Here is a 72,089-nt window from a genome sequence, read left to right as displayed (position 1 = left end):
TAACCAATTTATCTTTTTTTTTTTTTTTTTTTTTTTTGTTTTCCTTTATGATTATCAAGACTCTGGTGTTGAAATGTTACAAAAAGTAGCTTTTCTCTTGATGCTCAATGTAATATAAATGTCGTGGAAAATCCGAAAAATCTTTTGTTGAAGAGATAGTTAAACTAAACATTACTCAACAGAGTTGAACTATAGAAAAAGAGTTAAATGGTTTAGAAAATATATTAGTAGACGATAAGAAAAGCTATTTAATCAAGAATTAAATTGCTTTTCTGAATTTAACAACACTCAAAATTCAGTAGAGCAACTTCCATGTAGAGGAATACACCCTCACAATGGAACACTTGATTAAAGGCGTGTTCTTTAAAGAACAGACAGGAATCTCAATCAGACAATACCTCCACCTTGGGGTTTTTTTAGGTTAAAAAGGTTAGGTCTTGACTGGTTTTGATTGGTTATTAGGTTCCAATTGGAGTTGTTATATATCAACAATAATGGCTATATTGTTGCTGTCAAGATGCATACCCCTGCACCTGACTAAAAGAAAGCAGCCGCTGACGTTGTGTATTACAGCGGAGTGGTCAGAGTCGGAGCTTTGGCCATATCTTACAGCTTGGAAAAAACCAAACTTGTGTAGAGGACCTTGCTAAGATTTGACATGCGAGCGCCATCGCGAGTGCAGCTGCTTTCACTGGAAGTCAAGTCGCAGCACAGAAAATCTCTGGGGGAGACCAAGGATGAGTTAGAGCGGCATAACAAAGCCATGGAGGCTCTCACAAAGGCACCGCTAGTTTACGCAAAGAAACGCGCAGAGAACCTGGATAAAATCAACACTTGTCTCGCTTTCGAGAGTGCTTCCAAGTCTCGACTTGATGACTATGTGATGGTCTATGACTACACATACTATTGATTCGGTCATGAGAGAGGAGGGACAGCTTGCCCTTTATAGTCTTATAGATGGACCTGCCAGACGCTTCGTCTGTGAAGAGCTATATATAGTTCCTGATGGGACCGAGTTACCACCGGATAGGATCATTCAATACACTCACAGTTGCCGTAGGCATGGGTTACAATCCCATTCAACTATACTCATCATTTGGAGTCAATAGGGTTGATAGTAGTCTTTACTTCACTCTTAGACACTGATACAGTGTCCTACATTCCGGATCGTGACTTGTGTGTACATCATCTCTTTTTGGCCTTCAATTCTACCTCAAGGACCTCAATTAGCTCTGTTAGTGTTCACTTAAAGCTACCAACGGGTAGTGTTTGCATCATAGTCCAGACATAGAGGTTATTGGCGTCCAGATACGATATGTAACTGTTGGGCTTTGAGGCATCATATTCTGGCCATCCAGGATTGTTGGCCTTAGCAAACCTTTTCAAGACCACTGAGATATCCCCACAAAGAGCCTTCTCAAATAACAGGTGCATATTGATGTCAGTTAGGAGCTAATGCTCGACCCTAGTCTTTTTGAGCAAGGCGTCCCACGTCATCTCTGCAGCGCTGAAGTAGTGGGCAAAATTATGACCGTAGTATTTCATTGTTGCCTTCCTGAATTTTTCAAATACATCTGCTAGCAGCATTAGGTCCGTCTTTAGGTAGATATCGTGAGAGTCACCAAAGTTTTTACACCCAACCTTTTGCCAGACATCTTGCGCATGGGCTTAGTCTTCATCCTTCATCCCGTTCTTTTCCAACTTAGAGTAGAATGCTTCTTTTGGAGGTAGACGAGCCTCATTAAATCGGTCATAGCTGTCAACATAATCTTTGAGATAGACATCCTTGCGTTTTACCTTGCGTTTTATCAATTTTAGCTCAGCTTTTACGAGATCTTCAATAGTGATCATAAGATCCTTCTTCATCAGATTCTTTGATAGATCATTCATGAACTGCATAGAGTCTATGAAGTTCAGCCGGCCGATAGAGAATATCATATATTTCTCCATAGTGTTGGGGATGCAGCTGATTTTCTTGTTTTCCGTATCTTGCATGGTGATGTGCCCAATGTATCCTCTTAGAATATGGAAGACAGCTGAGAACTTCGTGTTCTTGCGCTCGCTCTTATACTTTTTGGAGTTTTATTGGAAATGAGTAGCTCCTCTATATCCCACTCGTGTAGCGGTGATGGAAAACTTTGTTGTCACCAAGAGGTTTGTCACAGATGAAACATTTTTCCTCTTTCCTATAGAAATACTGATCTCGCGAGTTCATCGTTCTATTTCTAGTTTCAAAGAATTCGGACATCTCGGCCAGCTCGGACTTGAGGTTAGCTAAGAAACGCTCCACTACACCCTCTCCACGATACAAGAAGGGTCCCTTAGTTTGTGCATCGTCCTGTACCCTCTCATAGCAGCTGCTACGTGTGACCTGCTTCAATATGAGATGTGTCGAACTCTTTTCTGGGTTGGCTAGGGCACCTTCCACAGATATATTAAGACCTTCAAAGTCCGCATATATGATGAAAAGTAGGCATGTCTGCTTGTAGTAATTCACGAATTCAAGCATATTTTTGCCAGCCTCTGACATCACAGTCCTCTGAGGTTTTTCCCTATACCAAGACCACCCTTGCGGTGCGCTTCCAGAGGGTCCGCACTCATGAAGACATGCAGATATTGACGACAAAGATGTTTCCTGTGTCCATTTTTCCTCATTCGGCAAAGCATCCTTGCCAGGTATTTAACTTTGACACAGTGAGTCCTTTCTAGATTGGTCTTACCCGCTATAAGTAGTAGTTTGATAGTATAGCCTTCCTACCCGCTTAAATGGATTAAATACAACCCTCTGTCCCATGCGAAGACGTTCACCGAGAGCTCAAGGTTCTGACGCTCGAACTTTCTAACTCGAACTCATAGCATCTGTCATCCCTGTTCATCACATTGATGGTTAAACGCTTGGAGATATAGCTAGGTGTCTCAACATAGCTACTCCCATAAAACGGAGATTACACGGCAGTGCTGATGTCCAATAACACACAACCAGCGAGTAATTAGCCAGATCTTTATTCGTGAACTTTTCCAGCCGATCTATGATTCTCTCCCTAGATCTCTCCAGGCTATCTCCAATTTTCATGTTGTCGCTCCTCAGGTAAACGGTTATGCAATTCATACCTGATCATTATGATAGATTTTTTCAGTAGTATAGTTGGGCTTTTCCAGTTCAGCTTTGAGGGTAGGCAAAACTTTCCGCCCCCCCCCCCCCTACTCTCTCTCTATTTCCTTTTAGATCACTTCGCGGATGCGGAGAGCCATGTCAATCAGAAGCGAGAGCGCATCAGACTTGAGCTCATATACCCTAGTTGGATGATGGTTCTATAGTTCTTGAATATTTCCTTCTCCTTACTGATGGTAAAGGCTTGTGGATATTCAGGTGCCTCTCCTACTGGCTCATCCCTGGTCAAACTCAAGCCAAAATCTTCCATCGAGAGTTCTAATTCTTCATTGCTGAGCATCTGAGCTGAAGACTCAGGTCTCTGATCAGGGTTAGCCTCAGCATCAGACTGTAAGACTGGCCTGGGTTTAGGTGGTAGAGTTGGTTTTAGTGGTAGTGGTGGCTTAATCTTAGGCTTCAGCAGTAGTGGGATCTTGGATAAGGCTTTCGGTGCTGGTTGTTGTTTGGGTAGTGAAAGTGTGGTTTCACTTTCGTTTCACCTTTGGGTAGTCAAGGTGTGGTCTCAATCTTGTGGTCGGAAGGCCTTACAAGCCTCCACAAACTCTGTAATGGTTATTACTTTTTCTCGAAGCAAGCCAATGAGCTCCGACTTTGTGACAGTTTCCATGTCGGTCAATTGGTGAGCATCCTAATATAAATATAATCTCTAAATAGAGAAATATATAGTCCGTGGATCACCGTCTCAGGCGCCGACTCGCCATATACCCTGTCGCAAGCCGTGCTAGGCGCTGCACTATGCATTGTTTCGCGGAAATAGAATTTTTTGCATATTTATTAGTGATTTTTCATAATTAAGCATTTTAAGATTTTTTTTTTTTTTTGCATTCATTTTTTAATTCTCTTTAAAAAAAAATTTTTTTTAGTTTTTTTAAACTTTTGATATTTAAATTATTTTCTCACGGCTTTAAAAAACTCGCATTTTTGTTAAAATCCTTTCAAAGTATATGATAAGTGTTAAATTTCTCTATTATTTTTATGCGAAATTAAAATAATCATATATTTAATTGATTGTACAACTAGAAATAGAAAAAAAAAGGCGTTTGCATAGTACTTTTTTGCTGCTTTTTTGATTTCTTAAACATTGATTGATTTGAGCATGTGATAAAAGAGGTCGCCTCGTTTTTTTTAAATAAAATATAGCTACTGCAAATTGAATTTACTGCCATGCAAAAATATTCAAGCGACTTCTACGACCTCATGCTTTAAAATCATCTTTACTACTGTTAGTTTTATTCAAAAACCGGCTAAATTCTATGTAGAAAATGAAAATTCCGTAGTTCGATAACATGCGGTAAGTTTTTATTTGATTCAGTCATGGACGTATAAAAGATGGATGTGCAACTCATTGTTTTGCATCAAAGAGGCCGCAGAAATCAGCGAGCCTTGCGAGTTTCCGACAAACTAAATTTTCACCCGTCAACAAAAAAATCTATTAAAATGGCTGCCCACAATTTAAAAACAGAATCTCTTATCACGTGATATTATGTGTATTTTTTATAGGTGTATTTTCAAATGGGCTTTTTTATATAAGTCATTTGATATAGCAAAACCTTTTAAAAAGTTATTCAAATATATAGTTATCTTGCAAAATGCGGCCAGATATTTCATGCTTTTTTTTTTCATATTTCATATATTATTTCATTTGTTATAAAATGTACATAATAACCCATTTGTTTTTGTCAAATAAAAATTAGTTTATATATAGCTGTTAAATCATATTATATTAATATTAAATATTTAGTCATTCTTGCAGTTTGCCATAAGTTGGCTGTGACAAATAATTTTTATTGCATTTACAATCATTTTATGTATAAGTTATTTATCCTTAATTGTATATATTTCTGTTGTTAAACATAAAAATGGAAAATTCTATAATATTCATAAACTGGAAGTCTTCAGCAATATAATAGATGTAGTAGTTCCCTGGACATGAAACCAATATGCTCTAGGTAGCTACAAAACCAGTTGATATTTTGTATTATTATATCTCTAGTTATACATGTACTAAAGTAGTTAAGTAAACGATCTCAATTTCTATATCATTATCCGCGTTATTTCTTAAAATATTAAGAATGTATGTTGATCTCTGCTAATATTATTCGTCACAACCTCATGCGAAGCATCCGGTAAGTTATTATGCCTTGCATCAAATTTTACAATTGACAATTTGTGACACTTTGTTAGTGCTCTCCCAATGCTGCCACAGAATACAGTAGATCCAGAAGTGGTGCCATCTAAATACAAAACTAAATGCCTCAATGGTAGTTCATTAAAATGGAACATACAAGCTAATCATTAAGCTGTACGTCCCAAATGCAGTTCCATTAATCTTATTACACCTTTGTTCACGTCAGTATTTACGTTGATTCCATCAGTTCCAATAGCTAACACATGACCAAGTGCATTTTTGTTTTCGTCAAAAAAATCTAAAACAGCATTTTTGATATTTGCAGATGATGCAGTTGATGGAGAAACATGACCAAGAAAAATGGATTGAGGTTCTTCTATTAGAGTGATATGTTCCGCAGAGATTAAGTCTTTGCTGTTAGTCGTTAATGCACAAATAGTTTTATCTTTTCGGCCATCAAAGAAAATTGATTTTGGGTCTACTGAACACATAGCTGATTTTGCTTCTTGTGATAACTCCTCATCACCAGACGTAATATCTGCATCTATATCCGAATTGATACTAATTGATGTTTTCATAGTGTGTTTAGTATGCAAAAAGAAATCGTTTCTCTTTGTGGTTCTCTCAAATGCTTTAGTTAATTCAAAATTAGTTTCCTTATCAAAGGACCAATAACCATGTTTCTTTCATTTCCTTGATCCAATAAAAATTCATACTCAAGTACTGGCACCTTTGATTTTCTCGGGCAAGTGCAGTTTCTTAAATTAAGACACGATTACCTATATTTTAAATGCAAACACATTTTATATATGTTTTTGGAGGAATACTGTACAAAGCAGGTATATTTACTGTACCTTGTACACCAAAATCTAGAAAATATTTTTTAGAGCTTACGAGTAGGATGAAACGTAAAAGAACTGATAATCTTCAGGGAAAAGAACTGGAAGAACTTCAACATGCTGTAAAAAGGTTTGCATCTAATCCCTCTACTGCACCCAGTTATACTTTATATGGTCCAAATTTATAATTGGATACTTTTTGCAATTTGAGACTAACAGACAGAACATGGGCTGAGATTAAAAAAATTGTTACACAAAATTATCATCTTGTTCCTCCAGCTTTAACCAAGTTAAAAGAATACAAAAGTTGACATATCCTGAGTAGGTGGAATATTCAGCAACTCAAGTAAAATATAGTCTCTTCTGTATGATCAAACATTCAGTTTCTAGAGTGTTTGATTATTTTTTTTGAGGATGAAGACAATTCTATTAAAGTTTTAGCACAGGAGGAATGTGATAACATACGTGTTATTTGCAAAGTGGGAGTGACCAATCTGAGTATCAGAATGCAGCAACAATGAAGAGAGGTGTGGATACTTCCACTGTGTATAGTATAGTATTCGTATTGTTAGAGATTCGAAATGGAAAAAAGATAATATGGAAAAATTGTAATCCAAATAGTCCAGATGCAACCCGTCATCTTACATTTTGTTTTGCCAAAGAGAAAAAAAGTTTTATTCAAAAGAAGTTTAAACATTTACAAAATGAAATTTTGTCCTTAGAGAATATTAAGTTTACACTTTATGATAATACTTTTGTTATAAATTCACGTTTGTCAACTATTTATACCATAATGAATGATGGTAAAAAACTTAAGGCTGCGGTATCAAAAATGCTTATAAAAAAAATAAAGCATCTCAGTGCTGTCATGTATGTCAAGCAAGTCCAACGGAGTTTAATTTGGAAATCATTTGGAATAAAGATAAAAATGTAGACAATAATATATTGAAACTTGGAATTTGCAGACTTCATTTGTGGATATGCAGCATGGAGTGGGTTGTTAAATAATTTTCTGAAGTCAAAGAGAAATGGTTCGTATTAAAAAAAGAAATCAAGGAAGTAACGGGTGATGACAAAAAAATGAGACTGCGTTTAAAAGGCCATAACTCCTTTATTTTAAATGATTTTTTTAAAATAAAAAAGGCATTAAGTAGAGAATTTTTCGAGCTTTCAAAACATATATTTAATTATCTTCTATTACTCCATTTCTACGAATATTATAGATTCGACCTTTTACCGATCCCATAAGGCGTTGTATGGCAGTAAAGTCAATCTTATTCAAACAATACTTTATTCTATTGCAAAGTTGATCAATAGTTTCTGCTTGCCAGGTGTTCTTGTATACTTCTCCTTTCAATTGAGACCAAAAGTCCTCAATAGGCCTGCATTCAGGTACGTTGGGAGGGTTGTCTTCCTTTTCAACAAAATTGATGTTATTTTGTCTGAAATACTGCACTACAGTTTTTGCGTAATGTGATGTTGCTAGGTCAGGCCAGAATATGTAATTGTCGTCTAGATGATTTGCTTTGATGAAAGGAACAAGTTTTTTTTTGATGCACTCGGTCAGGTATAATTCTTGCTTGATTGATTGCTTAGAAGGTACAAAAAAAGGTATAGAAATACCTTTAGCCGAAACGCAAATCCAGACTAACACTTTTTGTTCATATTTTTTAACTGGATCATATTTTACGCTTGGCGGTGTCAAAGCAGTGTTACTTGAGTAGAAATTTTGGCTTCCGTTAATGGTGCTATGCTTCAAAGTGAAATAAGATTCATCATCAATTATCCAATCGTGATTTTTATATTTTTCGTATAATCGACTGCATCTGGTTCTTATTTTACGTTTTTGTGACTCTGTTCTTAATGGAATCTTTGTTTTTTTTTTGCATTTAATATCTGTGTGTTTCTTCAATGTTTTGCATATAAAAGACTGATCGCACACAAATTTTCTAGCTGCTTGTCTTTGTGAGACGCCATCCTTGTGGTCAAACATGGTCTTCAGCTTAGTAATGTTCTTTTTCGTCATTTTTTTTGCGACTCGACCACTTCCTTTAACTCTTTGAGTTCCGATTCCATTTTCTGCGCGTTCAATTATACGGTATATGGTTGCTTTTGGTATTTTTTCTGCTTTAAAATGACAATAAGTGTAATATTTACCATTTTGCTTATTGTCCATGTAAAATCCATACACACGTTCACGGTGAAGCTCTTGCTTAGATTTGTTTATTTTCATTTTAAATCGTTAAATTTTAATTACTTTTTTTTTTATTTAAAACTAGAATAAATTTGCACTAAAATACATGCAAAATATATATACAGCTAATGGTATTAGTACATGCAAATTTAAATTGAACGCAGTCTCATTTTTTTGTCATCACCCGTTATCATTAAACCATGCAGCTGTAATTGAAAAGCAACTTTTAAAAAAGGGTTATTTTCATAGCCACATATTGCTAAAAACCTATTTTAGCATCAGAACCTTCATTCTGCAATTGAAGGGAATGGAACTTCTGGGGTTTTTATTTTACTTTTATTTATAATAAAATACTTATATTTTCATATTAAATAGAAAAAGAAATAACATAAGTAGGAGACAAAAAATGCCAGTAACCCCTAAAAAAGATAAACTGATAAATCAGACTTGCATTTTTAAAAATCAAAAACTGTCGGTTTTACATCTTTTTAATCAAAAATCGAATTAGTCCGGATAAACAGACTAAAAAACCGGAACGAAACCGGTTCTAAAAAAGACCGGACTTCTTTTTACAAATATATATATATATATATATATATATATATATATATATATATATATATATATATATATATATATATATATATATATATATATATATATATATATATATATATATATATATAAGCGAACAATATCTCATAATTGATGCTTTGTTAAAAAAATTGCTTTAAAATGTTGAACAGTTCTCAAGTTATAAGGCTATTTCCTTTTTTTCTATCAGAGCATTGACCTAACGTAGAGTAAAATGTCAATGCTCTGATAGAAAAAATCTTTATTATCATTTCTCTTGCCGTCTTTAATTTCAATCTTCTACATATCAAACCCAGAGTGTTGACCAAACGTAGGGCGAAAAGTTCGCTTAGCCACAGGTCTCAGCCCCCTAACTAATGGGCCTACCTCAAATGGTCTAAAAAATCCTGATCGAGGGCTTTATGCTGAGCTAAGGCAAGCCCTATCTCAGCGGGGTGGTCTAAAATCGGCTATATACAACAACTCAACATCAAGCTTATTAACACTGGAATTATCTAATTGACCAAATATCTTTATTATCATAGCCTCTTGCCTTATCTTTAGTAACATACGGCCTCTGATTAGCGCTGTCAAATAATATTTTGAATATCCCACGCTCACTCTAAATTACTAAAAAAACTCAGCCTCTGCTGTATAAAATGCTATCAGATACAACTACAAGAGTTGCAGTAGTTTGGGTTTGCTTCTTATTGCATATAGAGGTGTGGTGCTTCATCGGGCACCATTTAAAACTTTGAGGACTGAAAAAATCTGTTTATTTTGATTAGAGTTCTATTTTACCGGTTCTACCAATAGCGTATGAAATAAAAAAGAGGTCGCTGAAAAGCAATGCGCCAATAAATTAAATTATTGAAAATAAATTACTAGAGTCTTAGTTTTAGCAATAATTATAAGTTACAAATCTCCAACTGCAAAGTTCATATTTTTAGGTAAAACCACAAAAGATATATTCCCTGCGCCTCTCCAAGTGGAGTCTTCAGAAAAACTAAAAAAAAGATAAACATATTCTTGATATCTTAAAAAGTTGTTATAAATTAAAATTATAAATTGTAGTTTTAAATTATAATTACAAATTATAATCATAAATTATAATTATAAATTATAATTTTAAATTATAATTACAAATTATAATCATAAATTATAATTGTAAATTACAAAATTTCCAACTGCAGAGCCCTACAAAAACAAAGAATAAAAAATAAAATTTAAATTTAAAAAAGTTGTTTATGTCACAAAAACATTTTAAAACCTTATACCTTCCATCAGGGTCGGACTGGCTTGAAAAAACGGCCCAGGAAATTTGGTCACGGCGGCCCACTTTATTGTATGTTGCATATGTTTGATATATATATAAATATATATATAAATATATATATATCTATATAAATATATATATATATATAAATATATAAAAATATATACATATATATATATATATATATATATATATATATATATATATATATATATATATATATATATATATATATATATATATATATATATATATATATATATATATATATATATATATAGGCGCCGAGAGCCTTCACGCCGCGCATGACAGCGACTATGACTAGTTACTACTATCAGTATGGCTATATTTTTCTAAATTTACCTATATTATATTAGTAAAAGACTTTTTATTTTTAGGCGCATTACTGTTTATTATTATTTAAAGTATGAAAAAAAAAATTTAAACTTCCCAGTCTAAATATTTATAAAAATAAATATAATAATAATATTGATAAAAATAAATATAATAATAATATTTATAAAAATAAATATTTCTAAAACACTGCTGTAAGTTAGAGTCTAGAAATAGTAGACACAATCGCTATTCAATATTGACTAGTATAGCAACTTTTTCATCGTTTGACTAGCCGATGCCAAGACATCAATTATTGCATCGTTATTCATTCTCGGAAGAAGGTCTTTTTCACAAGACATCAGCATGAATGACTGTAAACTTGACTGGCTCATCAAATTTCTTAATCTGTTCAAAATATATTTCAATTTCGAAAATGACCTTTCACAAGCAACTTGTGATAAGGATAATGTCAGCACAAATTTGTAAGCCAGAAACAAATTTGAGTACGCAAGACTATGCAAGTTAAACTTCTGGAGGACAAAGTAACAACAAACAATACATTTTTTGCAAGATTTGCATTTATTTCTGTGGCTGTCGCTGTTTTCCACTTCTGAGATTGTAAAGACAGTTTCAGATTCTTCGGATTATGTTGTTGCATGTTGTCCGAGACAGAGTCAGATACTTCCGTGTCAAATATCAAATTATATTCATCTTCAAGAGTTATTTCAAAACTTTCCCATTTCCTTGCAAAGTCCAATAATTCCGTTTGAAGCTGATCTTTTGTTACATTAGCATCAAACTTTCTGAGGAACCCAAATATCTACTTTTTGGAATCGAAACTCTGACCACGCTTCAGCATTATCTAGCTCATCTAATTCAAAATGTTTGTAATTTCAGTAAGGCCTTTAATTAGATGTAATTAGAGGCCAGAAAAAAAGTTATTACATTTTTAGTTAAATTTTAATTTACATTTTATTTGGAAAATAAAATGTAGCCTAACTCAAAATATAATATAATTTTTTATGCCAATCGACCCACCGGGAATCTCCCGGTGTCCCGGCGGCCCAGTCCAAGCCTGCCTTCCATGAGCACATTTGTAAAGTAATCTTTTGATTTCATTATTGCACGGTATCTACGTCACATGGCATCGAAAACTTGTTTTTTGTTTCAAAAGGAACAGCACTAAAATATGTAACCATAGGAAAAAAAAGATCAACAGCTGAAGATAACAACTTGAAAAATGCATTTTCTATTTTTAGAAACAAAATGTTCAATGAATGAATAGGTAGTCATTTTTGCTTTATTCTTATTTTATGATTTTCTTTGCATATGTAAGTTACATGCATGTGTGTCACATGTTATTCTTCAGTTGTGTACAACTGTAAAGGGATGGGGCAGAAAAGACTTTTTTGTATAATATTAAAAAAGCATAAACTTAGAAATTGAAGAAATCCAAAATAAAATTTAAAACATTTGAATCCTAGTTACAAATCACATAAAAAAATTTTCTTTGGACAAACAAGATGAACACTCAAAAAGTTGACTGATTACTCAAAAATTTCAAAAAAAAAGTTATCATTTTTTGAAAAACTTAAAATATTAACTTAATATTTGATAAGATCTCCTTTACTTTGGATTACTGATTTCATTCTTTGAGGCATCGACTTAACTAATGAGTCAACAATACTCATATCAATCTCTTGCCAGACCTCAAATAATTTAAATAATTCATCATTAGTTTTCACACTCGTATGCTCAATCCTATTGTAAATGATTTCACAGAAATTTTCGATATGATTCAATCAGAGCTTTGTGCAGCCCCCGACACCATTATGGTGATATTCATGTCCTTGAACTATTGTTTTACAATTTTTGAAAAGTGTTTGGGATCATTGTCCTGTTAAAAAATCAATTTTAGGGGCATCTCCCAGTCAGCATGTGGCATAATAACATCTCCCATGATGTCTTTGTACACAAGGCGGTCCATTATTTCATTAATTTTATGAATAGACCAGCTCCTAGTGCTGAGAGACATCCCAAACAATAGAAGATACTCCATGCTCAACACTCTTCTTGGTATATTCAGCGCTTTATCTGGTGTTCTTTTGTCATCAAACTTGCTTCTTGCCCTCAGTTCCTAAGAGGGTACATTTCGATTCATCACTAAAAAGTATGTTTTTCCACTGGTCTACAGTCCAAATTTGGTGTGCTTTGGCAAACGCAAGTTTTAGCTTTCTACTTTTTAAAGAAGTTAGAGGTTTCTTGACATGCGTTCAAGAAAACAATTTTGCTTCATTAGCTTCATAGCGTTGCACAGTGCAACTGGAGATTTGTAGTTCAAGTTTTTCTGTTATTTTTGTGGATAACAAAAACATATCTTTTTTAAGGGCTCTCTAAGAGTTCTTCGATCTAGTCTTTGTGATGTTTTTCTTGGACATCCGTCCCAATTGCTTGTTTCACAGCAGTCACAAGAACCAAATGATTCTACAGTTTTGGTTATAGTCGACTTTTTTAATAACAAAAGAATTTAAAAAAGAAATTAGGAAGAGCCTTCTTTACGCATTAAAAATCCTGAAGATTTTTTAATTTTACTTGCAGGTCATCAATCGAAGTCAATGTCATTTCGAAAAATATTCTGGCAAATATTTCTTCTTATAGCAAGATATCTTTATATTTTTGCGTATTTTTTAAAGCGATAATTCATTCTGCATTTGAGATAAAAGATTTCTCTTTAAAACGTTTAAGTCCAAAAATAAGTCAAATATTTTGGGAATATTTGAAACAAATTAACTTGCTTGTGTAGGGAATATCAGATTTTAAAATATCAGTAACGTTTTTTGTTTTTTTTTGCCTCCTTCAAAACATCTCTAACAAAAAAATCTTTAAAACTCAAAAGCTTCTTAAAATACAGTATATGTGCATTATTTTATGTTGCCAAAAATTATATTTTCTACAAATTTCAGCTTGACGTTTTCGACTTTTAAAATCTCTTACATTTTTACATAAAACGCTTCCTAAATTGTCGTAAACCATTTTATTGCAATTTTTTGCGCATCACAAGTTAAATATAATTTTAGTTTAGATAAAATGTTGTAAACCTATTTTATTATTTTAGAGCACCGCTATGATAAATGTGAAAACAATAGGCAATTAAAGCTCATAAAAAATGCATCGTTTTGATTTGTCCACCATGTTTTGTCGTAAAAAAAAGCTTTTTTTTTTGAAGAAAATGTGATATAAAAATTTTATGTAACTCTTTTTATGATTCAAACATTTCAAATTTCATTAAGAACATAATAAATGGTATCAAATAAAAATGGACAGAAGCTGATTATTGCGAAGGGCTGGGGTCCGGTTTGATAAATCAAGGTTGGGGCCTAGGCTGCTTTTATTCTTTTTCAAATGCTTCTTTTACATCAAAGCATACAAAAAAAATTCCAGCAGCAAAAAACTTGTAAATTAAAAATTTTTTTTCAGCCCCCGGCCTTTTTAACCCTTGCTAATATTATTTTTTTAAGTGGGGGTAGAACTATAATTGGTAAAAAGACCAGATTTAGCCAGGGCCAGGGCTCTCGCCAATCACTAGTACTAACATAACTGTATTATAGGATATAATTAACAAATATTGGGTATCAAATACACAAATACAGTCAAAATAAAAAAGAAGTAACAAATAAATAGGCATTGAATAATAAAGAACATTGTCTTCAGAACAGGTTAAAAAATCAAGAATGTATGCTCCTAATAATTTATATTATGTTGGAACTTTATTAGGAGCTCATTAAAAATAACAACTTCAATGTAATAAAAACCAACATTTCCAGTTTGCTTACAAAATTTATTATAAAGATTGAACAACAAATCTTTAAAAATTATTTTCTAACGCAATACTATTTCATCCTCTCTCTCTATATATATATTGACCTACATACAAATTTAAAAACATCCTCAATGTTTGGAATGATTTTTAATCTAATCAGTTTATGTATAGTTAACCACTAATTATTTCAAAAGTATCTATAATAATATTAATCAACATTATGTATTGTTTATGCATTGTTAATTACTAATTATTACAAAAGTATCTATAATAAAAATAATATCAATCAACATTATGTATTTTTTATGCATTGTTAATTACTAATTATTACAAAAGTATCTATAATAAAAATAATATCAATCAATATTATGTATTGTTTATGCATTGTTAATTACTAATTATTACAAAAGTATCTATAATAAAAATAATATCAATCAATATTATGTATTGTTTATGTATTGTGAATTACTAATTATTAGAAAAGTATCTATAATAATATTTATCAATATTATTAGTCTCTAGTGTCCATGAGCAATCGGTGGATCTTTGAACATCCACTGAAAAAAAAAAAACTTTGAATTTAAAAACCTGTAAAAAAAAATGCTAAAACTATTTTAGGAATTTTATTTTTGCATCACACCATCAATATGTAACTAATGAAAAGTCAAACAAAACATGTATACTTTTCTTTATACACTCTAAAATAATGCTCCACACAATCTGATCTTCCTAGTTCCTGCACAAATCTTTCGTCGTGGGTAATTACTAGCAGTTGAAAATTCTTTTGGGTTTGCCGCAGGTCGATGATGCTGCAAATATTTATTATAAAAAAAATATTTCCATGCATTACATAGCTAAAAGAACTTTATTTATAAAGTTTGAATGCGAAATAAGTGAGAGAAGTTTTTAGACCATTTCCATGATGACAAAATAATAACTTACTCTTTCAGAGAGTTTGCAAGACTTTCAATATTGGCTTCATCTAAGTTTGTTGTGGGTTCATCTAAAGCCAGAATTCCACAATTCAAACAGAAAGTTTCAGCCAATGCTAAGCGTATAATTAATGAAGCTAATACCTAAAAAATTATTTCAAAAAGTAACTTTTATGATATCTAAAATTTTAAAAAGTAATTTTTTTAAAAATAATTTTATTTACAACCACTAGTTTATACTTATAAAGTAAATTGCATTTCCCCTTTCTTCAAAAATATTTGAGATAATAGAATAGTAGTAATAGTTACAATATCTTTTGACCTTTTGTCCAGAGCTACATCTGCTTCTCATATCAAGGGAGACACCACCTTTCAACATGACTACCTTGTAAAGCACACAAAAATACAAAGTATTAGTAGAAAATTAAACAACTCAATTTTCTCTATAAGATCATGAGTAATATCATAGTAATTAACTATGGTATGGTTGATATGAGGTTTTAAAAACCCCAATACTTGATCATGTAATAAAGTATTATGAGCATAACAGCTCGTTTCTGTGTTTTGCATCTTTATGTAAGCTAACTGGTGGAGCATAAAAACTGAGCAAGACAAAGTAACTAGTCAATCCAGTTACTTTTTAAAAAATTTGTTTTTTTTTTAATTCTCAACCTATTTATTCTTATATTTTATATTTATTTACCCTGTAATTATATGAGTGTCTTGTTTTTGCAGCTCCAGTTCCTTTTTCCTCTTCTGCTTTGATTTCAATGGTGTCAATATCATTTCCTTTGTAAGTTTTTATCCAGTATTCTTTTATTATTTTGTTGATTTCTTCCAACTTTAAACCATGATAGCGCATTATAGCACTATCTAATCCTTTATAGTATTTTTCAAGGTCTTGATTAGCCAACTCAGTTGTTTCAATTTCAATAAGCTTTTCACAATATTTTGGTTCTGCATCTGCATACATGCTGCTGGCTAATTAAAAATACAAACCAAAATGATTTATTATTTTCATGTACACTGCAAAAATTGTTAAGACTTTTTTGCATTAAAGAATAGGATAAAGAAACAAAATTTATTTTAAAAAATTCAATAAAGAGGATTTATACCTAACTCCTTCTCACACCCAGCTATAGCTGCTTCAAACAGTTTTTTAAAACCTTCCTTTTCAGTTTTTTCAGACCTGCAGTTATTTAATTTTTCCTGCAGATTTTCTTTTTTGGAAACAAAACAACTGTAGTCACCATACTTTGATAAGTCAGCTTTCAGCTTCTTGATTTGATTCTCGATCAAATCAATTTTATCCTGTAATTGCAACAAGTTAAAAATATTTTCTCTTTTTAGTAAAAAAATTTACAAGTGAAGCTTTAGGTATTACTTGAAGTACCTAAAAATACCAAAAAGTGTTTCCAGTTCTTTACAGCGAAACAGGAATCAGGAAACTGAATTACTGTTTACAAAAGATCTTTTTTTGTGGTTACACAAAAGATTACGAGGAAGAAAGATTAGAGGACCAGATATAAAAACTGCATAAAACTCACTCTTCAAAAAACTCTGCAGAATTAAAGTATTTTTAGTAAACACCTTATTTAAAAAAGTAATTTAAAAAGCATTCATACAAATTTCATTTACAGCTCTTAAAATATTGGAATTTTTTATTACAGGTGATGACAAATATTTATATTTTTCTATTCATGTGACCTCTGAAAAATACTTATTTTGATTCCTACAAACAACAGTATATCTTTTGATTGAATTTTAAACTGTTAACTGGTAGAAATTTTCATAAGAAAAACTTACCTTAACTTGTATCAACTCCAGATTATCCTCAATTTCTCGTACTCTAATCTTTTGTCTGGTAAGCTCTTCAGATATTTTTGCTTTTTCCTCTGCCTTTTTTTTACGGTCTTCTCCAGCTTTTTTGACTTTATCCTCTATATCTTTTAGACTTGTTTGATTTTGTAACATTTCATTTTCTTTACCGTCTTCAGTGTAGCTAAAACATAAGCAATGTCATAATGAGGATTGATTGAAACAATGCTTTCACCAACACAGAAAACAACACACCTATTTAACAACATAGAAGAACAACCTATTTATTTTCTTTTTTTTCTCCTTTATTCTATTTTGATTATCTTTAATTTCATTAAGCTTTTTTTTGATTGATTCTTCATTTGCATCTTTTTCTTCAATTACCTTAGCTTTATTGGCATATTTGTTTGGTAGATCTGATTTTAAAAGATTGAGTTTATTTGAAGCATTGGATATTTCGTTTTCATAAGTTTGATTTGTTTCATTGAGCTCTTGAAGTTGTTTTTCAAGGGTTGATTGTTCTTGAAGCTTACTTTGCAAATTTAGCTATAGAAAAAAAGCTCAATAAAAATAAGAATGAAGCACCTTGTATAATTATCTGGTATTGCATTCTATAAAACTATTAATCATTGAAATTTATTTACAAACAAAAAATAAAATAAAAAACCTTATCTGCCTGATGACTGTTAACTTCTCTCTCCAGTTTACTAGTTTGTTCTTGATAATCATTAAGAATATCCCTTTTCGCATTGATATTATTTGCAAGACTGCTAGCTTCAGATTCAGCATCTTTAACTGCATCTCTTAAAGATTGTAATGTATGACCCGGCATTACCCCAAAAAGTTTGATACGCTCTGATTCAATCTTTTTATCCAATTCTGTGGAAAAAGACAAGTTTAAAAATAAATCTGCGGAAAAAGACAAAGTTAAAAATAATTTAAAATCAATTTTAAACCTGGTTTGAAATTGATTTTCATTAAAAAAATTTAAACCTTTTATATCTGTTAAATAGTCATCTATTTTGTTGATGTCGCTCATTATGAAATTGGCCATCCTCTCTTCATCTTCAAGCACTGTCTGTTTTTCTTTTACCTGTATTTATATATGATGTAAAACTTATCCTCTGAGAAAGTAAGGTATATTTAGTCATTATAAAAATATAAAATTGCTTGCTTTATCCAACTGAATCCTTTCATTCTCAATTTCTTTGTTCAAACTATCCAAACTTGATTTTAGTTGAGGTATTTCAATGCACAAATTGTCTAACTAAAAAAAAATTTAAACCAAAATATTTATCAATATCAATCAATATCAATATCAATATATTTCGTGTTAAAGATGTTACAAAAAACACAGTTCATTGCAAATAGTAATTCACTAACAAAACGCAATGACCTAAATAAGATAAAGAAAAGACAAGAGAAAAACATAAGAAATAAACTAAAAGTAAAAGTAGAACTTTACAAAAATTTGTAAGTAACACTTATAAAACAGACTTTTAAAAGAGTTAAAATATAGGTCAAATAGTTATTGCAATGTATTCACATGTACATACATATATACACATATACACAAATAAGAAATTATAAAATGTACATAAACATAAAGAAAAAAGTTATAGAGGTAAAGAAGATTTTATCTAAAGTTATTTAAAGTTAAGCGAAACTTTTTAGGTAAAAATGATGGAGTGACTTTAAGAACAGATTCTTGGATGTAAGGATAAAATCTGTTTTTAGGGTGTACAGAAGGGTGTTCCAAGAAAGGATACACTGATATGTAATGGAATTTATTCCATGTTTAGTTGTCTATTTTTGTGGGATGGTTAAGTTGTTAAAAGTGACTGATCTTAGGTTATGCCCACACGTTGTCCTACTTTAAAGTAGTTACGAAATATGGAAGGAAGGAGACCGTGTTGTTGATCCCAGACAAATGAACAATTTAGAAACTGGATTAAATCATAGAAACGAAGAGCTTTGGATGTAAGATACAGGATGTCAGTAGGGAAGTTTCTTGGGCAGAAATTAATTATTTGTAATGCTCTATTTTGAAGTGAAACAATTTTAGAAAGACAGACGGTTTTAGATTGTCCCCAAACTTGGCATGCATATTGTAAATGTGAACCAAAAATTGAGTGATATATAGTAATGTTTCAAAACTAATGTAGTGTCAAATTTTTGCTAACATGCCGTTGGAACGGTTTAATTTGAGAGTAAGGTTGTTTATGTGTGTTTTAAATGAAAGTTTCTCATCTATCACAACACCAAAATAAGTTATGTTACTAGACAAAGGCAGCTTTTGACCACTTATCCTAAAGTTCAAGTATTTTGGAAAATTCTTGTTAGTTTTTTTAGAAAATTTAGTATATTGTGTCTTAAATATTACTATTTCTGTTTTTTTAAGTATTCAATAAGATTTTATTTGCTCGGAGCCATTGAACAAGACTAGCCATACCCTCATTAGTATATTTATTTCGTTTTTTGAGGGAGTTGGTCATTAATTGAAGATTTGTATCATCAGCAAAATGCTACGTATTTGAATGTTTGATAGAAAGATTAAGATCATTGATGTAAATGATAAAGAGAAGAAGACCTAATATGGATCCCTGAGGAATACCAATGCAAACGCTTTTAATGTCTGAGAAGGTGCCATTTAAAGTAACAAACTGTTGACGATTGGAAAGGTATGATTTAAACCATTGGAAGGGTATGCCGCGTACACCATAATAGTTAAGCTTTGATAGGAGAATGTCATGGTCTACGGTGTCAAAAGCTTTTTGTAAATCAATCAGGCAAAGTTTCCATTATCAAGAGCAGCTCTTACACTTTCTGTAATTTCGATAAGAGTGTGAGCTGTAGAATGCTTTTTACAAAAGCCAAACTGGTGTTTATATAAGCATTGATTTTGGTTTAGGAAGTCGTATAATTTATTATGCATAACTTTTTCAAAAACTTTGCTTAGAAAGAAGAGAAATTGGACGATAGTTGGTGCCATCAACCATAGATCCTTTTTTGTGGACTGGAATAACTTGGACCAGCTTGAAGACATCAGGAAATATTCCTTTGCAAAATGAATTATTTAACATGATACTTAATGGTTTGCATAGAATTTTTGACACCAGTTTAAGAAGTTTTGTTGGAAGGCTGTTCGGTCCAACACTCTTACCTTCTATGATAGTGGAATTTATATAGTCAAGGGTTTCCTCTTCAGTTATTGGTTGCACATAAAAAAAGTTGCTATTAGGATTGGTCAGATACTTTTGAAAGTTGAATCTAGAATTTGGAATTCCATTGGATAATTTAGAAGCAATCGTAGTAAAGAAATTGTTAAAATGATCAGAGATAGCTTTAGGATTAGTTTCGCATTTGTTGTTGATCAGTATGCTTGTTGGGGAGTAACTTTTATTTGGCTTTACATTTATCAACTCTTTTATAACTTTCTAGGTGTTTTTTTATATTATTGATATTGCGACTTAAAAAGTTTGTGTAATATTCCTTTTTGCTAAACTTTATAAGATTTCTTATACTATTACGATATTGTTTAAACTTTATAAAAAGTAAATTTTTCTTTCTACAGTCTTTTGATTTTAAATATTTTTTATGAAGTTTATTTTTAATTATTATTGACTTGAGAATGCCTTTTGTAAACCAAGGTTTATTATCACTAGTTACTTGATCTTTTGTCAATTTTTTGTAACGGGCATGTTTGTTCAAAATACAATCAAAAATTTCAATTAACTTTTAATGGAACAATTGACATCATTATCTTCTTTTATAAAATCATCCCATTCAACATTTGAAATATCTTGGATAAATTCAGCTTTTTTAAAGTTTTTAAAGCACCTCCTAAAAATAGATTCAAGTGAAATTTGCGTTTTGGAATGCAGCAACTGAGCAAGATGATCAGATATTGAAGCGTTAAGATTGCCTGAGATTATATCAGAAGAATAAAAATTTTAAAAAATTTTATCAATTACTGTTTCAGAATGAGTGGTTATGCGTGTAGGCTGTATAATAAAAGGAAAAAGAGAACTTGAAACCATTGATTCTAAAAAATGTGAAACTTCATTGGATGTATTGTATTTGAACAAGTCAAAGTTGAAATCTCCCATTAACATAAACTTTTTTTGTCAAAGCTAATTTTCTCAAGAAGAGAATTAAGGTAATGATCAACAAATTCAGATGGACGCATTGTTGGATGACGATATAAACAACCAACTATTAAGTTGCTTTTTTTAACATTTATTACTTCAATTAATATAGATTCGAGTTGTTTACTTTTAACCAGGATCAAGTCAGTTCTAATTTTAAAGTTTAAACTAGACTTAATATACATCAAAGCACCACCCTTTTTAGCTTTAGTTGGCATGTGAACGGTTACATATCCGTCTAAATCAACAAGAGTTATAGACACATCTTTATCACGCAGGTTAGATTCCGTTATTCCAATAATATCAGGCATATTATTAAAAGATGCTAATAGTATTTTAAAATTGTCAATATGATATGGTAGTGAAGATATATTTATATGGAGATAACTTACAGAATTTCGGGATAAGTCATTGTACCTAGGAACATCTATATATTTACAGTTGATTGAAGTGTAAGATGAGTCATTGAGGTCCCCAAAAAGGTTTTTCAAATTTGGATTATCAAATAGATTTTTAACAAGATTAAATTTCAGTGACTTTCCTGCAAATGTGGTAGATAAATCAAGATCAGAAATATTAGAGAAAGGAAGAAATGTTATTGTACAGATTAGGCAGTACCAGCTATTTAAAGTTTTGATTTTTTCATGTCAGTTTGTCAACATGATTACATTTTATGTGTATCCATTTGTCACATAGATCACATTGGATAGCTGAGTGATTTTTAGCTGCTGCTTTAAGGCATATGCCACAAGGTTGTTTCACAACCATCATTAAAAAGTTACAGAAAAAAGATGGTTAAAAAAAAAAAAAAAAAATCTAAGAAGTGAAAAAATCTGAGTTGCATAAAAAAGAAAATCAAGAAAAAAAGTGCATGTATATTATCTAATATGTATACTATAATATGTATATTATCTAATATGTATACTATAATATGTATATTATCTAATATGTATACTATAATATGTATATTATCTAATATGTATACTATAATATGTATATTATCTAATACGTATACTATAATATGTATATTATCTAATATGTATACTATAAAATGTATATTATCTAATATGTATACTATAATATGTATATTATCTAATATGTATACTATAATATGTATATTATCTAATATGTATACTATAATATGTATATTATCTAATATGTATACTATAATATGTATATTATCTAATATGTATACTATAATATGTATATTATCTAATATGTATACTATAATATGTAAATTATCTAATATGTATACTATAATATGTATATTATCTAATATGTATACTATAATATGTATATTATCTAATATGTATACTATAATATGTATATTATCTAATATGTATACTATAATATGTATATTATCTAATATGTATACTATAATATGTATATTATCTAATATGTATACTATAATATGTATATTATCTAATATGTATACTATAATATGTATATTATCTAATATGTATACTATAATATGTATATTATCTAATATGTATACTATAATATGTATATTATCTAATATGTATACTATAATATGTATATTATCTAATATGTATACTATAATATGTATATTATCTAATATGTATACTATAATATGTATATTATCTAATATGTATACTATAATATGTATATTATCTAATATGTATACTATAATATGTATATTATCTAATATGTATACTATAATATGTATATTATCTAATATGTATACTATAATATGTATATTATCTAATATGTATACTATAATATGTATATTATCTAATATGTATACTATAATATGTATATTATCTAATATGTATACTATAATATGTATATTATCTAATATGTATACTATAATATGTATATTATCTAATATGTATACTATAATATGTATATTATCTAATATGTATACTATAATATGTATATTATCTAATATGTATACTATAATATGTATATTATCTAATATGTATACTATAATATGTATATTATCTAATATGTATACTATAATATGTATATTATCTAATATGTATACTATAATATGTATATTATCTAATATGTATACTATAATATGTATATTATCTAATATGTATACTATAATATGTATATTATCTAATATGTATACTATAATATGTATATTATCTAATATGTATACTATAATATGTATATTATCTAATATGTATACTATAATATGTATATTATCTAATATGTATACTATAATATGTATATTATCTAATATGTATACTATAATATGTATATTATCTAATATGTATACTATAATATGTATATTATCTAATATGTATACTATAATATGTATATTATCTAATATGTATACTATAATATGTATATTATCTAATATGTATACTATAATATGTATATTATCTAATATGTATACTATAATATGTATATTATCTAATATGTATACTATAATATGTATATTATCTAATATGTATACTATAATATGTATATTATCTAATATGTATACTATAATATGTATATTATCTAATATGTATACTATAATATGTATATTATCTAATATGTATACTATAATATGTATATTATCTAATATGTATACTATAATATGTATATTATCTAATATGTATACTATAATATGTATATTATCTAATATGTATACTATAATATGTATATTATCTAATATGTATACTATAATATGTATATTATCTAATATGTATACTATAATATGTATATTATCTAATATGTATACTATAATATGTATATTATCTAATATGTATACTATAATATGTATATTATCTAATATGTATACTATAATATGTATATTATCTAATATGTATACTATAATATGTATATTATCTAATATGTATACTATAATATGTATATTATCTAATATGTATACTATAATATGTATATTATCTAATATGTATACTATAATATGTATATTATCTAATATGTATACTATAATATGTATATTATCTAATATGTATACTATAATATGTATATTATCTAATATGTATACTATAATATGTATATTATCTAATATGTATACTATAATATGTATATTATCTAATATGTATACTATAATATGTATATTATCTAATATGTATACTATAATATGTATATTATCTAATATGTATACTATAATATGTATATTATCTAATATGTATACTATAATATGTATATTATCTAATATGTATTATAATATGTATATTATCTAATATGTATACTATATATATATTATCTTAATATGTATACTATAATATTTTTGTGTGTTTTCTTGTTTTGTCTGATTTTTAGTATCAAAATGGTATTAAAATTTACTTTTCCTTCCTCTTCTAATTTTTTAAACTTACAGTCAACTTTATCTTTTGATTTTCAATAGAAATATTTTTGAAATACCTTATTTACTTTCTTTACCTTTTCCTTTTTCTTTTCCTTATACGATTTTTTCTTTTACAATCTCTTTTGTCCAAACAATCTTCTACTTTTCAATTAAAACTTAATAAGTTTCTATATAATTCAAATTATCAACAACGGCAAACTATATAATTCAATATAATTACTCAATTCTATATATACAATTCAATTATAGATATAGAATTCTATGTAATTCAAATGATCAACAACGGCAAACAAATTCATAATCAATGTTGTATTTGTTTGCTTTTCTTTTCTTTTTTTTTTTTCTTTTTTTTTATGAAAAAAGAACACTTTCTTAACATTTCTTTAAAGTCTCACTGTGGTTGTTACATTTTAATTAATTCTCTTCATGAAAGTATAACACATCATTAAAACTTCACATGAAAAGATCACAACAGCTGAAGATCTTCTTTATTTCCCTCTGATGATGTGACTCAACAGGAGAGAACAAACAAACTTCAATTTTTGTACCAACAAATAAGTATTTAGAATATGATACTATTTCTACTCATTAAAAAAGAATTTAGAATATGATATTTTCTACTCATTAAAAAAGTTATTAAAAAATCTCTCACAGCAACTTTTACAGGCATAAGGTTTTCTAACTTCTTTTGAAGCTCTTTCTCTTTGTTGAAAAAATGTTTGGTTTCTGTACGTTTTTTGGGAAATGATTCCAATTTATAGGAAAGCTAAAACAACACAGCAAATTAATCATTGAAGAAACTTGTCAACTACTTTCAATAACTATTGCAAATCAAAGGAAGGCACCTTTTCCAGAAGAATGTTGACTTCTTCTGTATTCTTAAATTCTCTGTGACAAAGTGGGCATCCCTTTTCTTTACTACCTTCTTGATGAAGTTTTCTGATAAACTTTTGATAAACTTTCTCAAATTCCCCCATTTCACTAAGAGAGCTAAGAAATCAAAACGCAAAAAGGTATTTCTAATGGACTTGTTAAAATATACTTTTTTCAGAACTAAAAAAATGTTTTTCTAAATAATTCTAACATGTTATTTACAGATAAGGCTCATCTTTTAACACAGCAAATTCACAATATTTGAAAGCACCAGTGAACAAACCAATATTTTCTTATCAGCAAAAATATTTTATTGAATGAGATTGCAAGTAATTACAATATGGCAGATACCCTTTAGATTTTCAGTAAAACATTTTTTTAACTAAAAAGCAAATCTATGAATTTTTGTTAAAAAATGAACAACTTTCTTACTTGGTAATATTTTCTATTTTTTGCCGAATGGAATCTTTGTAGGCAGAGTAATCATTGTCTTTACATACATTGTAAAGCTCTTCATTTTTTCTTTTAAAGTCTGACTCTTTTTCACCTAACTGCTTGCTATAACAAAAAATAAAACAAAATTAAAAAAGAGAGAAAAATGAAATAAAAGTAATAGGAAAAGAGAAAAAAAAGAAAGCAGATAATAAAGAATATGTTGAGGAGATAGATGTACCTTTCAGTAGATATATAAACAAGTGTTAAGTAATTGACAAAAAAAATATTTTGCTGAATTTATATAAAGTCATCAAATATTTTAAAAAATGATGTCATCCAATAAGCATTTTCACTGTTTGATCAATAATGGGCAGAAAAACAAGCAGAAAAAAGGATAGAAATAGAAACTACAAAATCAAGACTTTTTGGACTGTTTAAGTTTAAAAAAATCTTATAATATGATTTACCATATGTCTTGCTGCTTAGTCTTTGAGCCAGCAAGTCTTTGTGCAACCATTACATACTCATCCGTTTGTTTTTTCAGATCTGACTGCTTGGCTTGAATGTAAGTTTGTAACTCGCTCCTAAGCTCATCTTTTAAAGGGATGTTGTTGCATCCAAATAAAGATTCTAACTCATCATGATGTTTTACAAGCCTAAATACCACAAAACCACCACCATCATAAAAAGCAATCATTGGAAAAACCAAAAGGAAAATTCTTCAAAAATAAAGTTTAAAGCAATAAATATTACAGTGCTTCTATGTTGTTGCGCTTTGTATCTTGCTCTTTGCAAAAAATATCTACTTTATTCTGTGCATCTGATTGCTGCAACATAATTGACTCCTCATTTTTTAAATCCAAAAGTTTGACATCAGCCTTTTCTTTCTTAACTTTAAGCTCATCAATTTCCTTATTAACAGCATTTGGGTCAAGACTCGATTTGAACTCGTCCAGTTTGGTTTGAGAAATCCTTAATTTAATTTCAACAGACTGTAGTAGGCTTGCAGAATTTGAAAGAGACCGAAGGTCATTCTTGATTTTTTCAATCTTTGCAGAGTTATTTTTCTAAGTGCAAAAAACTTGGCTTAAATACCTGAAAAAACTATTTTATCAAATCTTAGTTTGGATACCTGAGTTAGTAAAAAATTTAAACAACTATAAAAACCAAATTTTAATGGTGTGAAACTAAAATGAAAACAATGATGAACTTACAACTGTGTTCTGTTTTTCATCTATTGCTCCTTGAAGTCCATAAATTTCTTTTTCACAATTCTTTATACCTTCTTCAATTATCATCAAATTATTATCATAAACGCTCTAAAATTATTTTTATTCCATTTATGTAAGCATAAAATAATAAAACACAAATCACAGAAAATACTTTGCTTGAAAAACAGCAAAAAAAGCTTCCTTAAATTAAAAAATTTTCATGATCAGCAAAATCAATAAAAAAAAAAAAGAAATTTAACAATATATATATATCTATATTCACTATGAGGTTTTTGCCATCTGAATCAGTTGATTGGAATAATTCTTTTAACTTTTGCAAAAACTGCTCTGTTTCTTCCGGACCAAAACAATCATTGCTATAACCTGCAAAAGTAAAAAGTATCAAAAATTTCAAAAGTTTTAAACACAAAATAACAAATCTTGCCATTTTGACTAAATTTTATTCATGCTACTTTAGCATTTTCTCTATATCTTAGTTAATGAAAAAAATGTCTTTCAATATAATATTACACATATGGATTTTTTTCATATTCATAATCATTTTTAATAGAAATAAAACAAACAATCAAGTTTTATTACTCAAAATAAATAAGTTTCACATTATTACAATGTTTATAAAGTTCTTGTGTGATTTTTACATTCAGCACATTGGTTTTATCTTGAAATTGAGAAGGTAAACGGTTACTTAGTAACTAAAAACTATTAAGTATGCTTTTTGCTTTAGTACATTCTTTTAAAGCAGCGGAAAGACTTTATATGGCTTCTAGGTCATATTCCTGATTATTCAACAAATAATCAGCTCATGTATCAGATTTAAATAAGTTTACAGAGTACAAACAATTGTATCTTTATGGTACAAGAGTGAATGTTAAAAAATGCAAATATTGTTTTGGAATTCCAGCGTGCACTACCCAAACTGTAAACTACTCCACTTTTGCACCCAGTGGATTGACAATGGTTGATTCATCCAATAACATCTTAACTCCTTCATACTTTTTTCATGTAAAAATTTTTCAGACAAAGAGGTACCAAGTTTACTTCTATCACAGTATTTTTTTAAGAGTTGCTTAAGAAAAGAAAAACTTTACTTTTTTTTAGATTAGAATTAGAACACATTAGGAGTTGGAATGTATAATTTCTTCATTTCGTTTTTGAAATGAGGGGATAAATTAAAACTGGTTACAAATTTGTGTGTAGACTTTGATATTTTCTCTTTATCTTATTAAAGATTCTGCTATTCTTATTTTTAGAACAGGAATCAGCTGAGTACCATGCTTTTTAAAACATTGTTAAACTTTTTAACTTTTTCAGTTCTTGCTTGTTTTGTCAAATGATAAATATTTTCTCTTTAATTTGTTAAAGATTCTGTTAATCCAATCCAAATCATTTTTAGAACAAGAAACAGCTGAGTATTTTTAAAACATTGTCAAGCTTTTGAGTGTTTGCTTGCTTTGTCAAATGAGGAAAACGGATTTTATCAAAAAGGTAGTAGGTAAACAAAAAGAGATAAAAAGTAAAAATAGGTGATCTGCCAAAAACAATAAAAAACAGTTGAGTGTATTTTTGAAAATTTAATCAAAAAATAATGAACAAACTTTTTTAATATATCAACCTGAAAGACCAAGTTTTAATGAGGTTTTTCTAATTAAATCATCTCTCTCCTCCACCAGAGTACCATGCATCTATATAGAGGAATAAAATGATGTTTGCTTAAAGTTTAAACTAAAAACTTTTTTACAAAAAAAAAAGAAAAAAAGAAAAAAAAAAAAGAAGAAAGGTACCTGGGCCTCTTGCTGAAGCTTCCCATGCTCTTTATCAAGGGATGCTCGAGTTTTACTTAAGAGTTCCATTTCACTATCCATATGATTTAATATTTTTTGCAACTAAAATGTTAGCCTATTTTAAAATATCAGATATTAATATTGAATAAAATATATTTAAGTGAAAAACTTACTTCTTTTAAATTTTCCTCCTTTGCTTGCAAATTTTCATCAAATTCAGAACGAGTTTTCTCTAATTCACTATATTCACCTTTTATTTAAGGTATAAAATCAAAATAAATTGTAATTTAATTAATGTTAGTTTAAGTTGGCATCATAAGTTAAAATAGCACCAACATTAATCATTAACTTTTCTCTTTTTTTTCTTTAATTTTCATAAAATTTTACATACTGAAACAGAAAATTTACCTTCAAACAAGTTTGAAATGTTTTTACGCAACTGCAAAGCATTTTTATTCAGATGCTCTTTAGTTGTTTCCAAAGTTCCTGGAAAGATAATTTTTTATTTTATAATTATTATAATAACTTTTTTATTAAAAATGTAAAAGAAAAAAAATATTTATATAATAATAAAAACACATAAAACAAAAACTATTTCTAATAGGAAAGCTGTAGGTCTTCCTAATTCTATTTTGTTTTGACTTAACTTTTAAATGCTTCCATTGTTAAATATAAACTCATGGGTGGGCCATGGCTTATTAACTTTTTTTTTGAAACAGGATTGGACATAAGACTTTTTAAAATGATTTAACATGTAGGATACGTACCACGTAGGACTGTACATAAATACCTTTTTTTTTCAATAAAATATTTTCTTAGTGCTGTATGAGCCTTTGAAAAAAAGGATTGTTTTACCCAAAACTCATAGAACAAGCTGCTTCCCATACACTTTCACTTTTAAGTAAAAAAATAATTAAGAAATAATGGACACTTTAGACAAACAGAACTTAGTCAACAACATTTTTTCTTTAAGTCTGATGCAAAATATTTATTCAAACAATTCAAAAGATTTTTGTTGATTTCTACTTTTACATTAAGAAAGGTTAAAAACATTTGTCTTCTTAACACTAATGGATTTCCCATTGTCTTCATAATCTAGTTTCAATTCCTTTTCAATTGCTTGTGAGTGGCACAGAAAGTTTGGTGCAATTTTTCTGACTGTAATCCTAAAAGCTCTTCATTTGATCTACTACATAAAGGGGGCTCAAAACAGTTTATATCATTCCAGTTTATCAATATTGATAAATTTCTACACTTAAAGTTGATAGCTGGAACTATATTTACCCTTATACCATCATTTATTTGATTCTTTGACTCTTTAATGAGTGATTCTTGTTTCCAAAATCTTATCAACTGCAAATAATCTACATTCCTGTTCCTCAGAATACAGGAGGACTGCAATAAAACTCACAGATTAGACTTAAAAAAATTTTTCTTTAAATAATGGACTAAATAAAACCTTGAGCATCAGAATCCAACTTACACATCAGTTAAATAAATTGGAACATTAGTTTTAGCCTCTCAGTAAATCTCTCAGACTTTTTAATGCTTAACCATATATATACTGTTTTAATGCTTAACCATATATATATTGTTTTAATGCTTAACCATATATATACTGTTTTAATGCTTAACCATATATATACTGTTTTAATGCTTAACCATATATATACTGTTTTAATGCTTAACCATATATATACTGTTTGAATGTATTCAATTAAAGGGTGCGACAATGTATTGTCTAATGAAGAGTCGAACAATCGTGTTTGATGCATTGAACAACTCATCATGTTCAATACATTAAACACAATTAGTTTGTTCAATGCAACGAACATGGTTAATTGAACAAATATGTACCTGAACAATTTATGTGTTACATAAAAAATATTACATAAAATGGTATAAAATTACTTATTAGTTGTTGTTTTTTTATTTCTGATTCTTTGTTCTTATGATGTCTTTACATTTCACATGAGAAAAAATAAGTAACTAACATATCAAATGAATCATAAATCGTTCAATTAAATAGGTCATTTAATATAATGTAAATCTTAAATCATTAAATTAATTTACATATTACTAAGACACATGCAAATATTGCTCATTTTAAATTTTCAAATCATTCTAATTTTGAAACCATAACAGCGAAAATTTTCTACAACAATTTTCTACTTACAATCTACAATCAACAAGGTATGCTTTTTTATTTAAAATAACTCTTTTCAAAAGACAACGTATGATTAAACAGTTACTTACTTGCTTTTGAAAGCAAGATCAACAGTTGCAACTGTCTATGCAAACTCCAACTTGGATTAGGAATGACAACGAACAGAAAGACGTTATCACTGCAATTATACAGTGAATAGCAAGTGCCATGTTGCCTTTAGATGTAGTTGACAACAATGACTTTAAACACCTTTTTTGAAAGTATTTACAAAAGGACAGTAGCTTCTTGGTCACCTTACAACATTTTTCTTGGCCTGTAGTTGGGACCAAATGTGTGCACAACAATAACATGCAATGGTGGAGCAAACATGAAGAAAGCTGAAAAGGATTATGTTATAAATGATGTGTTTTGGTGTGTTGATCATAAAATAAAGTTGATAGTGCAAAGTGTTGCATCGAAATGTGAATTGTGGAGAAATTTAAGTGATAAGATGATTCCAAAATTCAAAAATATCATGATTTGAAAATTCCAGATATTACAATTACCAAACTAGTTTAAAGTTGCTCAACCAGATGGAATAGTGAGCTCCATTAATTACAATCAATCAATTAGCTACTGCCTGCCATCAAAATTGAAGCAGAAAAAGATGTTTCAAAAAATCTAGTCAACAAAATACCAGATGAAGAGGAGATTGAACAATTGAGGACAATGATTGATCTATTGAAAAAATTTGAAAAACTTTCTTGATCTAGAAAACGAATTGCAGTGAATTTCACATGATCATCCACCCAATCCCATGATGAAAGAAGTTGCTGATCATAACTTTTTTTAAATAAATGACAAGATTCTTGAATGAGAAGCTAAAGTTTTAGAATACACATATGCAAACGTGTAAGATCAACATTACAAAGGATCAACATTACATGGAATTGGGCAAATGTACAACATGAGCAAAATATTCATGAAAGAAGCTGTGTTCAACATGTGCAAGGACAAACTTAAGAACACCCCCTCACCCAACACATCACAATCCCTCATTGATGACACACAAGATACAATGACACAAACACAGCCAAAAGTAAACACAACACTGATATGTAAGAAGGTCTTCTAAAAGTTTGAGGGTCCAAACTTTTGGAAAAGTAGTAGATAATCGAGAAAGAAGGATCTCCTTGATGACAGAGATCAAGGCGGAGTTAGAAAACTATTTCACAACAACACCAATTGCTGATAATGGGGATATACTTAATTACTGGAAGAGCCAGTTAAGCGTCCCAAACTTGCCCACTTTGCCAGGAGAACATTGGCAATTCCAGTTGCTTCTTCCAGCTCCGAATGAGTGTTTTCCACAACTGGAAATATCTGTGGTGACAGGAGAACAAATTTGCCAGCTTTCAAAGTTGAAAAACTTGTTTATATAAAAGAGAACTTAAGACAGATGAAGAAAATGAATGATGTGCCTTTTTATATTTAGATTCAATTTTCCAAAAATAAAATTTATTTAAGTTTAAAAATGCATGTTTTGATGCACCTTTAAAGATGCATTGAACACAATGGATTGACCATATATTTAAAAAATGTGCAAATAGTATGAACAAAGCATTTACAACACTGCACACTTACTTTTTCTCTCATAACCTTATTACCTAAAGTCCCTCTAGAAATTTCAAGACTATATTCTAGAAATAGTCTGTGGTTTGAATAGAAAAAAATATATATATATCCTCTTACATCTTTAACAACAGATGGAATGGGGCATTTAATGTTTGTCTCAACTGGCACAAATTTAACAGAAGAATTCAAATGTAATGAATCTGCCAGAAATTTTGGTCCTTTAAAAATAAACTTGTTAGTTTATTAAATGAAAACATTAATTTGAAAACTATGTTTGACATAACTGGTTCCTAAAACCAGTCAAGGGAATTGATTTATATATATTGTAGAGATGTAGATACAACACTTAGAGCGTTTGATATGCCTGCTATTAAAAGGAAAAGTTATAAAAGTGTAGGTACATGCCAGCAGATCAAACACTTTTTCCTTATCTTTATTCATTATTTTTCTGGACAAAGGTTTTACTTTTGCATTCCAGGAAATGTCATAAAACCACAACAGCTTTATATAAAAAAAAGTTTTTCAGGTATTGAAACTAATTTTGGATTGCAATTCAACAGCTTTATTTTTAACTATTGAGTGTTTTTGTATAAAAAGTATTTTTTATCTTTTAAAAATCTCTAAACTTGTAGAAAACTTAATAACATCACTGTAGCTAGGTCTGTGATGTGAAGATCAGATGAACTTTCGCCATATAGAGAATATTGACTTTCTGTTTGTAGCAGGGATTCTTTAGCTATTGTCATACTTTTAAAATAATCTTTTTTTTTTTTTAAGTAAAAAACTACCAACATCATTTCAACTATAATATTAACAATTTACTAGACGGTTATCATGGACCGTGATGATGCAAACCTTGCTGACCCAAGAACGCCACTTATGAGGTGATAGCGTACACATCAAGGTACTCTACAATGCTAATTTTGAAATCTTTAAATTTTGTCAACAGGAAATAATTTCATTTGAAAGCTCAAAGTGAGTGAAATTTTGACTTCATAGTACGTCAATAAAAACACCTGTAGAATGAACACCACTATACAATTTGATAAAAATTGGTGCAGATGTTTTTTATAGCCGCATCAAAGTTTGGATAAAATTTCAGTCAGATTTGTTAACTGGTTACAGATTTATGGCAGTTTGAGTTTAAATTTGTTAGTTTTTTGCAACTTATACCTCAAAACATTGATTACTGTGATATTCAGTCACTATTTTCAAAATAATGGTTACACGAGTGTTCTACTTTTACTTTTCTATTATTATAATTGTTTAACTGCTAAATGTACCGTTTTTATTTTATAGAACAAAATATTGGTTTGCTATTTAAAGCGTGGTTTGGCTTGGCTTATGCATAGCGTGAAAATCTTGGGATTTCCTAAGGTATAAACTACTGCCAAAATGCATAAAAATGCTAAAAAATGATTGAAAAGCTTTTCTAAGGATACCTACATAGAAAATAAAAAATATTTATTTCTGTTAAAACAGAAAAATTGTGAGAAAAACAAATATGACATTACTTGTATGTTAATAATTGTCATTATTGACAAGTATCATTAACAATTGTTAACAACTATCACTAATTCAAATAATTATAAGTATGCTAATAATTGTAACTATGTTAAGTGGATTGTTATCTAATATAAACTTAGGTTAAATTTTGTAAAAGGCAGAGTTTGATTTGGTGAAGTTAGATTTAGTGAATTAACACAATACCAAATCAAGCAAAGATTCATGATGAAAATTGAAAGTTTGTGTGCTTGCTCTGTCTGAAAAAATGTTTAAGACAGCTTAATGTTTTCCAAGTAGATCAAATATGCCAACTGTACAAGACCAAGATCAATATCAGCAATTCTTGGGTAACCTGAGGTTTCTGCAAATCATGCAGAACTACTTTGCTTAATACTAACAACCAAGCTTAATAATAACCACGCAGGAAACAAGAGGGGAAGGAAGTTGCACTCCCCCCTTTCTTTGATTCCAAGTTAATACAAGTGAGACTTGAAACAAGAGGCAAGATGTATTACTGCCTAATCTGCTAAATTGGTTGTTCAAAGCTGCAAGAAAGACATCCTCTTGAAGAGCAAACCACCCATAGAGAAAGAACCAAGGGTGCATTTCAGCAGATGCCTCAGCCTTTTAGGAAATGGTTTGCCACACCAATGCTCTCAAATAAAGTAAAGGGAAAACCTTCAATCTTTAGCAGTAAATGATGCCAAAGCAGCTGAACAGATTGCACCTTGAGTTATTTCCAATAAAGAACTACCTCCAAAAGGAACTACTCAACTTACTAAAGCATCTGGCGGGCCCCCACTTACAATAACCCCTGGTAAATATTTATACTAAAATAATTTTTACATACATATATTGAAAGAAATTCTTGACTGTTAAGAAATGAGACTATATAGATTTCAGGAAGTATACTTTTGACAAGTTTCTAATTTCTTTATAAATGAATAATTTAAAAGATTAACACAAACATCTAAACAAAGTTTATTATAAACTTAGAATGAGCATGTTTTGGTTTCAGCTCAAAGTAGTGCCCAGCCACCATCAAGTGCTCAAAAATTAATCACTCCAGCTCTTGTAAATGTACAAATAAATACGGACCTGTCAAACAACAGATAAAAAGAACTATAAATCAAACATCAAGCAGCAAGATGGTAGAGCCAAATTTTTACATGAATTTTCTAAGAGCAGATCAACACTTAAGTGATTTCTTCAACTGCAGTGAACTAAAAATAACCAACGGAAAAGGAGATTCTGGTACAGGTGGGGTTGTTGCTCACTGCAATGATTTGTCAAGTCTTGTGAATTATGTTAATCATCTCACAAAATTTCTGGTGGTTATTATTAAGCTTGGTTGTTAGTATTAAGCTTGGAATTTGTTGGTGGCAAAGGTTTTGTCTCAAGTTTTGTCTAAGCATTGTTGATACTGTGTTAGGAGATGAAACCAGCTAACTGCCACAAAAACAGCCTCTCATTCAAAGGACTGGCAAAGACACTGGAGTCAAGAGGCAAATTCTTGTAGCGGTATCAGAAGATTTGCCAGAAACTCACTCCAATGTTTAACAAATCTGGTCACTGATTAATGCAGATGGACTTAAACTAATTTTGGCTTGTAATATGAAATTTGCAAACATAATTTGTGGTCTTCAAACTCATTCAAGTATGCACCCTTACACATGGTGTGATGTCAAATCCAAGAGTCTTGGATAATCAGGAATCTTGCAAACACTGGGCACAATCAAATCTAGCCTCAAGTCTTTTCAGCAATCTGTTGGGGATGTTGCTAATGCAAAGCTGTTTGACAAAATCATTTAAAAGCCAATCATCAGTGGGCCTGACAATGTTCTGATTTTAGAAATCATCCCACTGATGGAATTGCATCTCCTCTTAGGAGATGTCAATCATCTTTTCAAGATCCTTAAAACTGCTTGGATAAAAGCTGTGAAATGGCCAACTGCCCTCCACATTCAACTTAGCTCATATCATGATGGCCAGTTCGACAAAAACAAATGCAGAAAGCTTCTTAAAAATGTGGATGTGCTGCAGCAATTTGCTGATACAAATTTGGTTCACAACATCTTTCACATAACTGAAGCATTCAATTTAGTGGTCAAAGCTTGCTTTGAATTCATCCTTTAGCCGGAGTTTGCTGAAAGATTTGAAAATGTCATAATTTGAGCTATTAGAGATAAGGAGCACAAAATCATACCTTGCGGTTTATAATGAACATTTTAACCAACTAAATCCTTAAATGCTGTTAATATAAAAATTATGAACTTTGATATTACATTTAAAAATAGTATTAGAGAGTATTTGTACTAAAAGAGTATATTGAGCTATTTATTAACAAATTTTTTATGGAGAAAATAAAAAAACATGTCTTGAATTGTTATTAGTTGCTATTTAATGGATATAATAAAAAGTCTTTAAATAAAAATTCAATAAAAAATTCAATAAAAAATTCAATAAAAAATTCAAAAAAAAAGTCAATAAAAATTTGTTAACAGAGTCATTTTTTTTTGTTTTACCAACTGGTAGTCTTTTGACCAGGTTTTGCACTTTTTTAAGGATTTATTTGCACTTTGGCAGTTATTTATATCTTAGGAAACACTGAGATTTTCATGCTATGCATAAGCCAAGTCAAACCAGGTCTATAAAATGAAAAAGGCACATGTAGCAATTAAACAATTATAATAGTAATTGTCAGTATTACATAGTAGAACACTCATGTAACCATTATTTTGAAAATAGTGACCAAATATCACAGTAATTGGTAACATTTTGAGGTATAAGTAGCAAAAAACTAACAAAATTTAAACTAAAACTGCCATAAATCCGTAACCAGTTAACCAATCCAAATGAAATTTTATCCAAAGTTTGGTGTGGGTATAGGCAACATTTGCACTAATCTTTATCAAAAATCCATGATAACTGTGTACAATTGATGGAAAAAGAAAGATTTGCTTGTAATAAGAAGGCTTCTGTTTGCAATGTTTTGATTTGTTTAAATGTTTGAATTGTTTTTTATGACAAAATCCTTTATAAATCCATTAAAAATAGTTACTTTAAGGCAGTTCATTAAAGATATTAAAACCTTTAAAATCAACTGAAAGCTATCTTATCTTAAGAATAAGATAGCTTTCAGTTGATTTTAGAAATTCTTTTAAACTATTTACTCTAGCTTGAAGCAATGAGATGCCAGAAATCACTGATGCCACATCTTAAAAAACATAAATACTTTTCCTGGTTAGAAGTATCTTAATATGCAAATTATTCATTATACCTAAATCTTTTTCACGGTTAAGATAATCTTCTGACTCAGATTTCAGTTTTTCCAGTTGAGTCTAAAGAGCAAAGTTAGTTATAGAAAAAAAAAAGTCAAAATCAAAAGTAAAAAACAAATATAAAACAACACCTCAATAGGTTGCATATCAATTACAATCTTTTTTAGTTCATCTTTTGTAATTTGTAATTGACCTTGCGCTTTTTGAAGATCCGACTGAATCTAAAAAGATCTGAATGTTGAGAGTAATTGAATTTTCAATTTTAAAAAGGCAAAATATAAGAGAAAAAATCCTACCTCTTTTGCTTTATCTTTCTTTTGTGTGAGATGTACAAGGTCTCGATTGTAGCTCTCTACCAATTGACTCTAATGGAAAAAAAGATAAACTTTGAAATACAAAAAGACAACAAAAAAAAAGCTCGTTCAAAATAGAAAGAATAACTACACAATAATAAAACACAGCTGGATTTATTAGAAATGATGTTAAGTAATAAAGGAGCTTTTCATGATACATGGTGCAAAGAGTTAACAGATTACAAAGTCATCTTTAGGACAATTATTTAAAAGAAATTACCTGATCCTTACAAAGATTGTGTATACATTCCAAAGCTTGAATATACCTTTAAATAGTAATTTTTATGCAGGAATGTGATTCTACTCAGTAAAACTAATTTTAACTTGAAAAAATTAAATAAAACCCCTTTAAATGAAATTTTTATAAACAAAATGAAATTAAGTAACAATAAAATTCCCATAAACAAACATTCCTTACAGTTGTATCAAAAAAACAAGTACACATACTTCGTTGTAGCAAATATTGAATCAAATTTTTGTTTTAGGACTTTTCCTGTACTTAATGGCCTAAATATAAAAAGTAAATACTATTTTTCATTTTTTTTTTTTAACAAAGTTTTATAAAAAGGCAAATTACTTTCTTTCAAAAAATAACTTTAAGTTCATAACCAAGTAGAAAACGAACCAATTGGCATCTTCTTGATGGCAGAAAATAACATTTTCAAGTACGGTAACAGGTACACCCAGATGAGATATAATCTAAATTTTAATTTCATTCTTTAATGCCATGATATGAATACCTTCCACTATAATAATCGCTCTGTAGCCTTCATTAAGCTGGGCAAAATTTTTTCACTTACTTAGGGTTTTTATTTTGGGGTTCCAGTTTAAGTTATGGCATTTTTAGATTAAAATTTCAAAACACTGTGCAACTTTGATTTTTTCTTTACTAAATTTGGTAAAGAATAAATTGACTAATCTACAGTGGGTGCAAAAAGTATCTGGCACAAAGGAAAAACTTTATTTAATTAAAGCCTATTCAACAAAATAACATAAACAAACACTGTTCTAATGTAATTTTACATGTGAAATATAAATATCATATCAAAACAACAATATCATTAAATGTTGACTTGATAATTGCAATTTTGTAAAAGTTAAGGTTCAAAAAGTATCCAACACATCGTCAAAAATTTACTCAATACTTCGTCATGTGACCTTTAGCAGCCAAAACTGCTTCTAAACAATTGGAATACTTGTTCACAAGATTAGCACATATGCTAATAGGAATTTTAGCCCACTCTTCCTTGCATATTTCTTTCAATTGGATAAGATTTCTTGGAACTCTCTCCTGTACCCTCAATTTCAATTCCCGCCACAGATTTTCAATTGAGGTCAGGTGATTGGCTTGGCCATTCCAATAAGTCAATTTCCCTCTCCTGAAACCATGCACGAGTCGCCCTAGCTGTGTACTTAGGCTCATTGTTTTGTTGGAATATCCAACCTCGAGGAAGGTTCAGTTTTTCGGCTGACTTCACAAGACATCTCTCAAGAATGCCCTGGTATGTTTCGGAGTTCATCCTTCCTTCTATGATTTCCAATTCCCCAGGGCCTGCAGAAGAGAAACAACCCCAAAACATTATGCTGCCACCTCCAAACTTCATTGTTGGAACAGTATTCTTCGGGTGAAACCCAGAGTTCTTCTGTCTCCAAACACGACTGACACAGTTCCGACCAAACAACTCTATTTTAGTCTCATCTGACCATAATATTTTATCCCAAAAGCTTGAAGGTTTACTCAAGTGCTCTTCAGCAAAGGTCTGACGTTTCTTTACGTGAATTTCCTTCAAGAGAGGGGTTTTTCTTGGTGACTGAGAGTGGAATCCTCTCTTTCAAAAAACTGTCCTAATTGTATTCTTGCAAACATTTGTCCCAGATGATTGCAAGTCCTTTTACAGTTTAGAGCAAGTCAGTCGAGGATTATTCTGTAATTTTCGAACTAAATTCCTAGCTGTACGGTCAGACATTTTTGTAGGATGCCCTGAACGAGGCAGACTAGTCGAAAGATGGAAGGATTTCCACCTCCGAACAGTATCACCAACTGTCGAAATTGGGATATTTAACACAGATGAAATTTTTCTATATCCCAAACCATCTCTGTGCAGCTGATTATTTGATTTTCTAGTTGATTCAGACAACTCTGCAGTTTTAGGCATTGTTGAAGAGCGTAAAATTTAGGCCACCTTCCAATGAAGATGTCAGGTAATGAATGACTGCAGTTAGAAAGATTCTATGACATTCTTTTGCATTCTAGAATGTTCCAACATTTTCTGATTCTAGAATATTCCCTTGAACATAACGAATGACAAATTATTGGCGAATCAAATTCTTTTTTTACGATGTGTTGGATACTTTTTGAACCTTAACTTTTACAAAATTACAATTATCAAATCAATATTTAATGATATTGTTGTTTTGATATGATATTTGTATTTCCCATGTAAAATTACATTAGAACAGTGTTTGTTTATGTTATTTTGTTGAATAGGTTTTAATTAAATAAAGTTTTTCCTTTGTGTTGGATACTTTTTGCACCCACTGTATCTAGCTGTGGTTAAATTTTACCAGCTTTTCCTTTTTTAAAGAACTTTTGTTGCTTTATGAATGTTTTAGCTATAAGAGCAAACATTAGAAGTTTCTTATGTAGTTTTTCTAGCTTGAAGCTCTTAACAGTAATCATTTTTAAAATAAGGTTCTCTGGTAATTAGGGAACTGAAAAAACAATCTTTAAAAAACCCAATGATATTTTATATCATGGTTTTAAGTGCTAGTAAGACCATGGATTGCTAAGCCACTTAGATTTTAAGTGGTAGTAAGATCATGCATTGCTATGCCACTTAGAGTTGAAGGAAACTATTTTTTAAATTTTAAATTTTACAAAAGAAAATTTTACAAATTTTATTCTAAAAGAGAAGTGTTCCCTCATAGGAGGAAGAGCAAAGTTCTTAGCTAATACCAAACTTCTATTTGGTAGAAGTGTTTTAAAGTACTACTGTTAAAGGCTTTTTATATATAATTGTATATATAATCAACAATACATAAAATGACTGATGATTTTTTTTTGATAGTTCTCAATATGCATACTAGCTTTATTTTTTTTTAAAAAAAAATCATTTCGTGGCCTTAGTTGATTAGCTTTAAAATGGTACAAATTTCTTAAAAACATGTTTGTTAATTAAATTAAAAACACATTAAAACCAATATAAATGTACTTTTTATGCATGAATACTTTTTATGTTTTTAAATAAGTCCACTTTAGAACGTAAAAAGCAGAACAAGTAATATGTGTAGATGCATAATAAGTAACAAATTAATTGACAAATCAACCCCTTTTCTTATTTTTTAATGATTTATGCCTAAAACAATAAAAAAAAAGCCTTTACTTGTATTTGATTAAATAATAAAGTTTATTTCACATCAAATGGGTGCATGCATTTGTTTTGATCACAAGGATTGCAGTTTTGTTTCCTATTTATTGGCTTTAACTATGTAATTTACTAACTTGGTTTAAACTTTTAAAGATTGCACAAAACTATTGAACACTTCATTGAAATTCTCCACTTGCTAATTATGTAGTTGGTAGGCATGCTAATGGTTCACTAGCTGTATCACTGTTGAAAATTTTGGGGTGTAACATCAATGAAAACACCCAAAAAAAAATCCTTTTAAGGGATAATAGTACATACCAATGGGTTATCATTGGTAGTGTTTTTAAAATCCTCAATTAGTGTCCTTGAGAGAAATTAGCATTTTTAAAGACTAATTCATAAGATAAAGTTAACTATTATTTCTAAATCAGAGGTAGTATAGAAAATTACATAGAAATTATTTCTTTAATATGTATATTCTACATTTGAAAATGAACAATTCATGAAAATGTTGAAAAATTTAATATCACTTTTGAGGAAAAATGACCTCATATTTTGCCATACAAAAAAACATAAAAAAGATTTTCTGTATTTTCTTCTTTTTACATTACAGTGATTTTACAATTACAGTGATTCAAAATTCTATTACACATGCTTGCTGTTGTAATCAACAATACAATTCAACAAACGAATCCAATATTCTGGATGGGTTTTCTGTCTCTTGAAATGTTACCATTTGGGCTTGAAGTTTGAATGAAGAGCTTCAGTTGATTGCTCACTATAGAGTCTAAGGCCTTGATTGTTCTTAGAAATGAATTGCAACACATGGAAAAAGACTGAGGGAACCTTTGTTGAGATAACTGGAAGTTCCAAGTATGCTGTCTGAATATTTTCAATGTGCTCTTAAAAGTTGTCACCAAGTTGTGTTCTAAAACAAGACGCTACAACTTTTTGAAAGCAACGGAATCCCTCAATGAAAGGGAATACACCAAATGTAGCTTTGTGCTGAAGCATATCAACATTTTGCGACAGTTTTTGACAACGGTTTCCATTAAAATGTCCCCCATGAAATAACTGAATGGGAATATGTAAGGCTTCTGGCGATTTCTGGCCTGATTTGAAGGCCAAATGTTGGTGAGATTCTTAAAAAGATGATTCACTAAATCATTTTTAATGAAGCAAGTGAAGCTCCATGGGTGGAATAATTTCTAAAACAAGTGATTCATTTGGCGAGTCAAGCAATAGAGTCTTTTTTGGCAACAAAATTTTCTTTGGCAACAAAAGCTTGGTTGACAGTTGTATTGCTTCCTTATGTTCTCAATGAACCACAAACTCCAAGATTTGAAGTCTGATTTGGAGTCTGCATCACACCAACAACAAGGATGTTTGCTAACATGAGACTGAATTCCACAAATGATCTTTGCAACCTTCATGCCACAAGACAAAATGAAGGGTATAGTGCTTGAGTTTGAGCTTCAAGAAGCTTTTGACATTTTCATAGGTTTCTACCATTTCTTCTGAGATTGCAATGAGTAGTTGTTTTTAAACTCCAGAGTCCTTTAGAAAAGAAATACACAGCTTTGGTGGCTTCAGAATAGGGATATTTGGTTCTTGATTTGTTGCAAGAAATCCCAAACTCATTTTTAAGAAATCTATACCACTAAATTTTAACAAAATGATCATCAGAGACAGTTCTTGCTAACAAAATAAATTACAATAGGGTTCCAACATCCTTCCCCAGGTGTCACATGTGATTATTGGACAACCCAGTATTTAATTGAATTGCCACCAGGCTCTCAGTTGGCAGAGGCTCCTTAAGAAGTTGATTTGGAATACCCTTTCCTGAAAGTAAAAGAAAAAACTGAAAGTAAAAGAAAAAACTAGTTTGTTTTGACTTCAATCAACAAATGTTCAAAAAATTAATACTTATCAAGCTTGAGGAGAAATCTGCAACCTCCACTTGATTGGCTAAGTCTCACTGTACCATTGGGAAGGCTTCTTTTGTTTGCAAGACAAAAACTACTACCATCTCAGCACTCTTTTTGTCTGCTTGTGCCAGTGAAAGAAGATTTTCATGTTGTGTTCCAATTGTGCAGTGATGGGGTAATCCAGGCCTAACATTAGTTAGGTACTTTGAGCATCTCTTCTCTACTGTGGAACTAGGCTTGTGTTAACACAGGCCAATGGTGAGGGTTCTTTGCCTTTTGCTCTTTAAACTTTGCAAACCATCCAGTCACAATCAGGGGAGCTTCTGGTTGGTTGCAAAAAATATTCACCAAACTGTATGAGTTCAATTCCAATGATAGAACTGAAGTCATACAATTTGAGAAATGATTATTGTGAAAGCTACAGCTTGTACATATGTCATATAGGGCACACTTATCATCAAAGTCGAAAGATGACAGAGAATGCTTTTTCAATCTACTGATCAGAAAAGGTGTAAGGCATTGATCACTTCTAGACATGTAAAGAATACACACTGCTTCAACATTCAGTATAAGATTTAGCTGAATTTGGCATTTTTAATGATTTCCCAACACTTTTTTGTGGAAACTTTCACCAAAAATCAGAGAATTTAAAAAATAAACAAAGATTAATTTGTTTTCAAAAAATGTGGTTGCATTAGAGATATGGCAAGTCATATGAAATTATTTCAAAACTAAAATATTTTACCCCAAAAAAAAGATTTTTTTTCCTTAACACTATATTTCTTAATAATGTATTTGTGTTTTCAAACATTTTGAGCATAAAAAATTATTTAACTTAGATAAAAATCTTTGAAAAATTTCTTCCATGGACGGTAATCCTGGATTTTAAAAATGCTATGAATCATTACCCATTGGTATGTACTGTCTCTCAAAAGGATTCTTTTAGGTATTTTTTTTTTGATGTTACACTCCAAAATTTTAGAAGTGGTATAATTAGTATTTGCGGCTCTAAATTTACTCAATTCCTTTCACGATTGAAACTTTATTTTTGTTTTGTTGGTTTACTATTTAGTTTTCTTGGTTAATTTATTTTAAGTGTATTTTCTTTGATGTTGAGCTTTAAGTCATTAGTTTTTAAACTAAAGATTGTAACTACAACAAGATTGTTAATTTTTTTTAAAACATCATAAAGTAACCATATTTGACAAACCATATTTTTTGACGGGGAATTTAAGTTCCTAGTAACTAATGTCATTAACAAATTCACTAATTCATTACTTTTTTTTAGTAATTCAAATTTTATCAAGTAAATATAAAAAGATGTTGCAAAAAGTAAGGTAAGAAAACTATAATTTGTAGTATTTTAAGGTAAGCAGTCATAATTTGTCAAGAAGGAGCCTATCTTACTTGAAAATATTGAGGTTGATAAAGTTGTTTAAAAACTAACAATAATGCCTGGATATAAGATGGTCTGTAATGAAGATGGTCCTGGATATAAGTGGAATTAAGTAATTTTCAGTGATAATAGCAATTTCGAAGTAATAATGGGTTTTCAATAAAAATTAAAGAAAAAATAAAAGGGCCATTACTCACTGAGTTTTAAAGTTGTAAATTAAACAAAAATCTGTTAAAATGGAGAATAAACTCCTTTATTTATCAAAATAATTCCTTTCTAATACATTTCTCCTTATTATTTTTATTTAAATATGAGTTGAATTAACAAGATCTATTACAAGTTTATTGTCAATTTCCTTAATTCATTTACTTATACTAGTATGAAGTTGATTCAGATTTCCTAATCACCACTTCTTCTTGTAGACTTTTCCTTTTAAAATAATCCAGAAATTATCATTTGAGCAACATTTTGGCAAGTTTGGTGGGATATTGAATTTGGATGCATACTTAATACTTTTTTAGTTGAAGAATAATATCACTGTGTTTATGCGATGAGGCTAGATCAAGGAAGAAGAGGTAATGGCCATCAAAACAGTATTCTTTAACGAAAGAAACCAATACTTTTTAATGCACTCCTCTAAGTAGAAGCATTTTGCTGACTGCAAAACAACTGGAGAATAATAGGTTTGGAATAGGAATGGGTTTTTATATCTGTTTGTCTGAAAATACAGCCGCACTTTTAATCTTTTGCTCAAACTCAGCAGTGTGTCAATATTTTATGCTGGAAGCACCTCGCTCTTAAATTAATACTCAGTAAAGTTTATTTAAAACAAAAGCACTTAATATTCTTTTTACTTATTTATTTGGTTATTCAAGGAATGTGAATGTCACTTTAGAAAAATTGTCTAATTGTCTTGTTTAATGCATCATATATACATCATATATCATAAGGAATTTAATTTGCTACAAAACGCAAAAATAAAAAGACCTTGATTGAAACATTTTATTCATCTTTAATCTTTGCATAAATTTTTATTGAACACCTGTTAAACAGAAAAAGTAAAGTTCTTGTTAAAAAAAAATTAACATAACTTCATGTAAAGTACAGAAATCAAATTGTCATTTCAAGATTGCAAAGTGGCAGTGGAAGCATTAGCATTTGGGACTGCTTTAAATTTAATGTGTAATATTTATACCAGTAAATCAACTAACACCACTAAATATAGAACTGCATGATTCAATCAATAAGCATGCTGACTGATTGAAATGGTGACAGTTAACAAAATATGGCCCACACAGATCACGCAGTCTAATCTTGGATGGAAGAAAATTAAATAAATTTAACACCCTAGCTAGCATGACAATCAGAACAAAATCTAAATAAATCTATTTGTTTTAGTATGAATAAAAAAATATTAAGGTTCAAATAAGTTTCATAATTAACTTAAAACCGGCTTTATATACCATTTGAAGAACAGTTCTAACCAAAAAATAGAATAACCTTTTAAATTAGCACAAAAGAGGTATACAACTTGTAAAAAAAGAGTTATCATCAACTTGAAAAAGAGTTATCATGAACTTACCAATATTTCCAACAGAAACAATGAAAAATATGCTTAGCTTGGTCTATAGCAAAGAAAAGGCAAGTGAAAGAAGAAGCAAGTAACTTAAGTAATCAAAGATACAAATAAAAATTAGAAAAAACTTGTTAAATATTTATATCTGAAAAATATTGGAACTGTAACAATTTTGATTTATCACAATTTTATTGATTTATTCTGTTGTGTTTGATAAGATTCAAAAATACAATTGTATCTTTTAGTATGACACACTGATGCAAGAGTTATTTAAGAAAAACTGTGCTTGAAATAAAATAAAAATAGAGTCAAGACCTTTATAAGTATTTACTTATAGTAACTTAAATAAGCTTAAAATTAGATAATAAATTTAACAAAAAAAAAAAGTTGATATACATGTTATTTGAACATTACACATGTAATTTGAATGTTTTATGTATTATTATAAATTTGTACAATTAAAATATCTGAATTAACAACACTCATGTTAGATGCAGGGTTTGCAAACCAATTTGGCCTGCTATTCCTGGTTTGTTTATTCAAAATTTCTGTGCTCAAATTCTTTTGAATTTTGGCGAAATATAATGTCATATAGTGTCTCACATAATGCACATACACAGCAAATTTGTATAATTTCTATGCAATCATCAATTGGAACTGAGTGTGAACTAAAACCTGTCAGTAATTTTCTACTTATTAGCTCAAGTATATCCTAAACTAAATTTGTTAAAAAATTTAGTTTAGGATACACTTGAGCTAAAGTTTTGTTAAAAATTCGACTATAAAAATTTGATTTTTATAGTGGGATGGTAATTTTTTAAAGACGTGCAAAATTCTTTTAGCACAAAAGTAGCTGCTTTTTTTACTGTCATCACAATAATATATAGTTAAGAAATACACTGATACAGATTAAATTTTCTATACTATAATATGATAGGTGAAAACATTTGGGTGACAGGTAATGGTAGCCAGCTTTCATTTTTCTCCTTTTGTAGGGCCCAATCAAAAGTTCAAATCAAATCAAAAATCAAATCAAGAGTCACAAAAACAAAAATAAAAAAAGTTTACATTAGTTTTAGGAGCTAACTTACTTCCTTTGAAAGATCAGTGGAACGACAAGTGATGCTTTTCTTCTAAGTATAAATATTCAACATTTAGAAACCTACTTTCAACAAAAACTTTGCAACAACTTGTAGAAATATTTATCAGGTTTCATATATCATGATCAAAAAATTTGCATGAAACAAAAAACGGTAAATAACAAGTCAAAAAAATCCAATACGCCAATCACACTGTAAATAAAATTTTAAAACCTGGCCATCAGTTACTTTCATGAATACAGCATCTAAAGATTTTGTTTCAAGTTTTTCCTGAAAAAAAAACAAAAAAAAAAACACAAAGTTAACAGAGATTTAACACTGTTCTAAATTAACATTCCTTTTCTTACACAAAATCACAATTTTCTTACACGAAATTAGATACACATTTTAATTAACTTTTGTTGATAAGTTGTAAAAAATACAAGTTTTAATTATAAAAAATGATGTTCTTTTACTGTAAAGTTCCCAAAAGTTGGTTAAAGCAAATGGACTACTAACCATGAGTAATACCTTTAAAAATGTGTGGAAGAAGTAGTGGAGAAAATAGTTACTACAGAGTATGAGAATTTTTCAGTATTTAAGTGTTTTTTCATGCATCAAAATATCATTGTTGCAAAAATATGTGTTAAGATTTTATTATTCCTTAGGAAAATATTGCTTTGTTTAAAGACAAAAAAAAAACAAAATAAATTGCGCAAGCTTAATGCAAAAGTGAAATTAACTATTTTTTGGCTGTAGTCAGCTAGTGAAGCTAATCCAAAGATTAGTCCTATGGAAAACTTTGATACTCTACAACTAGATAAATTAAACATAAATCAAAATTTTGCAGCAAAAACTTAATGCCTTCAAAAAAAATTTGCTGTTATTTTTTGATTTTCTTTAAAATGCCACAAAGAAAGAAAATACCTTTTTTGAAACAGTTGTCCTGGAACAAAGATAGCGATTTCCAATAGAATCTCTAAACTGTAATTTTACTTGACCCTTTACCTCTTCTTCTTTAGTGAGCTATTTATATTGTGTATATAAAAAAACTATTAGTCTAAACAAACCAACCAGGGGTAGAACTATGGACACAAACATTTAAAGTAAGTAGGCATGAAAAAAATTATCTACAAATTAATAACATTTTACAAGACACAAATAAAGAAAAAAAAAACAATTAATTACCTCAGGATCATGAATAAATGCTTGAGCTTGGCAATTCGGAGGAAGTTTGCCTGTTGTTATATATTTTAAGCTCTCAATAATGCTCTGAAAAAAAAACAAAACAAAAAAATTTAAAAAAAACTCTGAAAATAAAAAAAAAAAATTTATCACCAAAAACTTAATATCCAAACAGTTTCTTGTAAAAAAAAATCAATTTAAGAATATTTATTACTGATTATTCAAATCTGTTGTGAAACTTAATCACCTCTATTTTGAAGCCTGATACCTTATTTAGTTAAATAATTAATAAATAATTCTACTAACATCCTCAACTAACTACTACTAATTACTTATCAAAAGATTGTTAAAAACTATTTACAGGGTGCGGCAGCGATTCGCAAACTTTTTAGAACATTTTTCAAAATGAATTAAGGAACTAAAAAATTGTATTCATGGAATATTAATACAAGAAAAGTTGAAGATAAATACTTTTCCCACCTTAACATTCAATAAGGTTTCCTTTTTTTTTGATCACTGATTCAAGCCTAGAGCGGAAGAACTGGCAGGTGCTTATTATACAGTCCTTTGATATTGATTTCCTAGCACGGGTAATTGATGACTTTAGTAACTTGACACTTGAGTGGGCCTTTTTGCAATCCTTACTCTAAACTCTGCTCCACATTCTATAGTCAAGGGGATTCAGGTCAGGGCTGGATGGTGGCCAAAAGTGTTTGGGCCAGAAATTAGTCATATTGTCCTGAAGATATTGTTGAGTTTTTCTGGACCCATGACAAGGTGCATTGTCCTGTTGAAAGATGTAATTGTTTTCTGGGAATGTCTTCTTCAGCCATGGCACCACATAGCGTTTTAGTAAGCAAATACTAAAATCAGAGGTAACGTTTTCTTTCTCTTTGATGTGGATTGGTGGGCATTTCTCTCTGTTAGAAGCAATGATTCTTAGCATCATGATGGACTGAGGGTGCTTGGTGTGATACACAGGTGGTGCTTTGTCACTCTTCTGCACAATGAATCTTTCATTACACCTATCTATCACACAGTCAATACTAAAAAGTTTTTTATCTGAGAAAACATTAACTGTTGATGAAGCATGGGTTTTTAGCTGATTCAGAAGTTTCTTTGATCACTCCAATTGTAAAGTTTTTAGTTTTTCAGTCAAAAGTTGACATGAAGGTTGGGCCACACTGACTTTTCCAAGTGTTTTTAGAATTCTTTTGACTGTCCTCTCATTAACATTGAACAGTTTTGCTGTCTTTCTGATGGATACAGTAGGATTCTTTTCAACATGTTTTTTAAGCTTTTCTGTAAACTTTTTATAAACCTTTTTTTGTTCACTGGATATGGCATTTTAACTCTCTCAACACTGTCACATTTTTTCACTTTGTAAAATGTAGTTTTAGACACTCCAGAAACACGAATCACTTCACGTGCAGGCAAACCCGCATGAATCAAATTTATAGCTTTGGTTCATTTGGCTTCCATTGTAAAACTTTTAACTAAAATGCTTTTTATTCACAATTTTGTTAAAATCTAAGACGATCATTGAACATTAATCAACAAAAACACATTGCAGAAGTATTTTATTTACATCACAAAACCTAGCCAAAAATTAGTTTGTGAATCGCTGCCGAACCCTGTATATATTTATCAATAAATTGTTTTAAAAAACTTATTATAAATTTATCAAAGATTTAATAAACTTTTTATTCATGTACTTATCATGCTTCAATTATTCAGTTTTTTTTTACAGTATGGGTAATAATAACAAAAAAATATAAAAGGTTCTCACAGTTTTTCCTGTTCCATTTTTACCAACAATAAGTGTTAGAGGCGTTTGAAATTCTATCACAGCAGGTTCATGAGGGGAATAGCTACGAATACCCTGAATTTGCATTCTCTCTATTAGTGCCATTTTTTTTTATGAAAAAACTAAAACACCAACTTTATAACTTTTTTTTTTTTTAGTTTTTACATAAACTTAATGTAACTGCAAAGGTAACACGTATATTTTTAAAAAACATTTTTTAAAACCATTTTTAATAATATTTATTTAAAAAATCTTTGATATTTTTATAATCTAAAATCAATTTAAAAGAAAAAAACAACTTGCTGAAAAATGCCAAATATACAACATACATTACAAATCTATCTAATATATGTATCAAATAAAAATTCTTTTAAAGTGTGATGCAAGCAGACTAAAAAAAAAAGGTTTACATCTTTTAAAATCATTTTTTAAACATTTTTTTTGTTCTTGCTGTTGTCCTATTTAGTAGAACATGCATGTTAACTAAATATTAACATTTTAATACTTTGCTATATAATAGATGAAAAAGATGCAATGGAAAACAAATAGATAATGTATTAAGTACACCATGATTATAATCCTTTATAATCAGGGTGTAATAATGTATTAATTACACCCTGATTATAAGTATAAAGTTTTTCTCTCACTTTTACAATTATTTATCTCTTACTTTTACAAATATATACAAACATTTACAAATAATAAAGAAAGAATAAATAAAATTTAACATAATTTAAAATTTATGAGAAAATAATAAAATAATATTTTTCAAAAATAATTATAATTTTGTGCATAATCTTTAGGATTATTGGTTGTTTGGTACATGCATTTTTAGCAACAAGATTGCTGGTTTTATTATTGACTTAATGCAGAATAACTTCACCATTTTGTAGAATGAAACTAAAAAACAAGCAAACTGAAATAAAAGCTAAAATATCAAAGTGTGAACACTTGTTCTTAAGTTGAACGAACTAAAGACAAGAAACCTTACTTTTGACTCCTACTTACTGAGCTGCCAGTGCAGATTTGTATGACTTTGCTTAAAAATTTTTAACTTTTCATGCATCAGCATTTGGTCCAATCTTTCAACTGATTCACTCTAAATTAAATGATATCATGAGAAAAGTTGATTCGTGCAATTTTTGGGAAATTATCCAATGTTCCTAAAACAAAGATTTCCAGATTTCAAATACCTTCAGGTATATAAAAGAAACCAGTAATTAAATAAAAGTATTAATAGAAAACAACAGACTAAAAGGTTTTTTATATACAGAAATTTTATTTGCTGAGACATATCCCAACACTTGCTGACATTAATGTTGTTATTTGTTTTGATACCCTGACAAACACCATTAGAAACTTGTTTATGTGTCTCTAACCAGTTAGTATGTTGAGAAGCATTTGTAGGAAAGAGATGGTTGTGCAAAGCTGCAATCAATTCAACAGAGTTGCCTAAAATTTGTATGAACCCTTTTACTAGTTACTAAAAGAAAAACTAACTTCTAAAGAATCAAAGATTGTTACAGTTGCTTAGGTTTCTTTCAGCTCTTTTATCCTAGTTGTGAAATGAACAAGATTGCTCAAAGTTTTAAACAATAAAAAAAGTCACATAATATTTGCCAGAATGCAATGTACCTGTTGATATATGATTGACAGACAAATCTCTTAACAAGAAATTTTGTTTGTCCAAATTAAATATTGTATTATTATCACAATCTTTTATTTGGACTATTAGAAAAACAATAAAATTAACTAAAGAAAAAATTATATGTATGAAAATTATAGTATATATATATATATATATATATATATATATATATATATATATATATATATATATATATATATATATATATATATGCACTTATACATAGATACATAATAGATAGATAGAAAGATAGAAACATACATACATACATACATACATACATACATACATACATACATACATACATACATACATACATACATACATACATACATACATACATACATACATACATACATACATACATACATACATACATACATACATACATACATACATACATACATACATACATACATACATACATACATACATACATACATACATACATACATACATGCATACATACATACATTTATATATGTGTGTATGTATACATATATGTGTGTATATATATACATACACACATATATATATATACATATATATATATATATATATATATATATATATATATATATATATATATATATATATATATATATAAATTATAGAAATTATGGGTATTCCATCTCACTTAAAGTCTGTTTTGTTATTATGCTAAGTTAGCTTTAAGCAAAATGGAATACCCATAATTTCTGTTTGCACATGGGAAAGTTTATGGCCAATCGTAATATCGTTGCCATGGAAATTATCGCGGCGCTTTTGCCATCAAGATTTATTTACAGTTTTGGTCAACTTTAAGCCGGTGCACAGTGGGCGGAATTTCAAAAAACCTGGCCAAAAGTCAAAAAATGATTATAATTAATGGAAAATTTCTGTAAAGCATTTTTTTGAATCCCCAACTTTGAATTTGACATAAGTGTACCAAAATTCAATAATGGTAGATCCAAAATGGCGGTGTTTTAAAAACATTAATCATTAGAAATGCCTTTGGGCTTTCGTATTTAACCAATTAGTTCTAATTCGACATTTAAGTTCAATAGACTAATGTATTATTTACATTACATATAAAAACATTATATATAATACCGATATATAATGTATTATGACTGTATTACTATGCCGCAATGTTAAAAAAAATAAATTGAAAAATTCATTATTTATTCTACTTATTTATTTGTTCAAGGAAAACAAGGAAAACTTTTATTTGCATCATTTATCATAATTGTTTCATTTATATTACTTTAAAATAAATCACCACTGTCATCTGAATCATTTATTGTTGAAATATTGTTGATAAACTCAATCACAGACGAATGAGTTTCAGAGTTTTCGTTAATCTCCGGAGGTAATAACATTTGTAAAGCTTGAGAAGACAAAGATCTGCTAACTTTTGCATGAGATTTTAAAAGTGAAGATATTGCAGGATCTGACGAAACCAGAAGTCTGCAAAAAACGTCATGCATTGTATTTTTTCTGGAATTTTTCCTGGAGAAATCTTCGCGATATTTTTTTAAGTCTTTGTTTCTCGATTCCTGTGCATCCTCAGATAGTTGTCCTATGGGTAGTATTGCTGTTTTTGTTATTAAGGCTCCATGAATAAGTACTTTGTGTACTGTTGTAGGCATGTTGTACCAAGGATACTTTTCAATAAAAAGTAGTGCAGTTTCGGTAGAATAGTTATCGAGTTTGTCTGCGTCTATTGGAAAGCCACTAGATAATACCTGTAAAATTACATGAAACCGATTTATTAGTTCTAAATCCACTCCTAGAATATCAGCAGACACTTGTGAGTTTTTAAAAAATCTTCGAGCTGTATTTCCGTCATTTGTATTACCGCATCCTGGTTTCGGTCGATCAACTATTAACCCTAGTTGCAGCTTAAAAGCATTCTGGATTAACAATTTTTGTTGTAATATTATACTTTTTTCAATGTCAGAACGTGCTTGCCATTTTTTTATTCCAAGTTTATACCCAAGATGCAAAAAACATTCAAAAAAGCGAATCCATGTGTGCTACTAATTTTTTTGTAGTTTTATTGCACTTAACAAAATCAGTTTCTCAAGAAAAATAATAACTATATCTATATACAATTTGACTGATTTTGTAAATAAAACAAAACACCGCCATTTTGTTTACTAAAAAACACGACTAGCACTACACAAAATAAGTTAATGAAGTAATAGGCCAAAATAGGTGCCTTTTCTTTTAATCAATCTTTAGAATACACTTTTATGAACAACATCCAAATTATAACTAAGCGGAATCTCGCGGGTTCATTACTTTTTCAATGCTTGAAAAATAGGTTAAAGAAAATAAATAAACTTTATTCTGTACTTTTTTGTTCGCACTTTTCGCATAAAATTTAGAGAAATAATATAAAACATTTTACTAAAATATTATATAAATACCTTGAATAGTATCGTCCATAGTTAGTTTTTTAGTAACGATAAATAACTTTTTTGTAAACGATACTTATTTGACCACATTTTTTTTTTGTTTTTAAAATGCCTATTAAGTGTTTTTAATAACAGATGTTTAACTGCGTAGATTTAGGTAACTTTAAAATTTATACAATTTTTTCTTATACAATTAAATGCAACAGGGCTTTGTTTATGTAGTTTCAAAATAATAAAATCACAATAGTGATTTTTTTTTTTTGACTTTTGGCCAGCTTTTTTGAAAATTAGCCCACTGTGCGGTGTAAAGTTGTTCCTAAAATTAGTTAAAAGTCAAACCAGTGCCGGCCTTAGGGGGGGGGGGTGAGGCTGGGCGCCGCCCAAGGGCGCTAGGAAACTGGGGCGCCAAACGTTGTATGCAAGCTTTAACAATATAACAAATAGAAAAAATAAGTCAACCTAAATTTTTTCGAATGTTTGTTTTTTTTATAAAGATAATTTCTTAAGTATAAATAATGAAATTGTTTATGAATTATTAGCTTGCGATTAATTTTTTATTTTAAAATTTTAGACAAATAGAAACTGTCAGCAGCAATCTATGGAGAGTACTCATAATAAAGAAAAAAATGTTTTTAAAACTCATAATGATAAGAAACCATCTGGTGCTCAATAAAGAAAACTTAAAGCAGAAAAAGTTGATAATTTGAAGAAAAATTATAAAAAACTTGAAAATTATTTTACATCGGAAAATAGTGATTGTAATAAAGTAAAGGAAGGAGAAAATGTTGCGCATGTACTTAGTGATACATCAACCAGCGATGAAGAAGACGGAATAGTATTAGTTGGAAATGTTCACTACGATGAAAAAGATATCGATAACCAAAATGATGATGGCCAAGATGGTGATGTAAATGATCGCACCAAAGAAACAGCAATCGATTACTCAGACTGTGGCCAATTCATCGCAACATTTGTTGATTATGTAATTAATATAGGTGCAATACAAGTGAATTTGGACACATATCCACGCGGTAATAGAAGACGACATTTTTCAAATGCTTATTACAACCGAAAACTTTCAAATGGTGAGGTTATATCACGACGTTGGCTTGTTTACTCAGTTTCTAAAGATGCGGTATTTTGTTTTTGCTGCAAACTTTTTTCAACATGAATTTAAAGTTAAACGGAAATGGATTCAATAAATGGAAGAAATTAACAGAAGCATTAAAAATTCACGAAAATAGTAAGTCACACAGAAATGCTTATCAACTATGGATTGAGACAGAAATACGAATGAAAGCTGGTGAAACTATTGATAAACAAGATCAAAAACAAATCGAAAAGGAGAGTTTAAGGTGGCGAAGTGTTCTTGAACGATTGATGAACATTACTTTATACTTGGCAACAAATAATATGGCCTTCAGAGGTTCTTCTGATAAATTGTATGCAGTTAATAACGGCAAATTTTTAGGGTTGGTACAATTACTCGCTAAATTTGATCCTATCATGTTAAACCACGTCACGCTAGCTCTTAAAGGAGATACTTCTGATCATTATTGTGGAAAAACCATTTAAAATGAAATGATAGATATAATGGCATCAAAATTAACCAACATAATTATATACAAAGCTCTAAAAAGTACATATTATTCTATTATTGCTGACTGCACTCCTGACGTATCTCACAAAGAACAGCTCTCGCTTACGATTAGAATTGTAAATATATCAGAATATCCTATAAAAATAAATGAACACTTTCTTGGGTTTTTCAATGTTAACGACACGACAGGTCTTGGTTTAACAGAAATCATAATAGGAGCTTTAAAAGATTTTGGTCTGAATATAAGCTTTTGTCGAGGGCAAGGTTATGATAACGGTGCAAATATGAAAGGTAAAAAAATAGGTCTACAAAAGCGAATATTAGATTTGAATCCTTTGGCTTTTTACCTTCCATGTGGAAGTCATACTCTCAATTTGGTTATTTGTGACGCAGCGCAGTCTTCACTAAATTCCATTAACATTTTTGGCATAGTACAAAGATTATTCACATTATTTTCTGCATCAACTTCACGCTGGAATGTTTTACTTAGTCATACAACAAACTTCACTCTTAAACGATTATGCGACACTCTTTGGGAAGCCAAAATTGAGAGCCTCAAAGCCATCCGATACCAAATAAGCAGCGTAAATGATGCTTTAACTACTATATATGAAACTGAAACCAAAACTCCCGATATTGCACACGAAGCGCAAACATTAGCAGAACAATTAAAAGACTATAGTTTTTTAGTTTCTTTAATTGCATGGTACAATGTACTATTCCAAATAAACGTTGTTAGTAAAGCAATGCAAGCCAAAGACATGGATCGAGTACAGTGCGCTGAAATGTTGAAAAAATGCATCACAATTTTGGAAAATTACAGAACGTTTGGCTTTAAACAAGCAACGGTTGATGCCAAAGAGTTAGCTGAAGATTTAAACATCGATCCAATATTTAAGCCGCTTAAAAGAGTGCGACGATTGAAACGTCATTATGATGAAAATGCTGCTGACGAACCAATTCAAAATCCCGAGAAGAAACTTGAAGTGACATTTTTTAACCCTTTATTAGATACATGTCTGTCGTCAATAAATGAAAGGTTTAAACAACTTAATGAATATGTAAATATATGGAGTTTTTTATTTAATTTTGATAATTTGCCCATCAAGAATGAACTTTTAAAATTGTGTAAACAATTATAAGAAAAATTAACTGTAAATACAAAATCAGAAATTGATGGTGCTTTGCTATGCGACGAACTAATAAGTGTGCAGTTTTTTGTTAAAGATAAATTAAGCAATGTGGAAAATGAAATAAATACAAAAGAGATGACACCACTTTTTGTACTGAATTTTATTAAAAAACATTGTCTACAAGAGTTATATTCAAATACATGGATTGTTCTGCGCATTCTTCTTACAATACCTATTACTGTTGCTAGTGGAGAACGTAGTTTTTCTAAACTGAAGTTAATCAAAACATATTTAAGAAATACCATGTTGCAAGATCGACTTAATTCTCTATCTATGTTATCAATCGAGCAAGAAATAGCTGAAAATTTAGATTTTTCTAGTTTGATAAGAGATTTCGCGGACAAAAAAGCTAGAAAAGTAACATTTTAAAATTTAATAATTCTTGTTTATATAGTTCGAGGATTTATTATATGTTTAATAAAAACATTTGTTATTTTAAAAGCAGCGTTGCGTTGTCTATTTATTTAGTCACTCATTTCTATAAACCCATATCATGAAAAGTCTAAGTTTATAATTTTAATAAAAAATTAGTTAAAAAGGAAACTTGATGCACAATATGGATCTCTTTGCATTAAACTATATATTCCCTTTAGCACTCTTGTTCATCATTTTAGAACATTGGTCTCGTAGTTAATGGTAACAACCCACCCATATATACCTAGGGGCGCGTTCACAAGTTTTGCCCAACCTGTCAAAAAAGCTAAGGCCGGCGCTGAGTCAAACTGTTAGTTTACATTTAAAAACTATTTTCAAGTGTGCCAAGAAAAACTCAGTTACACAAACTCATTCATGAGATAAAATATTTTTTAAAAAAGAACAATAGTAACTTTGTGATACTTTCAAATAACAATAATTAATTCAAATAACAATAATTAATTTGATAATAATGGTAATTAATAAATTTAAAGGAAAAATTTCCATTTTTTCAGCTCTTCAAACTTTTTTTTTTCCTGTTTTTAGCTAACTTTATCGCGGTAATGGATAATAAATAAGGTTTGTTTTTATGTTTGATACATTGACCAAAATCCGTTATGGTTTTTTTCTAAACAGGGAACGGCTCATTAAATGTTTCCTGACAGCAGTGCATTCAAACCCTAAAATGTCAAGATATCACTCTTTCCTTGGATTTGTTTTGATTTTAATTAAGTTACCAACCTGGGTATGCCTAAAACAAACTCAAACCATGACTGATTTAGCTCTATTTTTGACTCTTGGAACAATTCACTTTTCCAATGCCTTTTTCCCCTTGCTTTTGATGTTCATAAACTAATCGCTTTGACCAGAAATATTTAAATTATGATTCATCACTAAAAATGACCTTCTGCTGTCAGTTAACCGTCTGCGTTTTAGTTTTGTCAAGATTCTCTTTTTATTGCAATTCGACTATTTATTGCATTCTGTATATATGCATGTGTATAAACACACACGGGCGCGCGCACACACACGATATATAAACATCAAGTAATCCTAATTTACCTTCAGAGCAGATGTATTTACTTTGGTATTTATATACGAGCAGACTTATACGGCATATTTTGTGATGATTTATTTGAATCAATGCGACGTGCTTTTTTTATATGAAGACTATCGTTAAAATACGTAAGTTCTTATTTTGTTTACTTTGTCTTCAACAATAAATAACATAAGGAAGCAAAGTAGATAAACTTCTTCCCAAGTAATGCTTCTTGAAACCATATCGCGTTGATCTTCAATAAATAAAACTTTAAAAACTTAGTGTTCTTTAATAAAAAAATAAAAAAAAACAAAAAAAAACGCGGAGGTCACAAGTGATTTGGTATTTTCTAAGCAAAGAATGCAAACGAAAAGTTTAGAATTCAAGTTTGCGTCATACACAAGTCCGCGCTCCATTTTAGATTGGAGGGGGTCTTCTTCGTAGGTGACGCATGAGTCAAACGAGATGATGCGATCAATTTTTTTCAAAATAAGAAGGATCGTCTAAATGCAAGAAAATAATTTAATGCTTATAACCAAATTTCAGATTCCAGCAATAAAAAAAAAACAATTTCCTCTACTTTGACTTCAGAATAATTTTTAGCATTAAAAAATATTCTATCTTGTGGCAATAGCTATTACTCTATTAGTAGAGGACACTTTGTCGTAGGGAGCAAATTTATTCAATTTTCTGATCTGAGAAAAACCTTTTTGGTTTACGATAGTTCAAGTATATAGCTTAAATGTAATTTTAAAAGAAAAATCGAAAAAAATTTTTTTTCAGGGTTTTAATCATTAGAGCAGTAAATAAAGGATAACTTGGATAGAATCATAATTCAACTTCTAATTTCCTAAATCCATTTGTTCCCCAATAATCGACATTAAATGTTGCTTTGTAACGTGTTTGAGGCCATCCTTTATTTTAAGTTACAAGCCGAGGGCAGGAGAGGAGAGGAGTTTGTGTTTCTGTAATAACTTGTTACAGGAAGAAAGGATGGGAGGGGAAAAGGTATCAAGTTTTGTGACGCACTAATTTTTTAGATTTGTAAATTATAGCACAAAAATATGGAAAAAAAAGTTAATACAATCCTTATTATGAAAACTTAAACTACTTACAAATAATTTGAGTTTTTGAAATGATGATAGCATCAACACTCCGTCTTTACTTAAAAAAAAAGAGAGAGAAAACAATTGATCCCAGTGGTTCAAAAACACAGATATTGAAGACAACCTTTCCGTACCAACTCATACGCTGGTTGAACACTGAAGCTCACCATGAACAAAATAAAAGACCAGCTAAACAGAAGTGTACTTAATTTTTTTTGTTAAATATAATATAGGAAGACTTAAGTGCAACTTATGTATTAATATCAGCTAATAAAGTACAACTTTAATGTCAGCTATATATCTTAAACAAAAACTTGTTATGGGAGGAGGAGGAGGAGGAGGAGGAGGAGGAGGAGGAGGAGGAGGAGAAGGGGTGGGGGACGTAATATATGGACAAACCTTTTCGAATCGAATTGATAGTTTCTTAAAACAAAGTTTGTAGTTAAACGGTAACAAAAGGGATCTGGGTTTAAAATTATGCAACAATTAGTTTATTACGTTAACATTTAGCATAAGGGATTTAGGGTTTTCAAAGAATAATATAATGTAATAAAATATATATTTATATATAAATATAAATTAAAATACCCACTGCTTGTATTATAACGCTATCAACAAAGTTTTAAATTATGTAAAAATGGATAAATGTGGTTGAAGATAATAGAGAGCTAGTGTTGCTGTGAAGAAATCCTTATTATATTTTTAAGATCGATACACGGTAGTGTAATTAAACTAGATTTGAGTACACTCCACACTTGGAAAAAATGCTTTGAATGGTGCCTGTACTGTTACATGTCAGAGCTTGGCATAAGGCAAGCAAGAAAAAATGAAGCTAAAACAATTCTTGACAAAAGAAAGGAAAACGTGTTGAAAGTCCAAAATTTTAAAAAATGAAAGAGTAATGGACTTTTGTTAAATAACTGCCTGTTTGTGTATTTGTAATGGATTGACTTTTGCTTAATAAATTTTGTTTTGTTTTTTTACTTTACGAAAGAAACTCTAAGAAGACCTATTTATATATTTAAAAAAAAAAAAAAACCGTCACATAAGGAATAGCATTTAATCATTAAGTTCCTCGTTTCTTCCCTTACCGATGACTTAAATGTGTCAAGAAATTCGAACCTAAGACCCTTGAATTACAATAAACATTGAGCAGACCGTTTAACCACTTTTTCCACACGTTTTTTAACACAATTTTTTAATTCTGTATGAATTTTTGAAGATATGTACATGTTTATACAGCCTTTTAATAATTATACTAGAAATGGTTAAGTAATAATTATATTGGCAATCGCTAAATAATACCAGCAATCATTAAAATTGTTCTTTCAAAAGATAAAAACTCAACATTTAGGAAATAAAAACTAGGATTTAGGAAACTAGGGTTGTCGAAATGTATATTTCGAAAGAAAATTAAGAGAATAAAAGTTTGGTGAGTGAATATTTTGCCTAATTAAAGTTTCGAATCCGAAAATCAAGCAAATTTTTGTAAAAAAAATCGCTGATATGAATGAGAAATTGTTGTGGACAAATCTTCAGTGAGTTGCAGTCCTCCGCTTAAACTGTGATTTCCACGGAAAACGAAATAATGAAAGTGCTGAGATTTTTTTAATAATAATTGTTTTTTATTGTTTTCCGAGCTAAAATATGTAGACTTTATATCCAATTATATGCTTGTTATTTGCTTGGTGAGATGGGAAAGAAAATAGCCAAAAAACGTGTTTTTAAAGAATTAAAGGTACCTGATAAAAAAAACTACTCGAAGAACAAAAAAGTAAAAGTTAAAAAAATTAAAAGTCAAGACCTTGTTAAAGGTATTGTTAAAGTTTGTACGAAAATTTTGTGCTAATCTAAATGATCAAACCAATGTGTATTTATACTTTAATGGCTTTTTTTACATAGCTTATTTAATCTGTTGTGACATTAAATTCGGTCTGTTGTGACATCTACACAGTAATAATAGGCATAAATAGTCTTCTTATTCCTGGCCTAAGTAACTTATTTTCTTCTAAAAATAATTGATAGTTGCTGATTTTCATGAAAATTAACTTCAAAAACTTTATTTTTATTTTATAGTTATTTTATTAACCAATTTGACTTTTTTTTTTTTAAGTTCCCCTTAATGATTATCAAGGTCCTGGTGTTGAAATAAATGTTACAAAAAGTTGCTTTCCTCTTGATGATCAAAATAATATAAATATTGTGGAAAATCCTAAAAATAGTTTTGTTGAAGAAGTTGTTAAACCAGACATTACCCAAAAAAATTCAACTGTAGAAAAAGAGTCAATTAATTTAGAAATTGTAAAAGTTGGCGAAAATAAAAGCTCGTTAAATCAAGGATTAAATTGCTTCTCTGAATTTCACAAAAATCCAGGAGAGCAATTTCAATGTAGAGAATTATACAATGAAAAAAAAGATATTAACAATAGTTTTGAAAGTTCAACCAATACCCTTCTAGTTCTTGACGATTTCAAACGAACTACTATTAGCCAAATAAGCAATCTTGAAAAGAACTTAAACAATGTCATTCAAAGACCTCAAGAATGTATTTATACACAAAACCAGGAGTTTTCTAGTAAAAGATCTTTAAATGATAATTGTTCTCTAAGTGAAGAAAAAATTGTGGAAATTACTAATTTGGATGCATCTGATTCACAACTTTATGAAATTGAAGTTGAGGATTCTAAAGAATCTACAAAAGCTACATGGTAATACTTTGATCTATGCATTTTTATATCTGATTATACATAAGTGATATGATAAAATAGAGTTATGCAAAAATGTAAGTATATTAGAGTATTTCTTTTTAAATGTTTTTGAATTATTTTATTGTTTATTGATTTCCTCAGTGAGATGAAGGGCAAAAATGAAAAATTTGGAATAGCAGTGTGGATTGATGATAGCAAGTTGTTAACAGATTTAACTTATATAAAGTAAGTTACATAGTATTCATAATTCTGTTATTATATAATAAATCTGTTTTTATATTATTTGACTAAGTAATAGAAAATCTCTGTTTAGTCGGTTGGTTGTTAATGTAGGAAACACGTTATTTGGTTGCAAACAAAGAAAATAAAATTTCTTTTATTGAGTTATAGTTATATAAAAGTTAAATTTTTATATAAAAGTTAAATTGTTATATAAAAGTTAAATTGCTATAAGTTAAATTGGGTTATAATATTTATAGGGTATATTTTTAAAGTTGTAAAGTATGTTTTTAAAGTTGTAAAGTATATTTGTATTTTATGCTTTTTATTAGGTTGAAAATTATAGTTGACACTTAATTTCTTAGTTGTCTTTCAAGATGTCTTATTTTTTTATGTTAACATAAGCAAAGCAAACTTGCAGCAGTTCAGTTAAGTAAAGAATATTTCCCTAAAAAATAAATAGGAGTTAAATGCTTCTAAGATGAAGCCAGTGATGCGTTGCTAGTAAGTCTAATCAAAAAGCTATAGCATTTCATGTTTTAAAATGGTCTAATTGCCAATAGCATATTTTATAGGTATTTCATTTTGTGTAGCTGGACTTGGACTTTGTGATAAAGTGATAGGTTGTAATGAATACCAGGAAATTAAGCTGTGGTTAACTGGTATGCAAATTAATTTAATGTAACTTTAGTTAGTGTTTAGTTAGTGCAGTTATGTTTGATTTGCTTGCAATTAAAGAAACTATCACTGGTCATAAGTGAATTTTAGTGCATCAATTTACATGCATCCTTCAAGAAAGATTTGTTTCTAACAGGTTATTAATCAAAATTAACCATAAATCTCTAGATCAAAAGTTGGCAACCCTAATGCTGTTTTAGGCATGCTGATGTTAATGTTGGTAACTATCATTAGCATCTTGATTGTATTTACAAAAATCAGGATGCAATATGGCATGCATAAAAAAGACTTTTCTTCGTCCATACCTGATAGAAATTTTTATTCGTGATAGAAATTTTTCTTTGTTAAAAGAAACCTTTTATTATTTTTGCTTTGAGACTTTTCGAATCTACTCAAACACGACTAATGAAAAAATCTGAGATAATAAAAATTGATTTGTGAATGCATAAATGGTAAATGGAGGTATAATTTCCCCGTAATTTTCGTGCTTAAAATGATAGCAAAAATTAAACATGGCTACCACTTGACAGAAAAGTTGTTAACAAAAACTGTCTGTTTATTGCATAGATCTATCTTTCATCAATAAACTGGGAAAAAAATAGCTATTAATGACTTTCTGATCGACTGCAATCTTTGCCAGGGTGAAGGAACTAATTTCCCTTTTTTCCTTAGTTACCAGGTTACCATGGCAACATGCTGCTCTATTTTATGATAGAACTTTTTGATTTTTAATATAGTTTTATTTAAAATTAACTTTTTGAGGGACTTTCCCCCTTAACACATCCGTCAACAATTTTTGCTGATCTTCGTATTACGAATTTTATTTCTGTTAAATATCATATTCTGTTAAATATCATATTCTGTTAAATATCAACAAGAAAAATGAAGAAAAGAGATTTTTCAAAAGATCAAGTTGCGTTTGTCCAATTCTGGGAAAGAGTTTTGAAAAGTTGTAGAAAGGTTAGGGTAAGAGTGGAATTACTGGAAAACAATTTAAGTACAACAAAATCATTTTAAAATCCAGAATCTGACCGTTCAAAATAATAATTAGGAGTAATATTTTTAATTTATTGTTTAATTATATGTACTTTTTTGATACTAAAAGTTACATTCAATATTTCTTTTTTTTTGCTATTATTATTATGGGACGAAGGGGGGGTACATGGTAAATCTAAATAATAAGGTAAATTAGACTGCTAACAAAATTTAAATTGCCAGCCACACACCCATAAAAGGAAATTAAATTTAATGAGTCTGTACTTTAAAAAATTTTTTATTTAATATTGTAAAAAAAAATTTAGTCCAAATTGAAGAATAATATAAATAAGGCAAATATCGTTTTTTGTAAATTATCCTTAATATACATACTCATACGACATCACAAAATTTGCTTAGAGTTTGGGTTACTACATCACGAAAGTTGCTTTAGTTCGGGTTCGGTTTACAACACGAAACAAAAGTAAAGCTTAGTGTGAAGTACAATCTGTAAAACTACATTTCGTAAAAGTAATTTAGAAAATATTACTATAGTAACTGAAAAATTTTATGATAAAAAAAAGGCTCAAACATGAACAATTGTAAAAACAAAAGCAGCAAACTTCCGATAATTCACAGTCGCACTAATGATACAGCGGGATTAGAACATTTTTTAAATTCGTGATGTATTTTGTTCACCTTTCAGTTCGAATAAAAAAGAAAACATGATAACTCGAACTACTTTCATTCATCTGTAAAAGTTTGAGTTATAGAATGTTCCGATAGCTCGAGCTATTTCCTTGGTCCATTAGTAGTTTGATTTATCGAAAGTTTACTGTGCAACCATATAAATAATGAGTTAAACTACGCAGGAGACTGTCAAATAAGGAAAGGCAAAGTAGCTTTTTTTAAATTGCAAGCTTTCTACCTTTAGACATGAAATCATTAATCCACAAACGGCGCATCATTCCTACATTCATTGGTGTGATATACAATAATGCTAAGATACCGATACAAAAGTTGCTTTTACTGATCGAATTGATTGAATTGACCATTAAATATTTCCACATCCATAAACATCCACCTACGCGACACGTTAAAACTGTTGCCATGACACAGTATTTATTAAAGGAATACTCTAGTGACTCCCGCATGTTAGCTATTATCAACAGGCGACGTATGTGTAAGAAAACGCTGCTGTACTCAGCCACAAGAGAAAACACGGCAAATCCAACGCATCGGTTGTTTATCACGCAAGTCGTGTAAAACATAACAGCCTAAAAATTTGTAAACATCATCATGAATTTCAGAGGACATTAATTTTAAATAGTCACTTAAAAAGTTGTGCAATTTTCATGCTAAAACGTGTAAATCGGCAAGAATCAAAACTACGCGTCAACTTATTAAAAATCTTAACTTAAGGCATATAATACATTGTCAGAAATTTTTTAGGATCGAAGCTTAGCAGATTATTGAAAGAAAACATCATTGAAAGAAGACATTTTCGAGGATCGAAGGCGAAAGTTTTTTTTTGCGGATTGGGAGTCTATTCGCGAAACTCGCAAAAATTTCTTCCCTCAAAAATTTCAGACATTAATGATATCTTGAGATCGACTTTGAATACAAAACTGAATAAAATATATCTTAAAGTACAAACATGATAGACACAATAATCAACAAACAAAATGATTCTAAAAATAATAATAAATATATGAATAATATGAAACAAAGATATAATGTAAAAGTAATAAATATGTAATGTAAAAGTCCCAAAAATCTTAAATATCATAAAAAATTTTAACAAAGATCATTTTAAATTTCAAAAATAAAATTATGAATTTAAAACATTTTGATGTTAAATAAAAAGAATTTACTAAATATAAAAAAAAATTTTCCATACGGTCAAAAAATTTAAAAGGGAGTTGCTTACCAACATATGATGTGTAATGACAACCTTTCCATTACAACCATCGTGCATAATCATATCTCCCATGTCATATAAAAAGTAGCCTACACGAAAGAAATATATTTATCTCTTCCATAATGCAAGTTTCAACTTTTTCCCTTGAGAATTTATATATAACTTTTAATTAAGAGTAATCATGTGACATCTTATTTTATCTTTCACTTTTGGCAAAACGTAAAAGATAAAATAAGACTACCAAAAACTGTGATCTAACGTTTTTTCTTTTCAGTTTTGAAAAATTAGCCAAAAATTACCATTACTAAGAAACTGCCCTCGTATATACGCAATCCGTTCAAGCGTACTTTAGCCCTAATTTATAGACTACATCTTTATGATCGGACCGCTAAAAACACAATATAACAAATTTAAAATCCTATGGTGAATCAATATTCTAGTACTGTTGTTTCACGGAACAACCTTTGTACTTTGATGAAGGCAGTCTACGTTAAGGCTATAACGACAAAAAAAGTTCAATTACGATTTCGCACATGTGACATCTCATCGGCCCTTTTGTTTTTCCATAAGATGCATACTTAGCAAGTTCTGTGTTTATAATGTAATATATTTGATGGAAAATAGGGAGTTGCTCGCTAAAACAAGCAATTACCAGTTGTCTACGAAAAAATATATATCGGTGTACATGTAAACAGTATGAACTGATAAAATGCAGGATAAGCCACCATGTTTAGCACCGAATAATTTCTTGCTATTAAATTAAATGTATTAAAATAAGATATTGAATTACTATAACAATAATGATTTCCTGAAGATGAGGTCTATAGAACATTGAAGTTTCTTAGAGACATGACCGTCTCCATCCCAAACTGCCTGTCCACACCTAAAATATTCCAGTTGATTGTAACAGGGGAGATCTTCTTCAACGATTTTATTTGCAAAGTCCAAAACAATTATCCAAGAACAGAAAAAGCTTTTTTATAATGCAGAATGACACTTATCGTTAATAAAAAAAAAAAGTACGATGTATACTACTGTGAATAAGTTTTAGCCCACCAAAATTTTACAACTATTCGTGATTTTTTGTTAAAAATATGAAGGAATTATTAAATAAAAAAAATCAGGTATATAGAAACAAATATTACAAACATTAATAATTTAAAATAATTTGATTAAATATGATACACAAAAAAAATTAAAACTTCGTATGTCCACCTTTTGCATTGATCAAAGAAGCAATTTTCTTGGGAATTGATTTGTATAAGTTTGTAATGAAGTTTTGTGGAATATCGGCCCGCTCCCTTTTATAACATTCGGAAATATTCAATGCTTGGGATCATTTTCTTGCTGTAGAATGAAATTATCACCCATTAGTCTCATTCCAGATGGTATTGCATGTCTTAAATTTTCCACATATCGTTCTCCTGTCAACTTGCCGTCAAGTTTTTTTCCGATTTCGCAGACACATTTTTTAAATACTTATGTGATGTTTTGTAAGCTTTTGAGGTCTCCCATTTCAAATTCTCAAGAGATGTTGTGTTTTTAAAATTTTTTATAATTTCTCAAATGGCTGGCTTTGTATATTTTGTTTTTTTTGACGACTTGTTGCTGAGAAAAGCCTTTTTCAAGAAGGACAATTTTTTTAAGTTCCGGTAATGGAATTTTACCCATTTTGACACTTTTAACACATTAAACATAATAATGAAAAAAAAAAAAAAAAAAAAAATTAAAAAAAATTTTAGCTAGAAAAAGTTTCTTAGAATAACGAAAAATGATAAATGACGGCACAATATTTATAAAATGTCTTTGTAAACTGTACTATCATCTAATATAAAGCCTTCACAGCAACTAATAAACAAAAATCCAAGATCAAGCTAAAAACAAACGAGCTGATTGCTTCAGATCCGCATATAATAATAAACACATTAGACATCTAAATACAACAAACTATTTAAAATTTTAATAAATATTGCTTTTGTTTGTCAAAATAGTGTTTTGTATTGTTTAATACTATTTTATAAAAAAAATATTCAGAAGTAATGACTAAAAATATGTTAAAAAAACATGAGTTTTAATAAGTGGGTTAAAATTTATTGACAGTACTGTATATTCAAAGTTCCAAAAAAGCTGTTCAGACGAAAAGTTTCTTTGCAAAAATTGTCAACATTTATGTTAAACTTTTTCAAATGAATTTGAAACGTTTTGAAATTTTTTACATTTTATTGGAAATTTTGTTGTGGGGTTGTATAACACATTTTTAAATAAGTTTCCAAATTAAACTTAAAAGTTTTAAGTCATTGTTTACACGATTGAATATACAACTTTAAGCGTGGTTTTTGTTTAACTAAATTCACCAGGTGAACCACGCTAAAGTAAAGCATTTACCACAGATGAAAGTGTTTATGAAAATACTCTTCAGTTATGCTAATATAAAATTTATATATTAAGATAAATCATACCCGTGGAGAACAGCAGTAATAACCGTCCATATTTCGATGACGTATTAATAAAATTGTGCACAAGTGCTGGCGTTTCAACGTAACTAAACATTAAGTTTTAATCAAACTTTTTTTTTCGCTAAATAGATTTTACGCATATATATTTATATTAACATAGTATATGATACTTATTTTCATGTAAATAATGCACCTTACCATAGTACAGTTCCTAAGGACGAAATAGTAGAGTGAATAAGCGAGCAAAGTGTGTTTCTTAGCAACCAATTCTTTTTAAGATTGTTAATTTCATTTTTACTAAATATCAGCCCTAACGACTTGTTAAGAGTGCAGAAAAAAGCGCATGACCCGATCACGCAGAAAGCCATATTCACGTAAACCTATGGAATAAAATTTAAAATAACTCGACGTAACGCGAAAATTGTAAGAACTGTTCTGTTAAAAAAAAAATTTTTTTTCTTTTAATTGAATTTTTTTTTAATGAAAACATTTCTAAATGGAAACAATTTCGCCGATTCTCTTATAATTCACTAAAACAATATTGTTTATAAAAACTCGAATGAGGAAAAGTCCTTATAAAATTTTCTCTCTATAGTATTAAGCTATATTTGCTCTTTAGTTTCCTATTAATGATTTTTTCAAATGTGTTATTTTAATTGAAAACATTTCTCGTCATTTTTGACACATTTCCTCGTATTGACAAACAAAATGCGTGGCTGAAGTTTTGCGGATATTACGGCCAGCGGGTTATCAGCCAAATACCCAGTAGCCTGCCGGGACACTCCGAACAAAACTCAGGCTAAATAGTGTTTCTAATTCTAATTCCAAACAATGGGTCCACCCCAGTTACTAAAATATCTAAACGTAAAGTCGCTTTAGTAAAAATTAGGGAATAAAATTTCTAGTAGTAGCAAATAAAGTCTTATTAATCATTTGATAGGAGAATCGTTATGCGAAGATTTTGAATTTGATACTATGCTTACATGTATTATAATATTTACACATATTATAATACTTTCGAATGTAATGAGATTTTAATTATAATAAGGGCATAACAATGCACAAGCGTACTATAATTTCATGGGGCTGCCGATTGTAAGAACAACCAAAAAATTTGTTTAAAAGAAAAGAAATGAGATTCTTTACTCAACACTGGAACCTGCTCCTCCTCCTCCTCAAGTACGTCATCTTAATGTTATGTGAGTTAATTTTTTAAAAAATTTTCAATCAGGACATGCAATACTCTAAGTCTCTTTATAAAAAACTTGCAGGTACCTGGTGGTTACCAATACTTACAGTTTCAAATTTAAGATGATAAACAATATTTGAGTTCAATAAATGAAGAATAATATAAACACGAATGTTTTGTCATAAACCTTCAATTACTAAGTTGTAGTTCTATTTATAAAATAAATTTTCTATGTGTAAAACAGGAAGTTATAATTATCAACAACACACTTAAATACGTTGCGTACTCTGTGAAGCACCTTAAAAGTTCCTAACCAGTTTCAGCAATGGATTTTGATTTTAAGAAATTAATTTTTAAGGATGAAAAAATAAACAACTCTTTATATTCTTAATTATGATAATATTATATTAATTTTATATTCTTAACATAATTAAATATTTTCTCTTTGTAGTAGAAACATAAAGAGAATTTCTGATTTGAACAGTGATAGATTCTGATTCTAGATCTCTGACTGCCATAAATTTTATTGATGTAGATTCTCCATCAGCTCTTCTTCTTACTTCAGGCAACTCCTCATCTCCTGCCATCTTCTGAATTAGATGCATTATTTGCATCTAACTCAGCAGAAGGCAGGAGTCTACCATCTTTAAAAATAATTTTCAAGCATCATAACGGTTCCCAAAAAACAACCCAATTAGTTTTTAAAGACTGAAAGGATAGTAAAGATTGCTGAAACTTAAAGGTTTCTTGTTGATTTTTTTTACATAAATAATCAAAACTAAAGAAAGTATCAGGTTTTAAAACCTATCAATTAATTTATCCTCTTTTAAAAAGAATTTAACTTAGAAGCATAAGTTTGATTTAAAGCACTTTATTAATTTTTTTAATTTTAGAAAAGGGAGCAGTAAGATTATGATTCAACAAGTTACCTTAGCAACAGTCACTTATTTATGTAATTTAGTTTTACATCACGAAACTGATGATGAAAGTAAATTTTGCCAGGTCTAAATTTAGTTTTATATTTAAGTATGTTGTTATTTACCATATGTTGTTAAATATGCTATTACTAAATTGTCTTGAAATATTAAGTTTACATAATTGAAAAATCATAAATAATTATTTAAAAAAGTTCAATGTATACATTTTAATGGAGAATTTTCTTTCACAAGATGCAGAAGACACAGGAATTGCATGATATATTTCTTTCATTTCCAAATCAACACTCAATTTGCTGTTTGGAGATAAGAAAAAAAAAATAGTTAGAGAAAAAATCTATTTCTGTCTAATCCTCTCTGTACTAACAGCGTATCAAATTTCTTCCCATTCTGGTCATTATTTTTGATGAAAAATAAATAAATAATAAAAAAAGTCAATAGTTGCTTACTTTCTGTCAATAAATTTACAGAATGTAAACAAGCATTGAATCAGTTACATGCAACTTACATGGCATATGTTTTTAAACTCTTCATACTCTTTTGAGGATACATGTAACTAAAGTTGAATCACTATCTACAGTGGGCCCCAAAAATCACAACACCATTTTAAAATGAAACAACTTCTTTATTTCTTTATCATTCACATATTTTCTTTCGTAAACAAAAAACACAATTTTAGAAATAAATTTGATTATAAAATATTTGAAAAATACATCCTTTAAACGAACAATATTTTGCAATTGACGCGCACTGACGAGCTTGTTTTAATTCATGAATCATCACCTGATATAACGTTTTTTGGCTAACTTTTTTAATTTCTTCACAGATGTTTGGCTACAATTGCTGAATAATTTGAGATTTTTAACGGCATGCTCTGTCTTCCAAATACCCCCACAGGAAGAGTTCTGGAGCAGTTAAGTCGGGGAAGAGCGTGGATGATAATTTTGGAATTTCGCAAAATTATCCCTCTGCCGAAAGTTAGCCTTTACAGTTCAGTTGTCAGGCGAACTGTAGCACCGTCATGCATGGATTAAAAAAAAAAAAAAAGCCCTATTTTAAGAACAAATTTTCGGTCCCTGACCCACTTAATAAATCAAGTATGAGATCGACCAAACCATTTTTGTTCTCATTTTAAAGAAAACATGAGTTGTTTGCCTTTTTTTAGCAAATAGGCAAAAAAAAAGAAAAAAGAAAGGGAAATAGCTAACGTCTTTAAATAAAATTTCACTTCTTACATATTGCTATTTAGTTACCCTGATTACTAATTTGTAAACAAAACATGACCTCATTAAATGATTATATCGGTAAAGAGTGCTACAAAAATGCTTGAGAAATTTGTGCTCCCTTCTCCCACACACTCACACGCTTCAATTTTGACGTCTCATTTTGTTGGTTTTTTACTTCTTACCAACAAACTTTAAATTTAAACATTCCACACAAATAAACTTTAAACACACTCACCGGAAAAGAAAAGAAATACGTTTTTCTTTTAATTCTATT

At 29.5% G+C, this 72,089-nt stretch overlaps 4 protein-coding genes and 1 pseudogene across 10 annotated transcripts in view; 2 read left to right on the top strand and 3 right to left on the bottom strand.

The window, feature by feature from the left end:
- Positions 1-14,763: 14,763 nt before the first annotated feature.
- Positions 14,764-50,319, bottom strand: LOC145187284 (DNA repair protein RAD50.L-like). 6 transcript variants are annotated; one of them, XM_090099663.1, is made up of 33 exons: positions 50,089-50,313; positions 48,303-48,386; positions 48,042-48,140; positions 47,349-47,405; positions 47,127-47,168; positions 38,393-38,466; positions 38,215-38,274; positions 37,988-38,033; positions 37,711-37,779; positions 37,546-37,635; positions 37,414-37,474; positions 29,255-29,332; positions 29,020-29,096; positions 28,847-28,948; positions 28,678-28,747; positions 27,328-27,428; positions 27,048-27,152; positions 26,587-26,900; positions 26,301-26,489; positions 25,831-25,956; positions 25,371-25,515; positions 25,178-25,291; positions 18,263-18,355; positions 18,082-18,181; positions 17,756-17,967; positions 17,369-17,634; positions 17,077-17,272; positions 16,386-16,581; positions 15,974-16,251; positions 15,593-15,655; positions 15,281-15,414; positions 15,022-15,147; positions 14,764-14,895 (listed from the first exon to the last, which is right to left on the bottom strand). In XM_090099663.1, exons 1-33 carry the CDS (start codon positions 50,209-50,211, stop codon positions 14,850-14,852), a joined length of 3,936 nt encoding a protein of 1,311 aa, XP_089955789.1. In that variant the 5' UTR covers positions 50,212-50,313; the 3' UTR covers positions 14,764-14,849. The 6 variants fall into 6 exon arrangements, 3 of the variants coding, with proteins under 3 accessions (XP_089955789.1, XP_089955790.1, XP_089955792.1); XR_016456191.1 differs by having other exon boundaries at positions 14,818-14,895; positions 15,281-15,341; positions 50,089-50,315; XR_016456193.1 differs by lacking the exons at positions 14,764-14,895; positions 15,022-15,147 and having other exon boundaries at positions 15,298-15,341; positions 15,593-15,651; positions 50,089-50,315.
- A 4,435-nt stretch (positions 50,320-54,754) lies between these two features.
- Positions 54,755-57,318, top strand: LOC149883425 (zinc finger MYM-type protein 1-like; annotated as a pseudogene).
- Positions 57,319-61,034: 3,716 nt separating this feature from the next.
- On the top strand, positions 61,035-62,792 carry LOC149883424 (uncharacterized). The gene is made up of 4 exons (XM_090100811.1): positions 61,035-61,322; positions 61,622-62,216; positions 62,358-62,441; positions 62,530-62,792. Exons 1-4 carry the CDS (start codon positions 61,202-61,204, stop codon positions 62,582-62,584), a joined length of 855 nt encoding a protein of 284 aa, XP_089956937.1. The 5' UTR covers positions 61,035-61,201; the 3' UTR covers positions 62,585-62,792.
- A 1,630-nt stretch (positions 62,793-64,422) lies between these two features.
- LOC149883423 (TLC domain-containing protein 2-like) lies at positions 64,423-68,923 on the bottom strand. Of its 2 annotated transcripts, XM_090100652.1 has the most exons (4): positions 68,664-68,923; positions 68,469-68,551; positions 66,019-66,098; positions 64,427-65,365 (listed from the first exon to the last, which is right to left on the bottom strand). In XM_090100652.1, exons 1-4 carry the CDS (start codon positions 68,831-68,833, stop codon positions 64,997-64,999), a joined length of 702 nt encoding a protein of 233 aa, XP_089956778.1. In that variant the 5' UTR covers positions 68,834-68,923; the 3' UTR covers positions 64,427-64,996. The 2 variants fall into 2 exon arrangements, with proteins under 2 accessions (XP_089956779.1, XP_089956778.1); XM_090100653.1 differs by lacking the exons at positions 68,469-68,551; positions 68,664-68,923 and adding an exon at positions 67,225-67,924 and having other exon boundaries at positions 64,423-65,365.
- A 3,147-nt stretch (positions 68,924-72,070) lies between these two features.
- LOC145188092 (uncharacterized) overlaps positions 72,071-72,089 on the bottom strand; it is a 1,160-nt gene continuing 1,141 nt past the window's right edge. Inside the window, exon 3 of the mRNA XM_080064654.2 lies at positions 72,071-72,089. This exon is cut by the window's right edge and continues 161 nt beyond it. The gene's annotated coding sequence lies outside the window, so the exon portion shown is untranslated.

The sequence above is a fragment of the Hydra viridissima genome, unplaced genomic scaffold, assembly GCF_058129835.1.
Source record: "Hydra viridissima isolate aposymbiotic clone 2 unplaced genomic scaffold, HvirCarnegie_v1 scaffold_10, whole genome shotgun sequence".
NCBI lineage: Eukaryota > Metazoa > Cnidaria > Hydrozoa > Anthoathecata > Hydridae > Hydra > Hydra viridissima.
The sequence above is the reverse complement of the archived record's forward strand: the minus strand, read 5'-3'. Positions and strand labels throughout refer to the sequence as shown.

Bases quoted from the DNA above. Each gene is read 5' to 3' on its own strand.
- LOC145187284 (XM_090099663.1), bottom strand. From the start codon at position 50,211: ATGGCACTAATAGAGAGAATGCAAATTCAGGGTATTCGTAGCTATTCC. The intron at 27,429-28,677 runs GTTGATATATTA...TTACTTTTGCAG, and splicing joins ATTAAAACTTGGTCTTTCAG to GTTATAGCAATGATTGTTTT. The intron at 25,957-26,300 runs GTAAATCATATT...TTTTTGTTATAG, and splicing joins ACTAAGCAGCAAGACATATG to CAAGCAGTTAGGTGAAAAAG.
- LOC149883424 (XM_090100811.1), top strand. From the start codon at position 61,202: ATGGGAAAGAAAATAGCCAAAAAACGTGTTTTTAAAGAATTAAAGGTA. The intron at 61,323-61,621 runs GTATTGTTAAAG...TTTTTTTTTAAG, and splicing joins AAGTCAAGACCTTGTTAAAG to TTCCCCTTAATGATTATCAA. The intron at 62,217-62,357 runs GTAATACTTTGA...TGATTTCCTCAG, and splicing joins GAATCTACAAAAGCTACATG to TGAGATGAAGGGCAAAAATG.
- LOC149883423 (XM_090100652.1), bottom strand. From the start codon at position 68,833: ATGGCTTTCTGCGTGATCGGGTCATGCGCTTTTTTCTGCACTCTTAAC. The intron at 66,099-68,468 runs GTATGATTTATC...TCTTTCGTGTAG, and splicing joins ATTACTGCTGTTCTCCACGG to GCTACTTTTTATATGACATG. The intron at 65,366-66,018 runs GTAAGCAACTCC...ACAAATTTTTAG, and splicing joins TCATTACACATCATATGTTG to GCTGTTATGTTTTACACGAC.